The sequence below is a fragment of the Puntigrus tetrazona genome, chromosome 7 (assembly GCF_018831695.1).
Source record: "Puntigrus tetrazona isolate hp1 chromosome 7, ASM1883169v1, whole genome shotgun sequence".
Classification (NCBI taxonomy): domain Eukaryota; kingdom Metazoa; phylum Chordata; class Actinopteri; order Cypriniformes; family Cyprinidae; genus Puntigrus; species Puntigrus tetrazona.
In genome coordinates this window covers 30,083,390-30,144,131 of record NC_056705.1, presented here as the reverse complement: position 1 = coordinate 30,144,131, position 60,742 = coordinate 30,083,390, and the positions used below count along the sequence as shown (strand labels likewise).

At 38.0% G+C, this 60,742-nt stretch overlaps 5 protein-coding genes across 12 annotated transcripts in view; 3 read left to right on the top strand and 2 right to left on the bottom strand.

Annotated features, from left to right (window-relative positions):
• Positions 1-1,189: 1,189 nt before the first annotated feature.
• Positions 1,190-17,715, top strand: acox3 (acyl-CoA oxidase 3, pristanoyl). The gene is made up of 18 exons (XM_043243096.1): positions 1,190-1,331; positions 1,910-2,103; positions 3,479-3,712; positions 3,912-3,986; positions 4,967-5,056; positions 5,404-5,547; positions 5,637-5,725; positions 5,916-6,012; positions 6,977-7,159; positions 7,634-7,756; positions 7,906-8,026; positions 8,115-8,237; positions 8,915-9,028; positions 11,728-11,843; positions 13,384-13,558; positions 15,103-15,170; positions 15,247-15,333; positions 17,055-17,715. The coding sequence occupies exons 2-18, from the start codon at positions 1,936-1,938 to the stop codon at positions 17,172-17,174; spliced, it is 2,127 nt and encodes a 708-aa protein (XP_043099031.1). The 5' UTR covers positions 1,190-1,331; positions 1,910-1,935; the 3' UTR covers positions 17,175-17,715.
• A 2,948-nt stretch (positions 17,716-20,663) lies between these two features.
• On the bottom strand, positions 20,664-28,925 carry htra3b (HtrA serine peptidase 3b). 2 transcript variants are annotated; one of them, XM_043245783.1, is made up of 9 exons: positions 28,184-28,924; positions 25,564-25,663; positions 25,074-25,296; positions 24,779-24,973; positions 23,213-23,245; positions 22,840-22,954; positions 22,695-22,752; positions 22,477-22,572; positions 20,664-21,559 (listed from the first exon to the last, which is right to left on the bottom strand). In XM_043245783.1, the coding sequence occupies exons 1-9, from the start codon at positions 28,596-28,598 to the stop codon at positions 21,391-21,393; spliced, it is 1,404 nt and encodes a 467-aa protein (XP_043101718.1). In that variant the 5' UTR covers positions 28,599-28,924; the 3' UTR covers positions 20,664-21,390. The 2 variants fall into 2 exon arrangements, 1 of the variants encoding a protein (XP_043101718.1); XR_006251475.1 differs by lacking the exon at positions 22,695-22,752 and having other exon boundaries at positions 21,422-21,559; positions 28,184-28,925.
• A 370-nt stretch (positions 28,926-29,295) lies between these two features.
• Positions 29,296-46,217, bottom strand: LOC122348017 (SH3 domain and tetratricopeptide repeat-containing protein 1). Of its 2 annotated transcripts, none has more exons than XM_043243252.1 (18): positions 44,291-46,217; positions 43,430-43,495; positions 42,556-42,686; positions 42,369-42,474; positions 41,627-41,767; positions 41,316-41,514; positions 41,159-41,235; positions 40,419-40,614; positions 40,163-40,293; positions 37,011-37,043; positions 35,757-36,670; positions 33,497-34,256; positions 33,145-33,325; positions 32,673-32,823; positions 32,221-32,343; positions 31,934-32,084; positions 31,470-31,666; positions 29,296-30,486 (listed from the first exon to the last, which is right to left on the bottom strand). In XM_043243252.1, exons 1-18 carry the CDS (start codon positions 44,433-44,435, stop codon positions 30,220-30,222), a joined length of 3,969 nt encoding a protein of 1,322 aa, XP_043099187.1. In that variant the 5' UTR covers positions 44,436-46,217; the 3' UTR covers positions 29,296-30,219. The 2 variants fall into 2 exon arrangements, with proteins under 2 accessions (XP_043099187.1, XP_043099188.1); XM_043243253.1 differs by having other exon boundaries at positions 40,419-40,611.
• On the top strand, positions 37,131-40,027 carry LOC122348018 (gametocyte-specific factor 1). Its single transcript, XM_043243254.1, has 6 exons — positions 37,131-37,403; positions 37,506-37,603; positions 39,068-39,194; positions 39,284-39,367; positions 39,491-39,551; positions 39,675-40,027. The coding sequence occupies exons 1-6, from the start codon at positions 37,340-37,342 to the stop codon at positions 39,763-39,765; spliced, it is 525 nt and encodes a 174-aa protein (XP_043099189.1). The 5' UTR covers positions 37,131-37,339; the 3' UTR covers positions 39,766-40,027.
• A 2,593-nt stretch (positions 46,218-48,810) lies between the features above and the next one.
• Positions 48,811-60,742, top strand: part of tdrd7b (tudor domain containing 7 b) — a 16,885-nt gene continuing 4,953 nt past the window's right edge. Inside the window, exons 1-12 of one of the 6 annotated variants that reach the window (XM_043244169.1) lie at positions 48,811-48,950; positions 51,872-52,078; positions 52,164-52,308; positions 54,510-54,705; positions 56,476-56,558; positions 57,040-57,263; positions 57,919-58,487; positions 58,695-58,884; positions 59,312-59,423; positions 59,510-59,712; positions 59,965-60,099; positions 60,430-60,513. In XM_043244169.1, the coding sequence (XP_043100104.1) occupies positions 51,872-52,078; positions 52,164-52,308; positions 54,510-54,705; positions 56,476-56,558; positions 57,040-57,263; positions 57,919-58,487; positions 58,695-58,884; positions 59,312-59,423; positions 59,510-59,712; positions 59,965-60,099; positions 60,430-60,513 (2,148 nt within the window). In that variant the 5' untranslated portion in view covers positions 48,811-48,950. Of the gene's footprint in view, positions 48,951-51,871; positions 52,079-52,163; positions 52,309-52,353; positions 52,938-53,067; positions 53,261-53,292; positions 54,075-54,509; positions 54,706-56,475; positions 56,559-57,039; positions 57,264-57,918; positions 58,488-58,694; positions 58,885-59,311; positions 59,424-59,509; positions 59,713-59,964; positions 60,100-60,429; positions 60,514-60,742 lie in introns of those variants that run through there. The other 5 variants (XM_043244172.1, XM_043244173.1, XM_043244171.1 and 2 more) reach the window with 5 other exon arrangements.

The following is a 60,742-nucleotide window of genomic DNA, read 5'->3' as shown; positions in this document are numbered from 1 at the left end:
CAAAATTGTCCAGTGTGTCACTGCTCCCCGTGGAACAAACAGAGAGGAAGAGAGGGATGGAGTGAACTCAGAGGAAGTGAAGGGATGAGAGGCCGTGAGAAAGAGTGAGGTCATGATGTGTGTGAAGCCCCTATCTGTCTTGAAACATATGTAATACGATGATAACTAAAAATTGAAATATTGATTTAAGTTTTACTGTACACTGTAAGAGATCATTTTTGATGTATAAAAAACATAATTGGAGGATGTTTTACAAGAAATTCTATTTCAGTCTGTCTACGTAGAGTATACACATTTAATTCAATTCCATTTTGAATTCAATTTAATCAATTTCAGTCCATTTTTAATCCGTTTTTTTCAGCGCACAGTCTTTAATAGACTGCAGTTCTTTTATTTATCTGTTTGTTTGTTTGTTTATTGTTTGTTACAGAAGAGTAATAAAAGGAAATAAAATAAAAATAGAGGGAAACTCTTTTGGGTTGAATGATCTATGCTAAGCTACGCTAAAAGTGCTATCATCGGACACCGAAAGCTGCTGAATGGATTGAAAGGCGATGAAACTCAACTTATTAGCTCTGGGGGAGTTGGAGAACGAGACTGTTTCCAAAAAAAAGTGGAGTGTTCCTTTAAGGCGAGACACTGCAGGTGAATACTAACAGAATAACTAAGAGCTATAGCTTTACTTACCTAGCTGATTGATTACATACATAACTGTTAAAAAAAATAGTATAACATGTTTTCTAAAATGTTAGGTTTAAATATGCAAATGACCCAAAAGAAGTAAATAAAGGAAGTGCAGCGCACGGATGGATAGAGCTGCAGAACAGCGCGCCCTGGCGTACTAAACCGGCATAACAACTAAAACAACTTACTATTTTCTACAAAACGGTAATGTAATTTTAGTCTTTTATTAATTTATGTCTTTTTTAATAATCTATTTGTAATCAGTTTAAATGTATTATTTTAATAGCTATTTAATTATTCAGTTCGTATTTAACTCATGATTGTTTCATAATTAGTTTTTTATCTTTTGTTATGGTAAAGTAGCTACTTTGAATGATCACTGAGGATTAAATGAGCTGTATAAATAATAAATAAATCGCCCCGCATTACGATATTGCCACTGTCTAAGAATACGACCTGCTGGTTTAAACTAATAATCCCCAAACTATCACAATCCTACAGGTACACCTTTATGACGCGGGTGTTTATTCGGTGCACTGTGCCTTTAAGCAGCAGCGCTTCTCTGATTGGTTGCATTTGGTCACGTGGGCACTTCCTCCTCCGAAGGGGCAGTGCAGAGTACAGTAGGTCTCGAGGTTACGGGTAAGGTAAGACGAATGTTGTTTCAGCACTGTTAAAAAAAATGACATGAAAGCACATCCTTCTGCACATTTAAAAGCAATGCTCTTTTAATATAATTGTCCTCACTGGATAATGAGTGAAGAAATGGCGTTAGCTAGCTTGCTAGAATAGTAATAAATGGCTGGTGGTGCTCATGTTTATTTTGATATTATGACATGCAACTTATTATGCCATGTGCCGCATTACTTTTTAGTTGTAAAGAAGTTCGTTTCCCACTCAAGAAGTGTTTGATTTTTGTTTGAGCTGTTTTGTGATAAAGAGTTTTGTCACTGACATTGAACTTTGCATCGAGTTGGCCTGATAACTAGATCAGATTTCAATCCAGCAAAGTGATAGTTTTTTTAATTAATTATACTTTAATCTGATAAGAAATATTTCAAAATCTAAGCCAAAGTCTATAACATTTAAATAATTTACAGTTCCAGGTGTCCAGAAAGGGTAGCATAGGAATATGCTGATGTATATTAATTGTTAACCTGCATGCCATTTCAAAGGGGGAATGGTTAAATAATTGATTTCGTCATGTTTTTATTTCTTCCTTGAGGTTTTAAAGTGCCTTTGTATCAGAACATGAGTGCGCCAGCCATCACAGATGCTAAATATGTTTTGGGAGAGAAAATGGATGAGGGCATCCCGGACTTTCCTAGTAGTCCACTAGATATCTACAGGAAGAAAGCATCCTTCAGCTGGAAGGACATGTTGCGGTTTCTGGAGGGGGATGAAATCATTGCATTCAAGGTAAGATATTTATGTTTTGCTGATCTTCTAACTTTCTTCTTTTTTTGGAAATGCAATAGAAGCCGTACACACACACACACACACACACACATGCGCTCAAACTGACCTGAGATTTGCCCCTCAAACATTTTTAGCAATAAATTATATGCCCTCGCGTCTCGTACTTCTGATGACAGACATGCCATTAATTCTGAACTTATCAGTATTTTGCACAATTTGTGCGTATAAATATTATGCCAAATAAAAAAATCACATTATACGCACTTTCATGAGATCGGTTTAAACTACAATTAATTTGTAGCATATTACTAATGGGAATACAACAAATTCATCAATGTTTTACAATGAAAATAAAGTAATTTCTAAAGCTGTTTTTAAAACATTTGCTGTATGAATTAAAATAATAGTAAATATATAGTAAATAATAATAGAAATAATAAAAAATAGGCCACAAATAATTCACATATCATAAAATCTCAAAATATATGCCGCTATACAATCACTGGACAAAGTTTTACATATATGTCATTATAACTTGTCTTTTATTATATACAATTATAAAATAAAGCACACATAATAGTTGGGCCTGTTTCAGGATTTCTTTATTTTTATATATTATATGGTGATGGAAAAAACGACTCGCCGTCTTTATGAGAAACTCATCTTTACTGATTACATAATGAATCATTTATGCACAACATTTTGTTGATATTGTGAATGCACACAAATAAAAGCACTTTTTACAATTCCGAATGATGTATTACTCTTATCTTTATGAGCAAAAATTTCTAATGTAAGAAAAATGCAAGTGATCCCGCTGGCGCCTCCATAACCTGCAGCGCATGCTTCATCTGTAACGGTCTAAAACAGAATACAAGCTCCAACAGAATCTCTAAAAGTTGTTTTGCGGTCGTATTCAGACCCTCAGAAGAAATCCTGCTGACACCCCTGCCTAATGTTACTATTATGCAGACTAATAATTACCAAATAAAACCATATAATAAGTTAAAAAGTTTCATAATATTCCAAACATTTGACATATCATACAGCAATTATGCACAAAATAACTGTTACAGCTATAATTGGTCAGGTGTCACCGATACAAATAAAAAGTAAAAGTTTTGGTTTTAGGAGTTTTGTCAGTTTATTTAATTGCACTTTTATTTACTTGTACATTTAGTTCACTTTTAGCGCTTATGCATGTATGATAAACTGGCAGAGCTAAATAATTCTACATGCTTAGGCTTAGCTTTCATCGCATTTATGTAATTTGTTCTGCGACGCATTTGATTCAGATTTTCTAAAAGTTCTGGTCCACAGTAATGGTTACAACTTTCTCAGCTGTGTTTGCGTCTCTCTCTCTCTCTCGGAGCAGCAGCACGTGTTCAGAACGCTGGAGAGTGACCCGCTCTTTGCTCGGCGGCCCGGTGAAGACATCCCAGTGGAGCAGAAGCGAGAGCTCACCTTCCGCCGCTGTAAACAGTTATTTAAGTATGACTTTGTGACACGTGAAGACGTCATGCAGAACCCCTGGAAGATGACCATTCTCAATGACTGTCTGGGAATGTACGATTGGTCTTTGGGAGCCAAATACTTCCTTAACAAAGGGGTGAGCCCATTTCATATGCCCTGCAGAGACCACTAAATGTGGGAGATTAATACACTAACCTTCCCGAAAATTGCTCTGTAATCCTTACAAAATGGGATGGATAAAGCTTACACAGAAGTAATTGAAGTAACATTTTGTTATTATTCGTAAAATTACCCTGTTTGGGATGATTTTTGTTTAATAACTTTTCTTTTGTTAGATGTTTGGAGCCACGGTGGCAAACACAGGATCTCAGAGGCACTTGAAATTTGTGCAGGACATTGAGCAAATGACGGTAAACGATGATGTGCAACAAATACAAAACTGTACGTTAAATGAAAAGCTTGTCAAGGTTTGTGTGCAGAGTACACATGCACTTTATCTTAAATGCGTTCATAGAAGATATGGTTGCTTAGCATTTTTTTCTTTTTTTCACCATGTAATGCATTTTCAAAATCAAGATTTGTATCTCTTAAGATTATTTAACGAACCTAAGCTAACATGGATTGTCAGTAAAGAGATGTATTTCAATGAACTAATGCTGACAAAGGTTAATAAATACTGTAGCAAACGTTAATGCATTAAACAAGGTTAACTTAAGAAGATTTGTTTTGTAGATTATCATACTTTGCCTCTCAAAGTATAATAATTTGCATTCCCTAGTGAAAAATAAATACTGAAATGTATTAAAATACATTTATTTTAAGTTATAAGTTAACTGCAAGTACATTTACATATTTATACAATTTTTTGTACATTGTACTTAACTGGTATACATAAAGTCTGCTAAACTGGAACAACAATTTTTGTTCTTAATGCACTATAGTAGTGCAGAAGCATTGCTCAAGTCCAACTATAGATATACTGCAAATAGATTTGATTGTGAACTACCGCAAGTATCTTACAAGACAGATATTATTCAAAGATTGTACAATACATAAAAAGTAAAATCCTGCTTAATATTGACATTGAAACACAACTTTGCGCACACGCTATACTCCAAATAAAGATTAGTTTGTTATTGTAAGTCTCAAGCGATATGTTAGCAGATTTGAACTGTGCTTCGTATGAATAAATGATTTTTTAAACGCATCACTTTTTGAAGTCTTGCACGTCATTAATACAACTAGGACATATTGAGCTCAGTATTAGGTCATAAACAGGAAGTTCCAGTGTGCTGCAAATCTGCATGTGAGCATATACAAACCAGCTTATTAGTCATGGCAAACCACACGGGCCGCTGACACCTTATTAATGTTGTTTCTGTCTGTTTAGACATTTGGATGCTTTTCACTGACAGAGCTGAGCCACGGGAGCAACACGAGGGCTATGAGGACAACGGCCAGATATGACCCCAGCGCTCAGGTCCTCAGCATGTCCCTCGCTCCAAGATTATACAAACATGGCCTTTCAAATCATTCATTAGTCTAGGTTAATAAATAAACATAAAGTCAAAGTTAACATTCAGATACAGTAAAAAATACTACAGTCTTTTGATGATTCATGATAGCTCAAGTATTAGCAACCATGCTAATGCTAACCATGCTATTTTTATAGTGTTTATATGTTATCTGAATGACTCGGTCCTCGTCGTAGCGCACAAAGCCACCTGTCATTACAAAAGCTTTCTTATGACGGTTTTTACTGTCCCTTCCTGCTGCAGAATTAGTTTAGACGGCCCTAGCTAATTTGTGTTGTTTTGAAATCCTCAGGAGTTTGTGATAAACTCTCCAGACTTTGAAGCAGCCAAGTTCTGGGTGGGGAACCTGGGAAAGACGGCTACTCATTCAGTGGTGTTCGCACAGCTCTACACCCCTGATGGCCAATGCCACGGCCTTCACTCTTTTGTAGTCCAAGTACGTGTGAAAATACATTTTTCAGTTAATTGGCTTGTCTCTTTACAGCATGTGTGAATAATTTGGTTTTAATGTAATTAAATTTGTAGGTCAGAGATCCAAAGACCTTGCTAGCAATGCCAGGAGTGATGGTTGGGGACATGGGGAAGAAACTGGGTCAGAACGGACTGGATAATGGGTGAGTTTACTGCTAGGCTGTTGTGATTACAGGATTTGACCTTTAGATGGCGTTAAAAGAAAACCATAAAACAATATGTAATATATCTCTCTGTTTATATAAATGAAAATGCCGTTCTTCACGCTTTTCATTGAAATCACTTCACAAAAAAATATTTTTTGCAATGTTTAAAATGACTTTTTTTGGTCAGTTTTGCCGTATTCCACAATGTGAGGATACCTCGGGAAAACTTGCTGAACAAAACAGGGGATGTTACGCCTGACGGACGCTACGTTTCACCTTTTAAAGTAAGCGATGTTATGTCGCTGTCTAAGAAACATTGCATATTCCTCCTGGTTGTATTGCATTTAAACCGAAAATTATGTTTACAAAAAAGGTTATATACATACACATCAGTAATAGCAATAGAACAGCACATAATAAGCTTCGCTAATGTTCATTTTCTGTCTTAAATAGCGCAGGTATATTTGTAGCAGCAGTCAACAATGTGTTAAAATTATTATTTTTATATTTTCTACCGTTAATGCATCAAATACAACTAATTTTGATATACATTGCCAAGAACTTCATTTGGACATCTCCATATTTTGAATAAAAAGATTTTTGCACCCTCAGATTTTTCATGTTGTCCTGTCCCAACAATCATCAGTGGAAAGCTTATTTAGTAAAACATAAAACATTTTCGACATTCGACATGAATTTCACATAAACCTAAATTAATATTAAAAACAAGGATTGACCATTCGTGATACCTGACGCATTAGTTATGTCAATATTTAGAACTGAATTGTGACACCTTTTATATTTTTTTAAATATAGGATATGTGCAAAGCGACAGTATTTTCTTTGTTATTATGAACGTCGGAAAAACTAGAGTTATTTTATACCTGTGTGGACATCTTGCAACGCTTTACTCCGTCTGCAGTAAGAGAAAGCAGTGGGGCAGCAGCTGTGCTGTGCTATGCAACATGTACAAGAAGGAATCCTTATGCTTTCATTTCAAACAAACAGGGAGTTTTCAATCACAGGGAAAGCCAGAACATCAGCCAACATTACTGACTGAAAGACATAAAGGGGTTTTATAGAGGCGAGAGGATGAATATGAATCTATGAGATATAATTTGCCACATTTTTCCTCACATTCTTTGTCTCATTTTTTTTTTGGTTTGGTCTAGTCATCTCTGCTGTGTGTTTTCAATTACTTCATCATGTTTCTTTCCATCTTGTATTTCTAACTATAAACTTTTACAGGATCCCAATAAGCGGTTTGGGGCATCTTTAGGGGCTCTGTCGGGAGGCAGGGTGGGCATTACAAGGATGGCACTGGTCAATCTGAAGCTTGCGGTGACTGTGGCCGTGCGATTCTCCGCCACACGCAGACAGTTTGGGCCCAAAGAAGACCAGGAGGTTCCGGTGCTAGAATATCAGCTGCAGGTACGGAACACTGACACCCTCCACAGTCTCCAGCAGAAAACACTACAGCGGGAAGACTCCTTTTTCTTCCTTTATTTGACCTTTTCTTCCTTAAAATACGTTTTTTAGAACTTTTAATTTTAATATATATATTTTTTTATTGTGAACAAAAAATTAGATTTAAAAATCAAACGTGAGCATATTTATTTTTACATTATCCACCTGCAGAAATAACGATAGAACTGTAAGTCCTATTATACATGTATTTTTGTTCAGTACTTTCTTGTGTAAATACAAATAACAAATGAATAAAAATGTCAAAAGTAAAAACATTTAATGGATTTTTTTACATCCGCCAATGCATTTTTTTGAGAGTATGTTCTTCCACTTTGCAGATGTAGTTTTCAGGATGTCACTGAAGGTTGCTTATGCTTTATACTAATTTCATAGATCAAATGTGCAAGCGTATGTGTGCATATGTGTCCTCTGTTGCAGCAATGGCGTCTTATTCCATTCCTGGCAGCCGCGTACGCACTGGAGCACTTCACCAGATCCTTCTGCATGAACTTTGTGGAATTTCAGATTGGACTCTTAATGAAGGACAAAAGCGACAGACAGGTAAACAGCATACTAAAGATACGGTTTAGGTATGCTGAATGTACAAGCATCAGTTTGTGAAACACGCACCTTTTTTTACATTCCGATCTCTATATTCTGAAAGTCTAGGGATGTTCTTGATGACGTGTAGGTTGTGTGTCGCTTTTCAGGCCGAACTGGGAAGAGAGATCCACGCCGTGTCGTGCGCTAGCAAACCTCTGGGATCGTGGACAGCCCAGCGAGGCATTCAGGAATGTCGAGAGGCTTGTGGAGGACACGGTTATCTTGCCAGTGAGGAATTTCGAACTAAAGTTTGACGGCTAATATCTAAAGAACTTCCAGTCAGCTTCTGTTAATCTGTTTATTTATCGGTGTTAAGTGAACCGGCTGGGAGATCTGCGTGATGACAACGACCCAAACTGCACATATGAGGGTGACAACAACGTCCTCCTGCAGCAGACCAGCAACTATCTGCTCAGCTGGCTTCAACACAAGCAGCAAGGTCTCTACACGCTCGGTTTTCATACTGCTGGAGATAGAGGTTACACTGATTGGCTTTTACTTGCACATTTTTCATTTAGGGTCACGAAGGGTCATTTAGGGTTCAAAGATTTGACGCATGGATGTGTTTTAGAAAGGCTGTGCAAATTTTTTTGTGACCCCCATTGGTTTCCATGCAGTCGATCAATAAGCAAACGGAAAACCTTTATTGAAACTCACTCTGACGCTAAAATGTAAAGGACATAAGATATTGTAAAAATCGGAACGCAAAACTTTCCCAAAACTGAGGTCTCGTTGTGTTGAAGATTCAAAGAAAAGTCGTCAAGTTTCACAATCAGTCTATCAAACGTTGTTTTTTGGTTGTAAATGTGGACCTCAGTTACTAGACTGCTGCAGCTCTTAAAAGAAGTGTGAGAGATTGATTTTACCCTCACACGGTTTTGAGAACCAGACATAACAAAAAGGCAGGGAGTACAAATAACTATAAATACTCACACTAAGTGCAATTCATTTCTGGTAAAGTCTTGAAGCTATTTACACGTCGGTGTGCAAATAGTCTCCGCAAAAGTCACTTTTTTGTTTTGTGTCATTTGGTAACCATGACGTTTTTTGCAATTTGGTTTTGGAGGTATGTAGGATATGAAGAATGCTTTTTGTGTTTTTCTCCCTTAAATCAAGGTAAAGGAAGGATTGAATCCCCTCTTGAGACCGTGAACTTTTTAGAGGACATGGACAGCATTCTGCAGAGCAAGTTCACAGTTGGCTCAGTGGAAGAGTGCATGAACTCAGCCGGTACGCAACATTAACTCTACATTCTCCATAACAGGGACACATATCTGTACATTCTTCACAACCGCACACACCAGCCACATTATTCATCTAGCATTCACTTCACCTCAGTTACCTTTGTTCTCCTGGTGCTCTTCTTTTTCTTCTTTTAGACTCCAGACTCCAGATTCAAACTTTGTTTTGTGGATAGTTTTAGCCTTTTTTTTTTTTATAACTATAATTAAAAAAAAAAAAAAAAAAAAAAAAAAAAAAATATATATATATATATATATATATATATATATATATATATATATATATATATATATATATATAAAGGGGTATTAAAAGGTATAACGTATTCTTTATTACTCATAATGTGTGCTTATTATTATATAATTATATTAATAAGTAATAGTTAAGTCTTAAGTAAAGTGTTACTGAACTTCATTTGATGGGGATATTTTGTGTATTTAGGTATTTAACATAACAGCCTGAAATGCAATTTATCAGATGTTTTTATTTAGCATTTATTACACGTCTTTTCTCTTATTTATGTAACCATATAGAAACTGTACAGTATAGTGTTGCATTTATGCCGATTTTATCACTTTTTTTTTTTTTTTTTTTTTACGCTGTAATACAGAATTGATTTTTCTCAGACCCAAAACTTGAATCATTTAGATTCAAGCACTGGTATTTTCCCCAAGAAATCCAATTCTGGTTCAGTTCTGTTTTAGTTTGGTTTTAATAGAGTCGCTATTCGTTTACACCCAGAGGAAACCAAATAAACAAAACGAGCCATTTTCATATCCCACTTTCATGCTTCTGGTTTTGTGTAATCCCCGATGCTTGTGTGTGCGGCGTTTTCTTCTCCTGAGCGCATTATCTAACACGTAAACCGCCGCACCTCCGCCGCACACCGAGAGAATGTGAGAATCTGCGTCACGCTGTGTTTTTGTGTAGTTTACTGTTAAAAGCGCTGCTTGATGCGGCAGGCTGCTCCAGTGGGAGAGTTTTACATCCTGAACCGAGCTGCACATCTGCTAAACATCTGCTCTCTTTATTGACATCATTCCTCGGCTGGTGACTCAACTCATTGTTGCCTGGTTACAGGGGTCAGAGGACCCTTGTTTTAATTGGACGAGGATAGGGAGTGGACCACTTGGCTTTTAACTGACTTTTGTCACCTATCGCATCACGTGACAAGTGTCCAGGGGGTTTTCAAATGCTAGACCGGTCGTAATATTGCTTTTCATCCCAGCTGTTTTGCTCAACACTTTGAATGCTCTCATTCTTTACTTACTGTATAATAGTCCATGACTTGAATCAGTCTTTTTTAAGCCAACTAAATTGTGACACACTGAAGGAATATTTCATCCAAACATTGTGTCATCATTTACTCATCCCTCATGTTCTTTCAAACCTATAGGTTTTTAACATAAGCCTTTATATATTATTTTAAAGTATTATATTAATACATATAAAAATAATAGTGTCATAGAACAAACTGTCAGAAAAAAACACGCATGATACAAAGCTTCATTTTCAGCATCTTTACTCCAGTCATCAGGATCACATGATCCTTCAGAAATCTTATATTATGATTTATTATCAGTGTTGAAAACAGTTCTGCTTAATATTTTTTGGAACCTGTGATACTTTTATCAGGATTCTTTGATCAATAAAAGATTAAAAATCACAGCATTTCAAATAGTGATGTTTTACAACAATAAACACTACTGATCATTTTTATTCTTTTTTTTTTTAACTTTGCATTACAGGAATAAATTATATTTTAAAATATTTTAAAATATAAAAAATAAATTATATTGTAATAGCATATATTCAGATTTATTGACTGACTGGCAGTAGTATTGTTTTGATTAAACCCATACTTGTTGGGGCTTAGATATTTTGGCAATATCTTGATTGCATAAATTTTGAATATATCCCCAACTTTTAAATATTTTTGCCCAGGAAGCCTCAGTCACAGTCTAGATATTTTCAAAGCAACAAACCAGTGTCACTTTATACATCAGTACCAACGTAAATATTCCCCTTCAAATATTTATCATACTCACTCACTTCATCAGAACTTATTTGCTTGACTGAGTCTAGTGGAGATATTTGAATAAAGTTTCAGTCTGTGTGGTCTTGTTTCACAACCTTCTTTTCGTAACAAGCTTATTTTCTTATTGAGAGAGGGTTGAGGGTTGTTTTCTGATTTATTAGTTCCTTTATAAGATGGGGAAGCAGTTTTGTTGTTTATAAATCTTAAGGATGTTATGGATGTCTTGGATTGTACTGATTAGGTTAAATTTCACAGCTTTATATTCTTGGTCAGAAGGTTTGGATTTTGCTGTTGTTGCATGAATGCGCTCAAGTTCGTCTCTCTGTGGACTTGGAGTTCAGGTTACTTCTGCGTCATGAGATGAAGAAACACTTCCAAACCTCAACCATCCAAAACACGAGACCTCTTGTTCTTTAGTCACAGTCCCCACCCAGATACCTAATCCACGATTACATCTGAGTGTGATCATTCCAACAATAAATCCAACATCTCTTCAATATTTCTTTAGTCTTATTAAGTGGCCTTTTTTCGCTGCCCTTTCCACATAATTGTGAAAATTGTTTATTCGGTTTGTTTTAACAGTCACCAGTTTCTTGCATCATCTGTCCATCTTTTCAATGTTTTATATCATTGGATGTTGTGTCCTCAGTGCCTCTGGCAGCGTATAAGTGGCTGGTGTGTTTCTTGCTGGGCGAGAGCCAGAGGAAGCTGTTTCGTGAGAAATCCTCTGGACTGGGAGACTTTGAGGCACGAAACAACAGCCAAGTATGTTTTAATCCTGACTTTCATTGCATGAGACCTTAAAATGTTAGTATCTATGCTTGCTGGCGGCTCAGTTGGAGGTTAGGTATGCTATAGGTTTGTAAAACACTTTACCCAGCTACCTTTTACCTCACACTGAGTGTTTCACAATGGAAATGTATCTGTTTGCATGTGCTTTTAAGCAAAACGCACATACACGCGTATTTTTAAAGGGTTTTTTTGCCCGTGTTTTTCATTATGCATCGTTTTAAGTTAGTAGGTAATTTTTTATTTATTTTATTTTGCGATGGAATGTTTTATTAATTTGTGAATTTTAATGAATTCCCAGCGCTTTAGTGTTGCCTTGAAGTCCTTAACTGAGGCTTTCGACTGGAAGTTATAGCTATGATATATAGATATCCATTTAAGAGTCGTGTTTCACCTTGTAGCTGCTTTGCTATTCGTAAGTGTTGTTTTTGCTAATATTTCAGGTTGAATCGCGGGATAGGGCACACATTAATACCTTCTGTACAGTGTTGTTCCATTTATGACTTTCATCTAATATAAAACAGACCTCAGGTTCCTCAGACATGCCTTAAACGTTGACCAGACACTTGGCTCAGACGTATCACTTACTTAATATATATTCCACTGAGCTACAAATCTGCATCACACTGGGCATTTCAAAGGGCCGCTGTCTGACCTCCACATCTTGAAGGATTTAAAGCCTTTTTGCCATATCAGATTCGTTTAGACTCGTATATGCGCTCCGCAGGGTCAGAATCGCATGTAGGATGTGTGAAAGCTGTTTGCATCACGTTTCAAATGATACGAAAGCATCGCGTTTGGACCAGATCTGACCTCAGCGCGGTAACGAAACACAGCAGTCACACCACATGCGCATCCAGCGACCCACTAAATTGTTCGGACGCTTATACGTTAACCATTTCGAAACCGATATTTAGTTTTATCTAATGCCGTGACATACTTTTTAGAAACGTGGCTCAAAAGTCTGGGGTCACTTTGGGTGTGTTCTGCGCGTTTTACGAGGGTCTAGTCCAGCCAAAAACAAGCAGTCGGTTGAAGGTCGTATGATATAATGAGTAGAGCTTGGACGGTGTCCAGCGAGCTTCTCCGCCTTGAGCTTGAGCGCTTTGCTGACGTGAACTAGAACAGAGAATATGACCGAGCAGGTTACGGTATGTGACCGATTCAATTATCTTAAAGCGTTCGCTGAGGGCAAGAGAGAAATTAACAAAACAGACCTCCTTCGCACATAATACTGACCCAGCAACCACCAAACACAGCGAATCACTGTCTAGCAACCAGACACAAACACAAGAGTTTTTTTCGTTTAGTTTCCCCCCCCTCTATAAACATATTAGTGTCTCGTCTGTGTGTCATGACTGTCATTGTGCCGTCGCGACCTGGCTTGCGATTATGTGGGTCAAACTGTCTTCGTTTGCTCCTGGACTCCATAAACCATCTCAGTAGATATATATATATGTTTGAGTTTGTGTCCTTGGATTGGCTTTTCCTGTAACTCATCTTTCTCTCTCTGTAGGTGTATTATTGTCGCTCATTGGCTGTGGCCTACATTGAGTACACAGTGCTGCAGCGTTTCCATGATCTGATTCAGGACGGACAGACTCCAGCTGCTCTCAGATCAGTGCTGGGGCGTCTCTGTGCTGTCTATGGCCTGTGGACCCTCACCAACCACATGGCCATTCTGTATCAGGGTAAACCACTGCTCTCTGCAATCGTTTCTTTGTTTTTCCTTTCATGTCTGTTGGTGCTGGCTGTGTGAGGCATACGACGCGTCAGGGATATAACGGACTGCACAACTTTTGCTAGATTTTTGCCCTTTTTTAGTCTGTTCGGTTTGGCACAAGTTTCCAAAAGTCAGAGCGAGTCATTTGGGTTGACATATTTCATAAAAAAACACTTGCAGACTGTGAAAGCACAGGCTGCGATTAGATCCAGTAAGAGGACATCAAACATTTGATATTTAGAACACAGATCACGCGTCCAATAAATTGAAACTCTGATTGTGTTTGGTATATGATGTCGACTGTAACTGATCTGTAACTAAAGCTGCGTACTTGTGCACTGTTCTATAAATAGTATAATAGTATAAATAGTGAGTAGTGTGTTCACACTGAAAAGTTTTTCATCTGCTACATGTCGTGTGCCAGTTAGGAAATGTTTAGAATTTTCAGTTAGTAAAAAAAAAAAAATTGCTAAATACGATTGAGTGCACAGTGCGTAAGTGCACAGCGTTTAGTGCGTCATTTGGGACACAGTCTGCAAGTGCATGATGCCTGGTGTTTTAAAACTGTTCCGATTTTAAACATCACGTAGCCTTTACGTACAACTGTCTTGATAATTGATGAAGAAATGTTCATATCTGCGTATCATGATTTCAAAACGATCGTGTGACACTGAAGACTGCAGTAATGACTTCTGAAAATATATTCACAGAAATAATTGCATTTTAAAAATCACAGTCACAGCATCACTGCTTTAACCACTTTTAACAAATAAATGTAGCCTAAAATGAGCATAAAATGTTGGTTTTAATACTATTATTTAATATTAATGCAATAACTACAATTAGCAATGAAAAATGCATTGATACATTTTTTATTCTTTACTACATTAGGTAATAAAACAACAATTGTTAGGTCATTTTAGCTCGGTTCCATTAAATAACACTAGCAGACACAACTTTTAATTCTTGGTAACATGTTACAGTAAGGTTCATTAGTTAACACTGGTTAACAACATTAGTAAACGTTCTAAGAATGAACAAAACCTCTCTTAGTTAAAGTTAATTTCACCATTTACCATTGCATCATTAAAATAATAAGCTGTGTTTGTTAACATTAGTTAATGCACTGTGAGCTAACAATGAACAACTGTATTTTCATTAACTAACATTACCAAAGATTAATCTTTTTATTTTTTGTTCATGTTAGTTAATACGTTAACAAATGTTAACAAATGACACCTTCTTGTAAAGTGTTACCAGATTATCCAAGAATGCTTTAGTTTAACTAATGTTAGTGACTAGTGTTACCAAATGGAACCATTATTATAAAATGTTACTAAAAATCACATTTTATTTTAATAATCCACTTACTAAAAGTAACCTTGCAACTGCACGTCAACTAACCTTTATTAGAGTATTAGTAGACTGTCAAGGATTAAGGTCAGTAGAATCAGCTAATGAAAATATTGCTTCAACCTAAATTTTTTTTATTTGGTCTGCTTGTGTTTTCAGGAGGTTATTTTTCTGGCCGACAGCCGGTTGACTTCATCCACACAGCCATTCTCACCCTGTGTCTGCAGGTTAGTGTTGTTTTAGCTGTAGCTTGCATCAGGAAGTCTTCCTCACTGCAGGTGCCCTGTCGTTTTCTCTGCCTAGCTGAAGGACGACGCTGTAGCGCTGGTCGATGTGATTGCTCCTCCTGACTTCATCCTAAACTCGCCCATTGGCAAAGCTGACGGCGAGGTAAGAGAACTTGTGCACATACGCTGCGACTGTGGAATCACTTATTGTAGATAAATGTCTCTGCAAGCTGCAGAAGTGATCATCTAATTCACAGCGACTCCAAAGAAGTATTTTCTTACCTGTTTTTTCAGTGGCTTTTAATCAACTGGCTGAAAGGTGATTTTTAGTGCTTGATCCGTATGAGTTCAGTTGCTTTGAGTTCACAAAAGTGTTTTAGCAAAGTAGCTTCTTTTGTGCTTTCATGTGTATTTAATGTTTTATCAGTTCTTTTAAATGTACATTTTTTATAATTATGTTTTAACAAATAAATACAGCCACGGAGAGCATAAGAGACTTTTAAACATTAAAAATGTAAAAAAAATATATATAAATCCAAACTTTTGACCAGTGATGTGTGTGTATCCACTTTTTAAAACATTTTAAAGCCACTGTTGAAACTAGTACTTTTTATTTATTTTCAAAACTACTGTCCATTTTATTTAGGGAAGTTTCAGTGGAAAAGAAAAATGCATATTTATACAATCGTTTACACGTTTGGACAAAAAAGGTGTTTCCTAAACATAATTATTTTTTCTGTTAGTCTATTAAAACTGGCCTTTGAAACTGACAGCTAGTGATGACGCAATGTTTACTGGAAAATATTGCAGCTTAACGTGTCACATTAAAGTCAACATCAGCTAATGAAATCAACAATTATTACAACTCTGGGTGGTGGATCTATCTCCTCGTTTCACGAAACAGCAAGAAAAAAGGAGTTAATTAAAACAAACTCATTTCCAGCAATTGGAAAATCTGGAGGGTTTTTCCATTGTACTGCCCTTAAGGGTGTTTTAAATCCTTTTAGAAACATGATTTTGACTAGACATTATGGTTACTGACTCATTCCTCCAGTCATATTCTCTCAGCATTTCTTTGGCAGGACATACATTTCTGAGTTGAAGAAGAAAACAGAGCTTTATTGAAACACTAGGCAGAGCAGAGCAGTCACACACACACACACACACACACACACACACACACACACACACACACACACACACACACACACACACACACACACACACACGCTCACACACGCCCCACTGACACAGAGACCTTTATACTGATTCCCCTGCTGAGTGAGACACTTCATATTTACAGTTGGGGAGATGTTTACTGGAAATGAACTCTTCACTTTGGCCTTGAGTTCATTCTCTGACTCATGAACCAATGTTCTGATAAAAGGGAAGACTTATTTATTAAAGCCATTCACGTGCTTGTTTTTTACTACTACACGGTTTCTGTAATTCTCCCTGTCATAAATGAAAGCCTTAAAAAGTCTTAAATCAGAGCAGAAATCTATGAAGTCATGACATGAAATGTTTCACGGTTCCATGTATTTCTGTTTTTCAATACAAATATCTAAACCTCATTAAATCAAGATGCATTTGGTTGAGATGCAAAAAGGAAAACTGTAACATCATTTTAGTTTTATTTATGAACTTAGTTAATCAATTAAGGATGCTTAGATATTTGTATTATTAAACAAAACAAAAAACTGTAGAAGCACTTCAATGTGATCAGTAATGGGAGCAAAGGTATTCATAATTATTTTTGGTAAAATAAATATAAAAGGAATGGAGATCAGTTGTAAATTGTGTGTAAATGTTTTTTTTGTTTTTTGTTTTTTTTTAAATAAGGACTTTGTGATTCTGTATATCTTTGTTTCTTGTGTATTTCAGCTCTACAAAAACCTGTGGTCTACAGTCATGCAGGGTAAGAATGTCCTGGAGCGGCCATCTTGGTGGGCCGAGTTTTGTTCAGACAAACCCGCGGTTGGATCTCTCCGAGCCAAACTCTAACGCTTCATAGGAGACGGGATGGCTAACATTCATCTGTTCCTCCTTAAAGATTTCTAATGATATTATAATACAGTCATTTGGTCGTCATTGATAAATTGAGTTTATTGGAAAGATAGCGACAGTTTAAGGAATATGACAGGAAAGTTCAAAAAGTCCAAGAAGAATCTCAACTGTTGATCTTGGTGTAAACTGATTCACTATCACTTACTAATATTAACAGAAAGCAATATTTGTGATGTACTGTAAACAATCACAAGCTCTTATCATAGCACTTCCTGATTAATTTGACTGATAAATGTTGCTTTGTTGAAAGCTTGTGTCATAGATCATCAAACAACTAAATCATAGCAAAACCCTTAACAATAACAGTGTTTAGATGCTAACTAATTGTACAAATAAAGCACATGTTGATAACTGCTTTCATATAGATTTACGGTGGAGTGAACATGTATGACTGACTGTTTTAAATCACGTTAAATGATTTTGTGTAATTATAATAAATCTTGACTTTTTATCTAAATAAATATTTTTTAATACTTTGTACTGAAGTCTTTTCATTTATACATGAATGCAGCGCAGTTGTATTTTTTATGGTGAATTATCCCATGTTGAAACATGGCACAGTCCTAAAGTATGAAAACACGTTTAATAGAGATGATTTCCCCCATTTAAATATGGCTGTGCCGTGTATCAGGTGTAATCTTTTTACTTTTTATGCTTTTGGGGCATGTTAGACAATTATAAGAGCCCATTGTATTGTGCAATTCCTAAATTTAGATAATACAAAGTTCTGTCATGAAACTCTAGATGGTGCAGTTCAATACATCTAACTCAATCTGACATAATGACATCATTATTACTCGGCATAGCTGATTGGTTCACTCCTGTATTGGTAGCCAGTGAACTTGCTGCTACTACATGACTAGTGCCTGCTGTAGCAGTTTACAGCGTGCTTCAGAAACCCTCCACCTTCCCCAGCTCCACCTGTATAGATCTGATACGCCGTGAAATTGTACACTATAGTGGGGTTGTTTCATGTATACAGAAGTATTTCTTGCATGCTCACAGTAGCATGTTGTGGATGTATTGAGGGTAGCAAGCATCTATTCCGCCAAGACCAAACACATTAACATTGTTGTGCGTTGCTATGCAAATCAGTGAGAGTTGTCATTACACAAATACATTTATTCAGCAAGGATGCGCTGAATTGATTAAAAAAATCTGCTTGTTATATTGAACGCAGGAATAAATGTATTTCGGTTGACCCTCTCTTTTTCAGCATTTGTTGCTCCAGCTACGTGCCGTTCTTTGAGTCCCCATTCGTGTGATTGGCTGAGAGAACGCATGCCTTCATTCCACACAATGACGTGAGGTCTCCGCCGATGGCCCTGGACAACAGCGTGCCTGTGTTTGTGTTTCTGCAAGAGCGTCTCATTGAATTAACATTCTTACACACATGGATTGTGGATTGTTTGGAGCGCTCCACTAGTTTGCTTGTATTGATGTGGTCAGGTTTATTGTAGCGGACTTCGCAGCTGATGAACTTGAACGCGACCATCTGAAATGTGCATTGCTTTCAAACATCGATGAGTGTATTTGAACAAAATATGTTTTAGATTTTATATTCAGCTAGTGTTTTGTTCAATATTTACATGATATACCATAGTAATACCATAATACTTTTTTGAAGTACCTTATATTCATACAATGTGATATAAATATTATCAAAGTAATACAATTTCAACATTACTTTGATACCATGGTGCTAGCACAATACTTTGTACTAGTTAAAAGGCTATTCTCCCAAATACTGATCTTGTATTGGTCTCAAACTATCATGCTTAGAAGTGATTTCTGTGTGAAGCTCATGGCTACGTTAAAGGAACCGCAATTAGCGATTAGCTGCATAGATGATTATTATTATTACAGCACACACCCAATGTAACACATCTTTGTTGAATTAATTTATTTTCATGCCAAGTCTTTTATTTGCGCAGCTTGTAGACAGCAAGATCCATTCTGAGCTGAACCACTTGGGTGTGTTAGCATAGCTCTTCACCACAACAGCCTGCTAATACGCTAAATCTAAACAGAGCCAGTCATCTGTCGACCCAATGTTTCTATTCATCTCAACTCTTGAAAGGCTCGATTCTGATTTCCTTCATGGTCACATGTGGTTTGGCTCAAATTAGCACAATATGACATTACTTCAAATGTTATATACTGCGGTTTTTATAGTGAGATTTAAGGGCAAAATAAATTAGCATGTTTTAAAACTTTAGCTTAAGGGGTTATGACATTATTATTTTTATTACATTTATTATTTTTAATACCTATGTTCTCTGAGGTAAACATATACCTTTGCAAAAATGATTCTTTTTTTGCCCTCTGCTTGATCAGTTTACAGTCCATCCGAGGTTTATGCAGATGAAAATATGCTTCTTAAACTGTACTTGATGTGTTTACTCTCTGAATTGTCCTGTTGTTAGTAGCTCTAGTGCATGGAATACGTTATTGATCATAATGGGTTCTGTTTGCATTGGATGTGTGACACTTAAGTTGTAGACAACAATAACCGACTGCAGAGCTGCAGGTTTTTAGGCTATAAAACATGTTGGATATTTGGTACGAAGACCGCTCACGTATCAAAAGACCAAGGAAATTTTAATTTCTCATGTCATGACCCGTTTAAATCGAATGGGACCTCGACGAAAAAATGCAGGATGTGCTGCAAGCGGCTTTTCAGACAGCCTGCACATCTGCAGCATGACTCGCTTTCCATTTATAGAAACATTTTCCCAAGCCCCTCATCTCAGAAAACACAAATTGCAGGTTACTCTCGAAAAATTACAGCAGACGGGTGGCAGCCGTCTTGCATCTTAGCCAAGTCAATTTGTTTTTTTTCAAATTACATTTAATAGAAAGATGATTAGGTTTCTATCCGTACGATCAATTGTTGTACATTTTGAATCAGAAACCTAGCTTCTTCCGAATCTCTTTAGTATAATCAGTTTATTTAAGCAGGGTGCCAGCAGCACCAAGGTAATGGTTTTGATTTCCAGGGAAAGTAAGAACAGTTAAAATGATACTTTTGAATACAGCGTGTCCCTGATGACGTACGGTGTATTAGTATATGAATTTATTATTAAAGCTGCAGCAGTTGATAGTGTCCGATATTCCTAAGTGTTTTTTCATTGAAATAAGTGCATCATTTGTGTACTACTACAAAATTGCATACAGTTGTGCATACGTAATAAGGATATATTAGAGATTTAAGGATAATGGCATTGAGTTTTTTAGTTTTTTTTGAAAGCGTAGATCTGTGGAGCTGTGTGTCATGTCTGGATGTTGTCATCCACAGGTCCTGTCCAGACAGTGAGGACTGGACAAAAAGCTTTGTGTACTGGAAAGTTCTGACGGTATTCTGGATTTGACTTTCCAACCCAAACGACTGCTCCGTTAAAACTCAGCATTTATCATCCACCAAACTATGATCCTTTTCTGAGAAAGTTTTATTTCATAGGTCCAACGTTCATAGATCCAGCTGAAGAGAACCAGAAATTATAGGGGCGTATTTGAAGACACCGTAATTAAGACATGTACTATACTGTAGACATTTTAGACAAACAGGAACACGAGCATATACAGACTGATAAACAGATTACATGAACGTCGCACTCTGATATCTGTATATAAAGAGCACACAACATTTGATCGGACAAAATGACCATAAAAATGCAGTTCATCATGACAGTCATTCTGCACAAATTATATAAAATATATTAAAAAAAAAAACCTTGCACAGCAATTGATTCTTGCCACTGGTGCCACAATGAAGTTTCAGCAATGAATGTTGACACATTTCTTGTGAAATTTTAAATCTTAATGAAATTTGCTCAGCATATCATTGTGAATTCATTGTTGATTGGCTATAAAATATCACCAGTTTTGTCTTCTCCTACAAAATACAGTACTGCAAGTTTTCATATGAAGAAAATCATTCCCGGCTTCAAACCTGCTTCAAAGAGAGTGTGCTGCTATGAAATGCCTTTCATATAAAATCTCTCAGGCAGACCTGACCCAAGATTGCAAAAGCTCAAGGTTAGATTCCTCTCAGTAGAAGGATCCCTTTGGCCATGACAGCGCGTGACTGATATGATGAAACCAATGTCTTCAGGTAAAGTCCGATGGTTCACATTTCACACAGATGATGAGATCACTGCATGATGACGTCAGGCTCGATGTTGAAGAGCAGGTCGTCGTTGCCTCTGCGCACCTCCAGCAGCAGAGTCGTGTCCTGGTTGAGCGCTTCCTTCAGGTCACTGGTGTTCATCAGGGGCTCTCCGTTTAACTTGACGATGATGTCACCGTCTCTGATGCCCCCTCTGAAACACATTTGGACGACGCATAGAGCTAATTTTAAAATAAAACCTGACGTGGGATCAGGACACTGTGTATTTGTATAAATGTTATAACAGAATTATTCAATATACCATTTTTCTTTTGTCAAAATGTACAAATGGGCTTTCTCATTATATACAAAGTATCTATAACCTCAATCAATTTTCTTTTTGAGGCAACATATGGAAAAAAGTAGCGTAATACTGGGAGTAATAATTGACAAGATTATTGAAAAGAAGGTCTTACAGATTTGGATTGAGCGTAAGTAATTAATGACAATTTTCATTTTTGGGTGAACTATCCCTTTAAGTCTTCATTCCAGTATGTAGTAAGAAAACTCATTTGTCACATGTTATTACATCGGTAGGGCTGTTTATTTTTAATTGTATTTCATTTGAATGTAATGTCTCACAACAATTGCATTTATAAAGAATTGAGGAATCTAAATTTTGCATAAAACGGTAAAATTTGATACGAAAACAGCTAAGAGAAAAAACTAATCCGACTTGCAATACCAATACACTTGATTAACCTTGCTCTGTGAAGGAACAAAAATCATATCAATAGTGGCTTTTGTGCAATAATGTGTTATTGCATTGAAAAATATGAGACGAATGGTAAATGAATCGCGTTGTAGTTACATGTTTAGGTTGACTAGTTCCATGTTAATAAATCTAAACTGTTATCTTGAATCAGTCAGACATGTTGAAAAAAGACCAAGATTTTTTTGTCATATCTCCCAGATCTAAACGGATACAAATCTGTCATTTCATAGTTAATTGTGATCTTCAACATGTTGTTATCCACTCAGTTCAGACAAGAGATAAACTACTTGGCTTGGAGTTCTGAAACACAACCACAACAGAAAGACCATAGAGCATCTGGTTTGGCTCATGCTTACTTCTGAGCAGGGGAGTGAGGAACCACCTCGTGGACGTAGATCCCGCTGCTGACATCGGGAAAATCAGGATTCTGCTGCCTCAGCTCTTCCACCAGTCTGGAGGACACAGACAGAACGCATCACACACACACACACACACACACACACACACACACTGACTAAACAGCACCGCTGTGTTCATTTACACGTCTGAGCATCGATCAGTGAAGGACACTCACGTTTCTGTGATGGTGAGCATTCGGATTCCAATGAAACGCTTCTTCACTGATCTTGGCTCTGAAAACAATACATCTCAAAAAATAAATCATGTTTGATATGAGATGATTCATACTCTGACCTCCCTGCAAAAATTGCCTCAAGTACCTTTGTTCTGCTTTCCCAATGAATCATTCAAGAAGCGAGTAATTCTGTCTGAAGGAATGGCAAAGGAGATTCCAGCAGCTACTTTCAGGGTGTTGATTCCGATCACCTCCCCATCCTTATAGAAGACAATTCAGCATCAGTATGCTTTTCATTGTATTGTTCCAATGTGTCATTCTTTCCTTCTCTTATGAAACAAAAGGTGACTTTATGAAAAGCTGACTGAAATGTAATATTCAAATTACATGGAAAAGAGTGGACAGTTTTCAGAAATTCACCTTTCGTGTCACAGAGATTTGTGAAAACTACGATTTGTGTAAATTATGAGAGAAATTTCATTTTTGGTTTTATTTTGGTCTCATTATGAAATAATTACCAAATTAACGAGCGGTCCACCTGAGTTCCCGTACTGAGAAAAGAGAAAGAAAAATAATAATGTTAATTGTCGGTTCTCAAACTATTTTACACATGCGTTATCTAGGATTAAATTCATGCTGAAACTACTGAACGTAAACGTGGAAGCACTGAACAAAAACATAAACCCAACACTTTAAACAAGTACAAATCTAAGACTTCAAACAAACAGCTTCCACTCGAAAACCAATCATCAGAATTACAATGTTGTCAATTATGTTAATTATCTATGCACCATTAGCACTTTTACATACCTTACTTTGTACCAAAAGTACTGAAAATACATTTTCAAGCAATATAAATTCAAAAAGACTGGATTGGTAATTTTTTTTTTTTTTTTTTTTTACCAAGGACTAGCTAATCATGCAGGGACAACAACCCAAGGCTTTGTAAAAAGCTGATAAAATATCTTGCCCCTTCTTCTCTCTCTCTCAAAATGAAATGAACAATGTGCAAAGGTGTTGCTAAAAAGCTCCAGGATAAGAAGCTTAAACGTTTGGAGGCGGAGGCCACCAAGTGTGCAAAAAATGATTGATGTTTTTACTGTATGGGCTGCTGCAGTAGTCTCCACCTCATTCATTGAGGTAGAGCAGTGCCAACATTCATGCAGCAGCATAAACCGGTAAAAAATCAGGCAAGGAGCCAGTGTCAGTGATGAAGACCAAACACACAGGCGTGAGGATGAGGAGAACAGGCTTGTTACATCAGTAAGGAGTAGCTTCATGATAACAGGGACTCACAGGGAGTGAAGAAGGAGGAAACCTATCCTAATGTGAGTGCGCCATAAGGGCGATGACTGTTGATGAAATTTCATCAGTGTAATTGCTCAGCTCAACAGAAGCTATGTGGCATTGTTTGTTTAGGCCAGGGGTCACCAGACATGGTCCTGGAGGGCTGGTGTCCTGCAGAGTTTAGGTCCAGGTTAATCAAACAACCCAAAGCAGCTAATCAAGGTCTCACTAGGTATACTTGAAACTTTCAGGGAGATGTGTTGAGGCGAGTTAGAGCTAAACTCCGCAGGACTCCGGCCCTCCAGGATCAAGTTCAGCGACCCCTGGTTAGTTCAAACAGTCATAACTTTGATGGGTCTACTACAACACATTAATTAGCTAATATTTTTGTCAGCAGTGCTTTGTCAAAGCTCATGTCGCCCTCATATGACTCTGGTGATCATCAATTACAAGCCTTTGTCGGATAAATACAACAGTGGCCAAAATTTTTAGAACTCCTGACCTTTTTTGTCTCCAAAACCTGATTTAATTTCAGAGATTTTTAAAACCAGAATTGCAAATAAAAATTACAAATAACTGAATAAAATTCTAAAGTCTGAAAATTGAAATGAACAAAATAAGATAAGGCTTTGGCTTTTTCGTTTTAAAACAAAGTTGATATTTTTGTTCCCTAACTAAATAGTTATGCTCAGTTCATATGCGTTACTTCAGAGATAAATTTCGGAGGTTGCCTGGATTTCTTATGCAACAGCGGTTCGACTCATAACATGTGTTGTTCTGGTTGTTCAGAGTCTTACGTTGATGATGGCGTCAGTCTGGATGTAGTCCATGTCTGAGTCACGGAGACCCAGTTCTTTCCCATCTCTCTGAGCGGTGCTGACTATTCCTGTCGTCACTGTGTTCTGCAGGGCAAACGGGCTGCCGATAGCAACCACAAACTCACCCGGCCGCAGGTCCGCCGAGTGACCCAGCAGTAAAACAGGCAACTTTTTCTGACAAAGGGGTCAAAGGAAGCAGTCGAGTAAACACGTTTTAAGGTTTGTCTTATAAAGACGGGTCAATGGTGCAATGAGCAGTTTTTTTTTCTCTCACCTGCGTGTTGATTTTGATGGTGGCGATGTCAGACTTCTTGTCGATGTCTTTGATAGTGGCCTCGTACACGTCTCCACCGCGCATCTGGACTTTGAGCCGCTGATGACCGGAAACAGGTGTGGTGCTGGACACCACGTGAGCATTAGTCACGATCAGTCCGGTCTCTGACATTACAAAACCAGAACCACTTGACAGGGGAACCGTCCGGCCAAAGAGGGGGTGGCTGTAGGGGGCAAAAATATAAAGTTCTCGTTATTTATCCTATATAAAACATTTGTTTACCCAGTTTCACCATGCCACACTCACTGACATCATTCACAAACGACTAGCCTTGGCAAAAGCAGTTGTGCATGTGTTCAGCTAATTTACAGACAGCAGAGACCCTCACACAGCTGTGTTTGCCGAGCACCTTCCTCACTTCCCCACAGTTTTAAAGCGCCGAACAGACGGCTGCCACACCATGAAAGTGTTTGCAAGTGTTTGGGCTTACTTCAAGAACAGCTCGATGTGCACCACAGCAGGGGCGATCTTCTCCACCACGTCAGCAATGAAGTTGAATTTGTACCTTGGGCTGCTGGGGTGTGTAGGACCTATACTAGCAGAAAGAATTACTCATGTTAATAATTCCAACGTATGACATGATCAAAAACCAGCTACATACGCCGCTACTGTCTTTTCTAGCTCAAGGGGGCATGTTAAAGTTTTAGTACAGTGCTTTCCAGCAGATTCAGATGGTATGCAATGATGATAGCTGGAGAAAGGCTTTTCACGCACAGGAAATGTTCCTCTATAAATGGGTCTAAAATCACTAGGTGGCTTTTATCCTTGTGCATGCTTGACTCGCGCTGGGTATGCAGCATGTGCGTGGAAGAGAATGATGAAAGTGTGTTCAGTGTGTAAAGTACTAGTAATTAGGGCATGTCAGGGTGGTTTTTCCCTTGACTGCCGTTTCCTGTGACCCTGCTGGCACAGCCATCGTTCCTTTGTGTGCACACCCTGGTCGTCCTACTAACCTCGAACCCGAAGTCATTAAAGACTCACATCGTTATTACATTGTGCAGACTCTGCAATGATCTCTGGCTCTGTTAATGGTTTTGTTTTGACCGTGTCATAAGTAAGAGATAGGTTGCAGTCTGTTTAGAGGTTAGATGCAAAATGTCCTTAATAAAATTGTATTAAATAGTAAATAGCTTATATAAATAAATATGTAAGCCAAATAGCATCTATATATATTCTAAAGCTTTATTCCTGGCTTTCTGGATGAACATATTTAAGCTTTGTAATTTGGAAGCTGCGAGAAACCAAAATAAGCATGCAGCGAATTACACTCGACTGTTAATCATTAATCAAATGCAACACCCCATATAAAAGCACATTCCAGTCGAGCTGCATCACGGAGCCGTGACCTCTCAGATTTCACGGCTGCCAAGTAAGTCGACCTCCAATGACAATGTGCGCTAATTCATGCAATCACATATAATATTGAGAAATGCCACTCGACCCAATGTCGGCCGGGCATGAACCAAAGATGAATGTCCAATAGAAATATGTTCTAAATAGTTTCCTGGTTCATTTTTTCCAGTCTGGAGTGGTAAAGAGAGACGAGACATCAGAAGGGCAGCTGATCACACAATCTGGTGGAAAGATGATGGCCAGCATCTGTTTCTAAGGCACTGGGTTTGTTTCGTACAGTGATTGCAAAGGTTAGGGTTTTATTTTGAGGTTTTTGACTCTGTGGCTTAAATTGTATAGAATGATAGACTGTAATTCGTGTGACATTTAATGCTTTAATGATTTGCTGCTCTCCGAATAGCCGTGGGCTTTTCTGTGGGTTCTTTTGCTTACAGTTTTTCTGCTTGCCTCGCTACCGGGTTGTGCACCAAATATATACATCAGTGTGGCCAGTGGCACTGCAGGGGCCAACAGTAACCAACGGGTGGATGATTGCTACCAGACGGACGTCTTTATAACTGCTGACTCATTATCTATATTTCCATTTGCCTATATCACATATGAAAATAATTATAGTAAGTGCATTCTCCTATATTGATATTTATTGGCACAGGAAGTTACGTTTTTTGTTCTCTCTTACTCATTGGATGGAAACGTAGCTGTTTTTTAACAGACCTAAATATTTGACCTAATAGCCCATTCTCTTGATCATTTCCCCCCATCAATAGCCTTTTAGTTTAATTCTAGGTCGCCTCACACCGATAGCCCGTCTCCAGAGAGGTGGTACTGTTTCCAATAGGTGCCTCCTCCCTTTTCCTGTCACCACCGAAAGAACTGTTTTCTGCTGATCTGAAAGCAGTTTGATATTTCCTTCAAAAACGATGAAAGATAGGGTGTCGGTAATGAGGTCTTGTCCAAAATCAGAGCAAAAGGGCGAGCTCCACTGAGAACCCCACAGGAAATCATGCCCGGTCTGCAGAGCACAAAGCAGCCCTATTTTCCAAACGTCTCTTCAGCAGCGTTAGCACGTAAAGTTTGAGGTCACGACCCCATTTTTGCTCTTGGTTATCGGTGGAGTTATGCTATGCGATGGTCGCCAGAAGAGCTCAAGGATGTTATCTTCGAAACGCAGAATGACAGTGTGAGTGTGTGTGTGTGAGTGAGTGTGTGTGTGTGTGTGTGTGTGTGTGTGTGTGTGTGTGTGTGTGTGAGTGTGAGTTAGTGTGTGTGTGAGTGTGTGTGTGTGAACTGGACTTTACTTTAGGGCCAAAATTGTGCCCAGAAATGACGTAAACTATAGTATTAAATGAAATCTGAACTGAAATAAGCTGCATAATAAAACTATTGTCATTTGAATGAACACTGAAAAGGTCTGAGCAGAGTTAAGACACTATTTACTATTATACCTCAATTGAATATGATTTATAAATAACATTGACACCTTTATTGAATAACAGTGAATCAGCGATGAATCAGGATTGAATCTTTTGATGAACTTGACACCATTAACACTGTCACAGTAGATTATTACACCTTTGAAGGCAGATCTGTATTCATTTATTATTGTATAGCACAAACAATACTGTCATGATAGCCTGTTTCTGTGTTTGATTTTTGATATGCAAAGTCGTTGCTCTCGCTATACACGAATCACTTACCTTGATTGCTCTCGCAGGGTCCTTTGTGCTGGTTGGTGACCGCGGGCAGACCCTGCTGCAGCGCTTTCCTGCTCACGGCCTTCAGCTGGCAGATGTTACCGTACGTGTTCCCGTCGCTGCCGCACACTTTACTGCTGTACCTGCACTGACACACGCCCTTCGACAGCCTCTTTCCAGACGGGTGCTTGCACTCCAGGCCGTCCCCGCAGGGCAGATCGTCCTTGCGTCCGCACGCCTCTCCCTCTCCCTGCGCGCACACCAGGCAGCAGTTACAGCGGTCGGGCACGTAGCCGCTGGGGCAGCTCGGGCTCGGGCACTTACTCACGTCGCAGCGCTCCGGACACTTCAGTTTGGTGTCCGCGAGAGCAGCTTTGACGATAATAAAAACCACGGAGACCAACAGAGCGACCTGCATTTTTGTTGCTGTTTGTTTTAAAATGCAAAAGCGAATCGAAACGGTTCTCGGGTGGTCAGTGTCCTCTGGAGATCACCATTACGCATCCGATTCCCGATGCAAAAGCCTGTTTCGGATGCGTGCGCTCCCGCAGGATCGGTTGGAAGACTTTAAGACCAACCCGGGAAGAGGAATGTTATTAAAACATGTATGTGAAGAGTCTAGATGCTCGGTCTTCTTGCATCTGCTGACCATCTCAACATCCTCGAGTGAAGTCTGCTTTTCTCTTCTCTCTAGAGGAGGCGGGGAATTTCGTTTAGCCCAAAAAGCTGTAGTATTCAGTAGTGATGGGAAGTTCGACTCGTTTCCGCGAATCAGTTCGAACACTTCAGAGAACCGAATCAAAAATCCGATTCAGCTATTACTTAACGCCGCTTTAGTTTTAATAAGCAATGGCGTTGGTTGTAATTTAATGCGTTTGGTCAGTTTCTGCCATGATTCGGCTCATGAAAACAACTTTAAGCAACCTAATCATTAGAAATGTGCAAATGCAAATACATTTAAACGCATAAAATAAAAAAGAAATTACATTAAGATATATTTTAGTTTCCCAAACGCTTGTCAGTACGTTCTGAAGCATACTTTAAACCTGTTTCACTATGAAACAAGAAATAATTATGGAATTGCTCATGTTTAAGTGGGACAAAACAGTTTTGTTCATTTGCATTTAATATAAATTGAAATTATAATACATTTGAATTGAATTGAATTGCAATTACCATGCATTACCATTACCTGAAAGCATATGCTAGTGTACATCTTTCACATGAAACTGTAAGGATCTGGAGCAAAATAAACATTCACAAATATTCAGATATAATTATTTCAAATGTAATTATTCCTGTAGCCTAGGTCTGATATTATTATTATGAGTCATAATAAACTGCTTGGATGCCAACAGAATTATTGTTAGGGTGAAACCCAAAAGAGTAGAACTGATTGTAGAATTGTATGACCTTGACTTTACGTGCATAAAGGTTTGAATTTTTAAAAAATGACTTAGATTCATCCTGTAAGCAATTACATATTACATCCACTTTTTATTGGTGACCAAGGGATGTTTTTAGCCGAGGCACTGGACCCTGCTATGCCGGTGGATTTGTTTTCCCTGGGAGGGCTTGGACCAAGTCGTGTGTTTCACCAGGCACAATGTTTATTTAAAACTATAACTCCTGTCATTCTCTGCACTTAAACAGAACAGCCCTTGTTGAGGTAAGATGTGTTCACTGACATCACTCGCATGTGTCAAATCAAGGTAATGAGATTTTACAGAACGGAAAACCAAAAACAACAAATTCTACAATTTTACATGACTATTATTTTCCACAAGAAAGAAAGTTGTATCAGTGTTTTTGGTTACTTCCAACATTGGGTATTAAGCCAAATGGACAGTGCCTGAAAGTTGTATTGTTTACACTCCAGTAAACACCCGCCGGACCAATCGACATGCGTCATGAGTCAGACATCCCGTAAATCAACTAATACACAGAACATCCAGCGAATAAAAGTAAACATGGGAAATTCACACACGGGTCGGATCAGAAGCGCGCATGGAAGTTTCGTATCCCATTACGGCCCGGCTCTATCTTGTTGCCCCAGTTATTTTGTTTTTGTACTGGGCTGTGGTGCTGAAGCTGTAGTCTGGTGCCAGGTTGATACGGCGAATGTGGAGATCGTTAGCAAAAACTCTCGCTCGCTGGTAGAAAAACAGCGAGAGTTCGCGGTCCATGAGACAGTTGTGATAGATGGTGGCCAACTGAGTGCACAGCTCTAGCTGAGACCTCTTGTTGCCCAGATCCATAGCAGCAGCCAGAGCCAAGTGATAATAGCCAGCGGCATCGAATGGGTCCTTGATCAGAGAAGACTTACAATATTAGAAACCATTGTTTTCTTAAGAGAGTAAAATATTAGACCTATTCTTTTCCTTTGAGAGATTAAAATATTACTCTTACAATTATGTTAAGAGATTTAAGTATTAATTGCCATTGAGTTTAGTGCTGTGTGCTTTTCGTTTTGATTATCAACAATGCCAAGTTATTAAAACACCTCTAATTGGCATATATATATATATATATATATATATATATATATATATATATATATATATATATATAACAACCATCTGCATCTGTATCAAGAACCATTAATCTTTTGTCAACATAAGATCAACTTGTACACATTTTCCACCAAAATAAAAGCTATATAGTTTTGAAAGCAACATAACATTTGACAGCAAAAAGCTAAGACATTATTAAATATTTATATGAATTTTTGTATTGAAATGTAATTTAACCTTTCTGTAAATTATTACAGAAATTTTTAATAATTGTAATATTACCAAATATTAGGTATTTTTGTGTTGGAATACAACAGAATTATTAATAACTATTAATATATTTCTTCAGTAATTTATTAATGTATTATTTTTATTTTATATAATATACAAAACAATAATAAAATAATATTTTTAATAATACTAAGTATTATTAGTACTATTGTACAGTCATACTAAACAAGGAAAAACGAGTTTTTCTTCTTCTTTTTTGTTAGATTATTGCATGTTTTTCACGCTTTATTTTCATTCCAAAAATAACTAAGCTTCTTTTCTGAGGTGTGAAGAAATAAAATGACCTGAGTATGTATTTATACTGCCACCTGCTGGTCAATATACAATCTGTAGGGTTTTTTTCTTTTTGGTCAATTTTCATTTCACTTTGGATCCCAACAGCTATAAGTAAGCTATCCATACACTGATTTCCCATTCTACTGCAGTCTCACGATATTGATCTCTGCTTGTTTTATCATTGTTTCGTGATGTAACCAGTGGCTCACCTTCACATCATAGAAGACGATGTCTCCAAGCGTTTTGTAAACCCTGACGTAGTACAGGGCTTCCTCGTCGTACTGCAGGGGTGAGGGGCACAGGGACAGGGCTTTCAAAAAGTGGTGCTCTGCCATTTCAAACTGACCCAGACAATGATACAGTGTGGCGAGTCGATGGAAGGCCACCCGCTCATTTAACCCGTCAGCTGTTGAGAAAAGACGAAGGGGAAGCCCGTTATCGGTCTTTAAAGGTTTTTGGCTGTGTACCGTCATGACTTTACCATGTGTGCTTTATACTAAAAATCTGGCAGAAAGCCACAATCTGTGAAGGATCATAAATCGGTATAATACGATGAACAACTTGGATTTAGAAAAGTCGGTTTTGAGGGGAAAACGTTGCCAGGCTGGTACGAACGTGCAAAATCGAACTTATGAAACTGCGGGGTACTTGAGTGTGTTCGAGTGAAACCTACCCAGACTCAAGCTAATGTCTAGTGCAGTTTGAGCGTACTCGATGGCCTCTGAACACTGTCCCAGCTGCAGCAGGAGCTCTGAAAGTTTATTACACAGTCTGAGCTGAGAGCGCACGCTGCTCGTCTTCACCGCGATGGGAAGGGCTCGGTCCTGACGAACACACAGACAAACTGCAGGATGACGATCGCAATCGCTGCTTTCTGATACAAATATTGTAATGAAGGAAATAACAGGGGCCTGACGGTTCGTCGACAACGTGTGCGTGACCTACGTGTGCGTGACCTACCCTGTAAAAGCAGATGGCTTTCTCCCTGTCCTGTGAACTGTTGAAGAACACATCTCCAGCTGCCTCCAACATCTCCAGGGTGAAGAGCGTGTCTCCTGTGCTCAAAGCCATGTCCTGGGCTACCTGTTGCATGGAAAACAGGAATCTAATTCATGCTTACTTAAACACATGCGCTCACACACACTCACACACCCTTATTACTGCTAATTTTAACATTTAAGTCATCAAATTTATGAAAAAAATAGAAGTGTGGGAATTAAGTAGTGGCTAAAAATGTACGAATTAACGTAATTCCTATTATAAAATTTACTGAGGGAGTTGGTAGTGTGTTCTGCACTTAGACAAATTAGGTATAATAATTTTTACAATTTAGTCATGCTTAATAGCGGGACCCCCTGCCTATGGTTCCAGGAACAGAAACTGCTAAACGCAAAGACGAAGGCAGTTTTCACCTGCACGTAGAGGTCCACTAGCTCTGTCTGTTGCAGGATATGGTAAATCTTTCCAGCCTTTAACCAGGCATGAGCCTCCTTGCGTTTTCTGCCCAAGTCGATGAAGATGGCCAGGCTTCGTTTGGTGTAATCTAAAGCAGCTCTATTGGCTCTGTGAGACGAAACGATCGACTTTAGTAAGGCTGTCTGGAGTCTTTTTGCAACAGCTTTGGGCTAAACCGCTATGTCCTTCTGGTTACGTGGATTCACCCATAATATAAAATGTCATCATTTTATGAAAATGTCATCATCCCAAACCTATATTGTAACATTTTTCAAAATGTTTAATTTATGTTCAAAAGAAGAAATAAAGCCAATAAAATGACAACAATGGAGTGAGGTAGGGTGAGTACATGAACTATATGAAGGTTAGTAATAAATAACAGAATTTCTGGGTAAACCATCACTAAATCTTAAAATAACAAGTTCTCACTTCTCGGTAGCCAGGTTCAGGTACAGCTGGCTGATCTTCTCCAGTATCTCTCCCTCTGAGCTCTTGTCTCCTATCCGCTGAAGAAGGTTCAGCTGGTGCTCGTTGTAGATGATACACTGGGCTTCATCCGGACACACCTCCTCATAAAGCTCACACAGGTGACGTGTGGCCTGCAGCTGGCCTGTTGTCATACAAAAAATATGACAGGTGAGTCTGGTGATCATCAAACCTGATAACAGACCATCCCAGGGTCTGAATTTATCCACAGAGAACTGGACTGGATGTGGACTTTTCTTTCATCAAACTGTTCTATATACTGATACTTGCACTAAAACAATTATGATAAACTTACTATCAATGTGATTGATAAATATGGCACTCAGTAAGGCCCATTCGTAGTATATCTTGCCACTCTCATGGTTTCCTCGGGAAACGAAGTGTTTCCCCAACTCCAGAAGCACTAAAATAAAACTGAGTTCATGCTCTTCGTCCTCGAGCTCGGAGAACAGCTCCACTGACTGAGTGAGGTATTCCTCTGCCAGTCGTTTCGCCTTGATTTGCAAACACATGAATCCAAAGTTGGCCAGTGCTATGGCCCAGTTGCGTCTATCCTCAAACTCCTCGCATATCTCAATTGCAGCCCGGTAGCTCTCAGCGGCCTGTCGGATGTCCGCTGAATGTCTGTATGAAATGGCCCGCATGTTGTAAACCACTCCTTCCAGCTGAGTAGTACAGTGCTCGGGAAGCGATGACAGCACGACGTCTAGCACTTCCAGGGCTGTGCCGGGTTGCTGGTCGCAGATGTACAGCCACGCCAACCACAGGAGAGCAGCTGTAGTGTCTGACTGGCCAACACTGGACATGCCGCCGTGGTCGAGGACAGTGGACATGTAGCGAACAGCTCTGTCAGGCATGCTGTGGATGTGGAAAAGCCAGGACAAACACAGAGCGTGGATATGACCCAGCACAGGCTCCTTACTGGAGGGCCCTAAAGCAGTGGCACGGGTCAGGTATGGAGCCACTTGTGTTGGGATGGCCACTCCATACAGCTCTGATGCATTTTCCAACAATAGAGAGATACTACAAAGACAGTGTGACGCAGTGGCTCCTACCTGTGAAAGAGAACGGATAAATACATGTCAATTTATATAATTAATTTGAACATTTTTAGGTAATTTTTAAATTCAGTTAATTAACTAATATATTAGTAAGTGTATTAACTATTACATTTATTGTTTAATTATTTTTTATAATGATAATTTTTTAATGTATAAATGCATTCATCTTAATTTATATTATTTGCTTCATCAATTAAATGTGTTTTAATAATTAATAATTATATGACATGTAATTATATCTATCTATATATATATATATATATATATATATATATATATATATATATATATATATATATATATATATATATCATGTGTCAAATGATTGTGATTAATCGCATTAAAAATGTTTTTGTTTAATATATGTGTGTGTACTTTGTACATTATGTGAATATATATACAAACACACAAATGTATACATTTAAGAAAACAATTATGTTTATATAGTAAATATATTTATATAAAATATAAAAGATTATAAATGTACATATTTTCAGTACATATACTGTGTTTTAGCATAAATAATAATAATTTTAATTTAATTACAATTTATTTTATCTTTTATATATTTAAGTATGTACAAGTCCGAATAAGTTGTTTGAATTTTTACATAGATATTGTGTTACACTGAATGTCGATTGCCAAAATGCCAAATTTCGACATTTTATTCTTCAAAAACCTATCTAAGACCTTAAAAGTAGACACTTTACTTACATTTAATATGGACATAAAACTTACATTTTCTTTGGACATAAAATCAGTTTTGTAAAATTCTTTTGATGCAGACATCTTGACTAAATATACACTGTACAATATTTAGGATGCGATTAATCATTTAACAGTGCTAATATATATACAGTGGTAGCCAAATTATTTTAACTGACCAATTATTTAAAAAATGGTGAGTCATTTCTATCTTTTGCTGTAGTGTGTCAATAGGAAATATCAGTTTACATTTCCAAACATTTATTTAGTCATTAATTGTAAAAATGTTTGTTTGCAAAAGGAGTCTAACAACAGTCACTTGTCAACAGACAATAACTGACTTAACCCTCTCCTTATTTGGAAGCCATACTTGTGATCTTCACAATCAAAAGTGACTGGACACCTACAGTGTTATTAAATATTATTATTACAGTCAAAACTGAACACAGAGAAAGCATTTTGTTAGACAAAATTTCTATAAAAAGTAACAAAAATGAACAGGAATCTTTTATCAGAGCTTCATCCTTCAGGGTCTGATCTAATTTTAACCTCTTATTTCAGTATTGAGTTGTTATGGCTATATGCTTATAACCGCACCAGTTCATTTGAAAGTGTATATTTCTATATGTGTGTGTGTGTGGATGTGTTGGTTTTGCACCCTTGATGTTTTAGTTTTACCCCATCATTAAAGTGTGCTTTTTTCTGCATTGCGGCAGATCTGTAGTTTGCACGAATTCAGCTGATTTTTGTGTTTTTGTCAACTTCCCATTAATTTCTGAAACGATTCACCTGAAGCGATGCTCGCTTTGCACAGCTTTCAGCCAAGCGTGGCTGTCTCTGGTCACTGTAGAGTCTTGCTAACACCAGGAAAACTTGGCTCAATGTCTCGTCACATGCCTCGGGAACTTCATCAACAAGGATCCAAAGCCTTTCAATGAATGGGATTGCACTGGCGCCGTCTTTAAGCTTCAGGTGGAGCTTCGCCAGGAGGAAGCAGGCCCGTGCCTCAGCAGGCTGATTCTTAGCCAGCACAGCTTTTTTTAGTACATATTTTAATACCTCAGGATCCTCACAGCCAAACAAACAATCCGGGACAGCCATCAACAAAGCGGACCAGCGCTCCGAAAAACTGAAACATTTTTCATGGTTCTTCTGTGTCAGGTAGATGATTGCCAGGTTGGAGTAAATGGCAGAGAGCAGAAACATGTCTGTGAAACAGTCCCTGGGTACATTCAAGGCTTCCTCGAAATAAACCCGAGCTTGAGAGAACTTTGACCTTCCTGCACAAAGCTGTCCAAGAAGAAAACAAATTCGGCTCTGAGCCCACGAGGCACGCTTCTTTCGCGCCAGTTCTCGGACAGCGCCTAAATACGCCACTATCTCCTCTTCATCAGAGTGACCCTCGAAATGTGACATGAGGAATTCTGGGTAAGCCCTGTACAGAAGCAGGAACTCCGGCTGGAGGTCACGGCTGCTCAAGAATGAAAGAAGCTCGTGATGTTCATCTGCACCGGTGCTGTCCTGCTCAAAGCGCACAGAGAAACGAGGGGTTTCCCGAGACGACTCTGTATCTTCAGCTTCTTTCTTCATCTGCTGCGTGATGCTGACTGAAGAAACATCATTTCTTTGAGACTCATCTGTCTCGCTCAAAATGTGCTGGGCTTTCGCTTTCAGGTTGTTTAATTCTGTCTGATGAGTCTTGTCTGGAGACAAAGAGTAAAAATATAAATAAATGTGTTTAAAGAAGAACATTATTTTAATTAGCCGGCGAAACACATCGATCTAGACATTAGTTGATTAAATGCAAAAAAGGGTCTTTGCACATAAATTTCACGAGACAGAAAGACAGATAGATAGATAGATAGATACAGATAGATACAGACAGAAAGACAGATGGATAGATAGATAGATAGATAGATAGATAGATAGATAGATAGATAGATAGATAGATAGATAGATAGATGGATAGATAGGCCGATAGATAGATAGATAGATAGATAGATAGATAGATAGATAGATAGATAGATAGATATATTTACTCACTTTGAACTGAACCTGGAATTTCTTTCACCAAATCTGTGGTATGTAAAACAAATAAAACAACAGTTTTTTAAATGAAACAATAAAGATTTTTAAAAAACGTAAATACAAATATGTTATCAAGTCATGTTTCACGTGATGTCGGGTAACGTCCGTGCGCTTTAGCGCCTCAAGTGGCCGAATCATGTAAATCACGTCAGGTGCTAGAACTATTGATTGCGCGGCAGAACACGAGCAGTAACGTCTTATCTTTGTAAGTCCAGAACTGTTGTTTCCCTGTGCTGCCTGCTTCGTAATAAGCGTTTAAATCCGCTGGACAGTGACTAAGAAAGATGCCGAAGAAAGGCAGCGACTCGACGCCGGGTTTAACAGCTCCACGATGGGAAGAAGTTCAAGGTAAAAAGCGGACAGCGCTGACGATGGCGCGCCAGTAACATTAGCACTATGACATCTGTTTATATTATTCCACACTTGTTTTCGTTATTACGGTTTTCGCAGATTTCTGCAACCCTGACAAACTGTTGTTGTGCCCATATGACCCTCATCATCTGATCCGGGCCTGTCGGTTCCCATACCATCTCATCAAATGCAGGAAGGTGCGTGTACAGAAGCATCCACAACAAAAACTGTACTTTTTCTTCATTTTTTCATCCCTGCGCTGTTCTGTTATGAGCTATTATCCGTTCTCAATCGGTAAACATTCAATGTGGCCACACCATTACTTAGAATTATTTAACATTTTTATAGTAACTTAATAAACACGAAAAAACAAAAGAGTCAAGATGTAACTTTAGGCTTACAAAATATACTGTGAACGGTCCACTTGAGTGAAAAATAGGCAAATCTGTAATTTGACTTACTAGCATTTCAGTGATACAACAGCAGTTTAATATTTACATTTAATAAAAGTAATAGTGAATTCAGTCTAATGGGATTGGTTTTCACACACCAGTATGCAACAACAAAGCAGCTATGATGAAATAGAATTGAAGTCCTGAGATTAAACATTTATTAAATACAGTGGTTGGTTAAAATTATTAAAGCACTAGTATTTTCACCAGCTAATATAGTTATTTATATCTTTTGCTGTAGGAAATATCAGTTTACATTTCCAAACATTAATTTTGCAATTAATGATTCAGAAGAAAAAAAAGTCAACAGCCAGTGCTCCACACAGAGATCTTATGTCATCATCATCCAGTCTGTCTAGAATTACATGAAGAAACCGAACAAACTGAGACAGACTAGATCCAGAAGAACTGGTAATGTCTCCAAGATGCTCCAAGAGACCTGCCTGAAAAGCTACGCCTAGGGCCGGTCACACCAATGTTTGTTTATTTAGTTAATAGAAGTTATTTTTGATGGCGTCCTCATTTTAAAGCATTTTTACACAAGTGCCTAAAACATTTAACAGTACTGCAGCTTTGCAGGTAGGTTTCTTGAAGCATCTTGGATTCAGTGCAAGCTGATGTTCTATCAGTCGGCTGTTGATTGGATGGAGGCAGAATGTTAGTTTGCATTTGATTATGAGAAATGGGTATAGTTTAAATAATTAGTCCAGCATACAGTATGTATCCAAAAAAAAAGGAACATGTAAGAATGTAAAAGAAAGAAGGCTGCCATTTCAAATAACATTAGGTCAAAAAAAAAAAAAAAACTAAATTAAACTAAACATTTGCGTAGATGAATTCTATAACATGAATTTACGAAACAGACTGTCTGAATTGTCATGGCATTACCAAGTTAATGATTTAATATCAATGTTCCGTTTCGGCAAAGTTTTTCGTTGGGTCTTAGTACATGATATAACAATAGAATAGTCAAGTTTTAAATAGGGAAAAATATGGTCATTTTTGAGAGTGATGCTAACGGTCTAATGAGATCCAATGATCTATGCTAAGCTACAGCTAAAAGTGCTACCGCCAGACCTGGAAATCAGCTGAATGTCTTCCAAAACGGTAAAACTCAACTGTTTAAGGGCAGTTGGAAAATGAGCCTATTTACAAAAAACGTGGGGTATTTGACCACTGATAAATATCTGGTCTAAATGCCATTTGTAGAATCATCCTGAATTGATTGGCGAGTTATGGACTTGTCCGTTCAATGCACGCCACTTGATGAAGAAACACGAGCTGTCCCATCACATCTCGACCTGTGTGGACAAGTGCTCTGTTAATGTTACCTGCGGTAAGCTCCGTTTAACCCCTGAACCTTCATCATGTCCGATTACTGCAGACACACTCCGTTCATAAAGCATACTTAATGTTCAATGGCAGTGGCCAGTGACAAGACTGATGGCAAGTTTCAAATCCCGGTGAGCACCTGGACTGCGCCTGTTTGTGATGAAGATTGGGATGAAGGTAACACTTAGATCTGTATCCTAAGTTAACGGCGAGCTATTATACCCCAACCATGTGATTTTTGAACTCGTACATGAGCACAATATGGGCTTTTTAACATTGGATTGTGTCTGTGCCTTACAGAGGTGGACAAGCATGTAACGTCAGTGCCATCTTTTGTCGTGGATGCGTCCAAACCTCTCAGGTCGGTATAGAGCTATGTTCGCAACGACATTACGGAATGTGCATTTTCATTTTGTAATGGATACTTTGATCAGATCAGGTTAATCTTCACTTAATCATGACGGCACGTCTCTCTTTGTATTAGGGAAAACCCCAGCACTTCCAGCAATGTGATTGCCGGTCTCCGAGCACCACGGGTTCTTCCCTGGATGAGCAGCTGTACAGGTTTTTTTTAGGGTTTTTTTGTGTGTCAACCTTGTCAAGAGTATTCCTGTACAGTGTTGGTTCTTGTATACGTCACTAGTTCTTGCAGTGACAAATTAGTTTCCTCATCTTCAGTTTAGTTTCCCAAAGGTGGAGCAGCAAAGAGGGTTTAGGTTCTTAGCTGTGTTTACACCGCACAAAAGAAAAGCTTATGACCAGGATATACAGAATACAAGACTTTAATTCATGTGTTTTTGCTTTGTGCCTGTAATTCTACCTCTGTGGTCTGTTAGGGACGCCTCTTTTCGGTAAAAAAAAAGTTTTTTCTTAAGACAGATGCTGTTCGTAGCACAGATACTGTTGTGAAGGCAAATAAAACATCATTTATAAATGCTAAAATGTTACGGTTCAACTCTCTGTGAGCCTTACCGAGTTTGTAGTTCGTGGCAACATCAGACTGGCATGTTTTCTTCAATAAAGCAATAGTTTCTTCTTTAATTTTGTCCTGATCTAAGGTAGCAATTTGTCTGTCCTCGTCTTTCAAGAATATGTCAGATGATCTAATGGAAGCACAGGATAAAGGTATAAAGTACTGTGCATGAAATTGTGAAAATTGTGTCATTCATGACAAACCACACAACAGAAATATTACTTGAAGTATTCATAAAATGACAAGAGCACTTACTCACAAAATGAACTCGTCGTTTTGACCAGGTTGGTTTTGACAAGTCCGATATCCCCAGTTCTCTCCAATTTTCCCATAAACCAATCAAAACCAGCCACCAGTAGGCCTAGGATGATGATTCGTTCACCAGCCTGGAAACTCAGTTCATCTGGTCCACCGGCATCATGCTCTTCTGTGGCCTCACAGACCCCGACTGCTGTGAGAGATATTGGTGCAATGTGCTAGAATTAAAACTGTGATTATGACAATGCCACATTGTTCCATTGTTTTATTTTGGTTTTTATTTTTAGTTCCTAAAAATATATACATCTCAAGAGTTAATTCATACTTTATGCGCAGGTTGTACCTATCTCCTCTCTTCACTTACCCTCGATCATTTTCAAATGACTTTTTTTTAAACTTTTTATTTATCAAAGAATCTGATTTCAAAAACAAAATGCAGCACAATCATTTCAACTACATTAAAGATACCAACAATACTTCAGCACCAAATCAGTGATTACAGTGGTTACTGGAGTAAATTCAGCTTTGTCTTCACAGGAATGAATTACATTTTAAAACATATTAAAACATTTTAAATATTTCACATTATTACCGTTTTTACTATATTTTTGATCAAATAAATGCATCCCTGGTGAGCCTAAGAGACCTTTTTCAAAAGCATTTACTAAATCTTACCAACTGTAGAACACAAAACAGGATACATAAAATAAAATACAATAATTTAAATATTTTCTCACCAATCTGGAAGGGAAGGTCGCTTGTGTCCTTACCACCACCCACTAATATACTCTCTGGGCAGGACTTTAGAAACCACCTTGGAAAGTTAAAACAGTGCCATTGTTCTGTTGATTTTACGTCAATAAGTTAATATGAAATTCAGAAGGTGACACGTACTCATGAAAGGGGATGACCGGCTCCAGAGCCGGTTTTGGTTTGGTTCCTCTAGCTCCATCTGCAAGTGACAGCACTGTCCAACCCGATCCTAGGAATGGAGGCTCAAACAAAGCGATATCCCCCTTCTCCAGATAAAGGTCGCTACCTGACGTAGAGCTATCAAACATCTGATTTGCTGTGCAGCATCCAAAGAAAGACCCTAAAATGTGAACAGTACCGTTTTATTACAAGTAGCGGGGATGTTCACGCATATGTGTGCCAGTATATGCCAAATATAAAGTATATAGTGTGCATAAACACTGTTTATTTACCTTCTTGCATTAGAAAGCCTCTATACATCAGATTTAGTGTCTCCTCTTTGATTGAGATCTCAATTCCCGAATGCTGATCAAGGGAGATTAACCAGAACTCCTGGTTCATCAGAAGGTTTTCCATACACTGACCCAAGAAGCCTGGTGGAAATGACACATTTGGTAATTAAGTCTTATAAGATATCATCTTTTAATATAGGCCTACACTACTGATTACTGTTCTAATATGCTGATTTGATGCTCAATTGCTTTTGGTGCACTAAGCCAATATTGGTTCTTATCATCAATGTTGGATTCTTTGATGAACACTTCAAAATAGAACAGTATTTTTATGAAATAGAAATCCTCTTCAACATATTAATTTAAGGCATCTTTAAAGCTGAAAAGTAAACATTTTCCCCTTTTTCTCTTACTCAAATCTATCTTACCCTAAACATTTTAATGCATCATGTAATGTATTTATTTCACAAAATAATGAAGCATATAAAAAAATCTACTTTTTATAATAGATGATGTTTCATGAGAACCAAATCATCATTTTGGATTTCTTATGATCATGGGATTCATTTAATCATAATCATTTCACAATATAACCGTTTTTACTGTATTTTGAATCAAATGCAGTTTTGTTGAGCACTAAAGAAACTTTCTGACTTTTGGTAGCACACCCGTACTTACAGTACTTGGCATTATTAATAAATTCATATAACATTATATCTGTGGCACTAAAATAAGAACAGACCCATTTTGTGGTATGTGCTGAACTTCCATATTTCTTCGAGTGTTTTAAAGGTGATAAATATAGTCTTTTCCTCACTGTTGATGGACACAAAATGAGCAGACAGCTCCTGCAAGACGGAGAAGTGAGTATGTTAAATGTTTAAATTGGTTTTGAATATTTTATGACGTCTGAACAGAAGTGACCATACAGAGATTAAGGTCACGACCCCTGAGAGGTCGGCTTCCAGCACACAAAGCTTCCTGCAAAGCACTTCCTGTGTGCCCTCATCGGCAGGAAGTCGATCCGGACCCTCCACCATAGCCAGCTGCATAGCCAATACTGCAACAGGAAACGGCGTATACAGTTAACATTATATCCACCACTGCATCAATCGCTAACAGATGAGCCTACGCATGGAAAATATTCCAGTCGGCTCGAGTAAATGTGTAAGGAAAGTGAATTAGTGATCGGTTACTATAAGGTGACATAATAAACCAAACCTTTATACTGCTGTAAATTCCAGGTCTAGTTCTACTACTCAAATATATTCTAAAACATTCATCTCAGGAGCAATATCCATGGTTCAGATGTTGTGTTTTACCATACTCATGTGATGTTTCATTGCTGTGTTTAACAGAAAGGGTTAATAAATGACAGTCAATGGGCTTCGTAAAGTCCAATGTATGATCGCTAAAAGTTACTTTTATAAAAAAATGTGTCACCAAAGCGGGTCAGAGTTCAATTTAAGGCATAGTTCTGTCAAATACTCATCCTTTCCTTCTACGGTGGAACATAAAAAGAGATATTTTGAGAAATCTCTCAGGAGCACTTCGGTGGAGGTCTACGGTTACCAAAACAGTTTGGTTACAAACATTTACAATATCTTTATTTGTGTTTCATTAAGGTTTGAAAAATATCAAAAGGGTGAATAAATTAACTTGTCTCAGAGTACGCTAGCCAAGAACCGCCAGTTTTCTACAGTAATTTTTATTACGTGATTAAGAAAATGTAGGACATTAAGCAGGATTTCTTCACATCAGTCATTAAGTGGAATTAAGTATTTTATGGAGAGCTGGACTCACCTGTTGGTATATTATCATCAGGAGGTCCTGAAGTACATTTGATGCTTCCTCTTGAGGTCTTAAAGTCTGAAAAGAAAAAGACACGCTCCCTGAAACTTAATTTCTGTAATGCCGTTTTTTTCACTTTACTATAATTGTGTTGTAAGTTGAGGAATTTTACATTAGTCTTGTAAAAATACTGTAGTCAACTACACAAAAAAATGATGAGGTAAATGTTTGCAATCAATTTATTTAAAAAAAAAATTGAAAGATTGTAAACAACCACTTACCAAATTCAATCGATCTATTTCTTTCAGTGTAACAGGATGGAAATGAAACCCTGTTAATCATTATGTAGTGTATACCGGTAGCTTAACTTACAGTATACCGACATTTTAAATGTTTTAGAGACATGCCAGTTAATACCACGAAACATAACTGAATCCATCACTAATATTGACGTTTGTGCTTTTGTAATACCACCAAAATGGTGATGTCACTTCCAGGAGGATGATGTCATTGTTAGTTTAAGGGATTTTACTAAAGCATAACAGGATGGAAACTGAAGGACACTGAAAAGGTAAATAAAATGATTTCCAACGCATTAATGTCAGTGAGATCCAAAACAACAGCTAGGATTTTAGAAGTCAACGGTCAGCACTTGTAGAGCAACATCTCCTCAAACCAAAGCGCTACAGTTATTCAGAATTATCCGATATATTCGCTTTATTGAGAAACTGGGCTAAAAGTAAATATTATTTTCATAGGCCTGTTTATAAATCGTGCAGTGCAATATGTATGACCAAATGGTTCAAACCGTGAGATTAACATGAACGCATAACACATATGTTAGGAAACACTTTATTCCTCTCGATTGCCTACCTCTAGATGAAGACTCCATCATCTTATCGAATTCATTGCGCGTGGACTCAGCGGACGGTTCTCGGCGCATCTCCCGAATTCCGTCCGGACCGGACTCCAAGCCGTTCCCGGTTTTGGACGAGTTTCTACGAACCGCGGCGGACATCCCGACAGAGCTCCGCGAGGAGAGGCGAGTGGTGAGGTCGATCACGCGCTCATCGCGCGACACCTCGGAAAAGCGCGCAGGTGACGGAACTGATCTTAAGACTTTAATAGTGAAGGGGAAGAGAAAACGAAGGTCCAGCTACTTCGTCCAATCCTGCAGGAGGCGCGTGGTGTATGATTTTGGCATCAGTAAGCAGTTTTGTTTTTTTAAAGTTAATAATCAGACGGTGTGAGTGAAGAAGTGTTGCTGGTGGTCTGTATTATGAGTGTAAACTTAGTAGGTGTGTCTCTGTGTATTTGGGTGATCTCAGAAAAACTTCAGAGGAAGAGTGTCAGCATTTCCCTTTCCTCTCTGGTTGCCTAAAGAAAAGCGTTTTAAGAGTTTATGGGTACAATTTTTATTGCGGGGGTAAACGTACCCTAGTTGGCTTCAATACAGTTATACATTAAAAGGAAAAAAATTAAAATTAACACCCCTTTCTTAAATTAAGTTTTTTGTAAAGGTTCATTCTTTTTATAACACACAATATCGGTGCTTTCAGAGATTTTCTAGCATAATGCATATATTAAACAATAACATGTGATGCTTATTATTAACTTAGCCGTGCGAACGTTATAAAAAGTACTGTAACTATATTTTAACATTTGTTTGTAAACATATTTACATTTCAACCTGAATAAATGTGGAGAAGCACTTTCCTGATGCTCAAACTTAGAGCATGGCTACACTACTTCAAACTGATAAAGTTTCTTCAGATAAAAGGGTTTGCTAAATGTAAAATGTTGAGAAAATGACATTAAATATGTTCACAGCAAAACAGCAAAGTAATTTACAGCCATGTTCATGATCATAAATGAGGATATGTCACAATATCATATAGATTAACCAATATTTCCATTAAAAAGATTATCATAGGTTAAATTGATAAAAGCAATTAATGTCAAATGCTGTAAAAAAGACATCTCCAAAAACAAGCCTCTGGTTCTCCTGGCAACCAACTGATAACACTGGTCCTCAACAAAGGACCTCTTGTCTAATTAATTTACAGGAAAACCTTGAATGGGCACACACATCCTTCAGGTCACATATATTTTGTTATTGTTCTTGTGTAAGTCTCTTTGTATTATGTTTAATGCATGTTTATTACAAATCACTAGTTAATTTCACGTGATCTAACTGAGAGTGTATATTACATGTTAATGTATTTGCTAAATATTAGGGTTCGAAGAATCTTTACTAGTTGTCTATTAATCTCCAATCCAATGCATAAGCAAATTAGCATGCTTAGAGACAAAGAGTCATAAAACTCTCCCCCCAAAAGTTCAAGATATCATTGGCTCTTTGACCCACAAGAGGTGTGTCGCGCCCCAGTCTTCTTTTCTTTTTGGTCTCTTCCACGTCTCACGACTTCTTGTCCTCTGAAAGCGGGACCCCCGCCCAAGCTGCTGTTCTGTGGGACGCTGAGAAGATGTGAATTTGAGTACCTCTGCAACCCTTAAGTTTGTGCCAGGCCTTGCCGCCTTGACTTTCTTTTAACCAGCAGATCACTTAGCTCTTTTCATATTTTACCTGGGAAGAAACCCTCAATCATCACGAGTCAGGACATCTTTGGAGTTCATCACTCTTCACACCAGAGGAACGTGAGTGCAAGTCTAAAACCCTGGAACCATCAAGACATTCATCCAAGACCGCATCTGAACCCTCACCAAGGAGGCAACGCAAGTATCATACGTTTAGCTAAGCTAAACAGGTTTAGTGTTTAGTGTAAATGGCACTGATGGTTTACAGGTGGTTAACTTTTCATAGTTTTGTTCTCTGGTTTGCTATCAAGCCTTTGCACTTTCCCCCTGTATGAATGCATTTATGCTTGTGTGTTCAGTCAAGTTAATGCTAATAAAACTTTTGTGCTCAAACTACATGAGTTTCTGGTTCTGCCTTGCAAATGAATGTCTCTTTACGATTTAGATCCTTGCTACGTGCTCCGATGCATTGACACTGTAAGAAGGTCTTTTCTGCGACTATGAAAATATCCTTTCCTTGGATTAAAGGTCCCTTAGATTACAGTAATTTAAAAAAACATGTTGTAAATAAGTAACTGATAAGAAATTAATTAAATAAAGCTTGTTGTGATCAGAGTTTCACTAATACCATATTGGGGCTAGTTGTCACAAGCGCTACACTATGAGTAATACAATTTCCTTGCTATGATTTTGTATTTTGATTTTGAACAATTAATTTATTTAGCAGTAAATGTTGAGTATAAACAAACACAATAAAACCCCATTTCAAAAACTAACTATAGTTTGATTGAGATTAATTGAATCAATGAAAAAAAACATGATTTTGGAAAAGTTATCTGTTTTTGGAAACAAAGCTATATATAAGGACAGAGTTTTTTTCTGTTTTTATACTTCATTTACATTCATGTAATGTCTTGGGCATCATAGTTGTTTCACTTTTACTGAAAAGCTAACAATAGTATCTGTTTAATAGCAGATGCCATGGACAACATAACCCACTATTAGGGCATGTTTGTCACTGAAGGTCGGCGTATGTTCAGTAAATAGATTTATAAGTCTGCTCACACCATTTCTGCTCATTTTATGTATTGTTCTCTGTCTATGCAACATGGGAATTTAAACAGCTCTGGGACTTACACTACTGGCACCAGGATAAATGTGTTGCTATTGATAAAGTTTCACTGTGTTTTATCATTTAAAGACCTGCGTTATGAAACGTAATGTAGAACATGCCTGCAGAGCACCAGACTCCACTAACTGCCCTTTATCATTCAAGACGTTTTTAGGGGTTGAATTCACGGGAAACTTGCACTGACTTTCCTCTCTGAGAGCAGATGACAGATAGGGCGTGATAATTGTCCCCTTTAAGCTGCTGTTTAGCGGCTGCAATAATAATATGGTAATGGTAGCATGTATGTTTTATTTAAGATGTAAATTATAATTTATTGTCACACATAAATCCTAATAAATGTCACCTTCGGGATGTTGTAGCACCGGAAGTGAGCGTGGTGAAACATGCTAAGAGGGAGTAATGTCAGTAACCCTCTGAACATGTAATGTTGATAAAAAGACTAAGGGTGTCACAGATGAGGAGATCAGCATATACCAGCAGATTCATCCAGATGTGAGCAGATGTATTTGACCTGCTCGAAAATCCTCTGCTTCTCTTTCCAAGATTTCAAAATTCAAATTTCAAAACTTTTCTCCATAATCTGCCATGAGCATCCCTAAAAAACCCGAAGAAATTATTTAGGAAGCATTTATGCAAAACAGATACGCGATTATACACTGTTCTAGGGGTAAACCTTTTTTGATCACCTTTATATTTAAAGCTTTGATCGAACTTTATTGTACACTTTGTTACTCGTGTTTTATTTATATAGAATGAAATAATTAAAAAGTGCACCAAAACTAATTAAATAACAAAAAATGCTTAGCAAAATTAGATGTAGATTAGAGAAAATGTGACCTTTTACTTCTTTTATTCGTTTTATTTGTTTGTTCTAAATATGCTTCAAAGCTTCAAATAACGTCTTTACAGATATTATATAGCCTTCAATAATATCTGAATTTTATACAAAAAACGAACAGTAACTTTTCTATTATTTTCGGCCTGTTCCTTTTCTTTCTATTTATTATAAATGGCAAAAACAAAAATGCCTCGAACAAGTGTAAGATTAATGATTTATCTGCGGGCGCCATCTTTTGGCAAAACGCAGGAAGTCACACTGCATTCTGGGGATTCTCTAGAGGTGCCACCTTCAACCAGGCAAAACGAGGAACACCAACATAATTTTTTTTATTTGCTAAAATTAGAAATGTGTATAATTATTTGTCCCATTTTGATCTGAATAAATAATTAAACATGCTTTTTAAATGCATGTGGCATGATTATTTGCTAAGTGTATATTTATGAATAATATAAGTTATAAATTAATAAATCAATAAAAAAATGTATTACATTAATTATAATGCATTAATTCATCTGTCTAATCATGTCTACCAAGTTCTTATAATGTAAGGAATGTTATCTATCCAAATAAAACAATAGGCTACTATACATTTTGTCACTGGGTCAGTGTATATCATTGTGTCTTGATCATTTTTGTCTGTTGAAAGTGTTACATCTTAATGCATGGATTAATATACTTAATATATTTCAGCAATCCTTAAGCAAAAAAAAAATAAATGCTGTTTTCCTTTTCAAAGAAATCGCTTTTCTACTGATATAAGTTTAAACTTAAACAAAGGGATTTAAAATGTACTGTGAAAGGGCAGCGTGATACAACACATCACCAGTCTTTTGTACCTGCTTATGTGGCGCTCGGTGCGCATGCGCGCTGTGTGGTCACAGACGGGATGGTGCGAGCGGCTTTCGGCGGGGCTCACACACACACCGCCTGCGGGACGAACCGCGAGGAGGACGCCGCGACCAGTGTCACAGAGCCAGTTACTGTCATCTCAACCGGCCTGACGGACCCACATCCACTGAGCGGTAAGACCCGAGACGCCGTGAGAGTAGCTCAACTCGCCGCTTTACGTTTAAGCAGCTTAGGTGGAAGAGAGACGCGTTTGAGTGTCACTTACTACTGTAACTTTGACTGACAGCCAGCTATACACACCAAACGAGCGCAGCTCAACTTCTGAGCACGCATTCAAAACATGTTTACGGTCAGATATTTGGGAGTTTCTGGCCGGAGGGAGGGGATAACTCGGGACAATACTCTGCCGGTTCAAATTCTTTAACACGTATACTGTAAATATGATGCATGGTTATTGTGTCAACTATCCTGCTGTAAATTAGCGAACTTACAGCAAACATCAGCCAAAAAAGTCGTCTGGCTATAAAAGAGCTGTACGAAATATGGCTATAAAGTGTTTCGATAGCGACCGACGGTCGGTGTGTTGTCCAGAATAAAGGGTGTGTCTCTATCTGTCGTGAAAACAGCACGTCAACTTTCTACACGACTGCTGCCATGCCTGCTCTCCACTTTCTCTTTCATTTCATTGATAGATGATCACTGTAGATGCTCTAAAGGTGTGCTGACAACTAGCGCAGACATTTTCATATGGAGAGCACCACGATTTTAGAATAAAATGTAAATATAAATATATATAAAGTGTGATTATCAATAAAGTCACGTAAAATATTGCAACCATAAAATGTGATCACGTTAAGGGTTTGCATTTACTGCAAAAGTTGGGTAGCTGTTTGTTACACAATTAAATGTGCTTTTGTAGTGTACTTAAACCGTACTTGATATTTATTTAAAATAAAATGTCACCCTTGTGGCTTTGTTTATTAAGTGCGATTTTAAAAAGGGCATTTTGCAATGTCAAAATAATATATTTATGCATTTGTTAATATTGTTTTCTTTTGGTGTACTTTAAAGACTTACTTTTCTTTTTCACATGTTCGCTAACATGCAGTACTAAAGAACATGTAAAATGCTTGATAATAGTTCTTTTAACTGTGTTGTTTAAATACAAAGATAACGCGGTGTAATTGTACTAATTTGATATTTAATTTTTACAAACATGTAATTACAAATACATCTAAAATACATAAATACACGAGTTTCGATAAAATGACTGATGTATATTTCCCACACATACTTGACATTAGAGACCGTTTCAGCAGAAGACTTTTACCGCATTTCAAAGACAATAGAAGTCATTTTGAAATTCCATATAAAGATGTACTTACTGTAATCCTACTCAGTTGGGCTAAAAATCACTCTAAACTTCAGATAATTGTATTTAATATAAATATAAACTATAATTATGCAGTTTATATATGCATTTAAGTGTCTGAAAATGTCACATTCAGTTCAAACTTAAATATATTATTTTAAAGTGTATTAATCCTATAATAAGTACTCGTTTTTAAAGGTATGCTATCTATTTCTCATTCGCAAATGGTTTGAAAATGGTTTCTGTGGATACTCGCTGATTTGAACTACTGGTGCCGGCTCTTGCTTTCTTAAACCTAAGCCATTCTGACTGGTCATAAAACGCTTAAACGGTGTGCTCTGAGATTTAACTGTCTGGTTGCCACCGCCTTATCTAGAAGGGAATGTGCTTTATTCAGTTCATCGGTCACATCAGCAATTCCACTATGTCCATACCAAAAATAAAATGACATGTAGTACCATAGTTGCATATTCTTACCTGCCATTGTTAAGATGGAATAAACAAGACTTGATGAGATTTATTCTGAACTATTGTAGGCTATCAGATAAGGTCATTGATGTCCAGTAGCTTTATCTTTGTTGTAATCAATAACACTCTTCAGCATAAAGGAGATCAATGCAGGACACATATACCCATTAACAGTCGTGTGACCTCTGACCACCTAGCACTGTTTGTTCTGCCAATGTGGATTTACAGAGATCTGTTGGTGCAAAATTAATATATTAGTGTCAAGTGTTCTACCATTCAAAAATTTGGGGGCAGTGACATACATTTTTTTGGAATAAACGATTCTAATGCTTTAATGCATTAAAGGGCATCAAAAGTTCTGAAATATGTTAAATGGTTTCACAAAAATGACTTTCAGCACTACTGTTTTCACTATATAAGAAGAAATAAGCACCAAATCAGCATATAAGAAGGATTCCTGAAGGATCATGTGATGCTGAAAACTACAGTAATGGCTGATGAAAACACAGCTTTGTCATCACAAGCATAAATTACATTTTAAACTACAATAAAAAGGTTTTTTTTTATATATAACATTTCACAGTATTACTGTTTTTACTATAAATTTGATCAAATAAATGCAGCCTTAAAAGAACACTTCACTTTCTTTGGAGACAGGCTCATTCTCCAACTCCCACAGAGCTGATGAGTTGAGTTTTACCGTTTTTTAATCCATTCAGGAGAACTCTGGCGATAGCACTTTTAGCTTAGCTTAGCATAGATCATTCAATCCAATTAGACCAGTAGCATTACGTTGAAAAATGACCAAAGAGTTTCAATATTTTTCCTATTTAAAACTTGACTATACATGTATAACTTGTAGTTATATTGTGTACTAGGGCGGAAAATGAAAAGTTGAGATTTTCTAAGCTGATATGATTAGGAAATATACTCTCATTCCTGCCATACCATGTGTCTGAAAACAGCCAGACTCTCTTGCTTGCTTGGTAATTTTTGTATGTGATGTCACTGGTCTAATTGAATTCAATTATCTCTGCTAAGCTATGTGAAAAGTGCTATCGCCAGACCCCGAGATCTGCTGAATAGATTTCAAAACGGTAAAACTCTATTTATTAACTCTGGGTGAGTTGGAGAATGAGCCTATTTTCCAAAAAAGTGGGGTGTTCCTTTAATAAACAGAGAGTTCTTTCAAAAAACAAAACATCTTTCCAAATTCAAACATTTGAACAGTGGCGTCTCCTTGTTACTTTTAAGATGGCGGATGAGGAACTGGTGAAGAAGATGGTTCGGGCGGTGCTCCAGTCCAGTAAGAGTGGCGTGTCACTGTCTAACCTGCAGGTAGAGTATAAAGACCTGACGGGTGAGCTCATACCTTATAAACAATTGGGCTATGCCACTCTGGACGCCCTCCTGCACAGCATGCCTTCGGTCGTGAAACTGGATAAAGGGCAGTCTGGGGAGGTAAGTCTCTCCCTTGCCTTTTGAAATTCAGTTATTCAGCAGGGAAACACAAATACTAAAACTTTAAATGGTTCAAAACCCATAGGTGGTGTGCCATGCTACCACAGGAAACGAGATGACCCACATTACTAAGCTTGCGGCCCGTCAGCGTACAGCTAAGAGGACCGGCCGACCTCAAGTGGTGAACTGTCAGATGAGAGTCAAGCCAGCAGCTCCTCTTGCACTGAACGGTGAGACTCTGATCAGTCTCGTTAAATGGGACTGTGTATGCGAATCTTACTTTAAAGTGTTATTCAGAATGCCATCATACAGAGAAATGTGTTTATTTTGATTTGTTGTCGAAATCACTTTTTTAACTGTTACAATTACAGTTAATATACTTTAAATGTACTAAATTTCAGCGTAATCGTTACAATCATGTACAATTACAAATGCGTGAAATGCAAGTTTCGTTAATCAGTAGAAGTTACATTAAACTGTATTTTAGTTGACAGTTTTGTTAGATGATATCCATGTTCCATACAAGAGGCATTTAAACGAGAAGGAATGCTAGTGTCCTGTGCATCCCGTGTCTTTTTTGGTTTGTGCATTTGGCCTATTTAGACTCCTCTGAGGATGCGAGCACGGTTCTGGGTGTACTAAGAATAAAGCTCTGCATTAGATCATTCAGATTACAGGTTGCGGCTGTTCTGGGAACTGCAGACACACAGTCAGCTTCGGCGTTTTCTGCGCTCACGCTGTCCCTTGATCAGTGACTCAGTGCTTATTTGGCTTGCCGTGATACAGCAGAAAGCGGGCATCTGTATTGACCTAGAGGGAGAGAGAGAGGGAGGTCTGGAGACTGCAGTGTTGTGGAGAGGTATAGCAGAGCCTGCGTGGCTGTTCAGGGGAGGATTGTCTGAAAACGTTTTTTTTTCCCCCCTCATCTGTTATTTAATGACTCAACTGCCGCTGCTGTGGTGATGCTCTGTCTGTTTTTGTCTTCTTAGCTCACCATTCGCTGTCTTGCAGAAACTATCAGCCTGTGGAGCGCTTTTCTCAGGAGGGCTGTAGACAGTGATAAGGTGTTAAATTGCTGCCACTTTTCCACGCTAGGCTGGTTGGACGGCTTTCGCTGTTAGCGAGCAGCCGGCTGAGTTTACTGCCGGGTTGGAAGGTATGATGTCATTCGGTTACAGACAGGTTAGTGGAATGATGTCATGTTGAACGTGTATGAGAGAAAATGGGCTTGAAGTCCTGTTGATCATGTAATTGTTATGTAGCTGAGACAAGTTTGCAGCTGCTGTTGCATTCTGTATGCTTTGTTATCTGAATGTGTTTATTTTTGTTGCATGTTCTAATTTCTGGTGATTATGCTGACTTCCAGAAACTTCATAGTTATCTTTTTGGAGAATGCGCAGAGTAATATGCTATAGATTGACTGTTAAGTTAACTGGTTTGCACAAAATGGTGTATGTTTGATCTAGAGGATTAGAGGATTAAGCGCAGCGAACTGAAAACTATAATTTTTGATATTCTCAGTTAGTATTTGTTCTGTTGGTTCTATAGGATTTGTTAAAGAGATAGTTCATCCCCCCAAAAATACAATTCTGTTGTTGTTTACTTTCCAACCTGTGTGTTTGTCTTCATTTCAATTGAGAAATGGAGCGCAAAGGAGCTAAAGTAGTAAATATTCATAAAGTGGTCCATATTATAATTGATATTTCAAATCTACTGAAGCTACATGACTGTTTCTGTGAAGAACAGACAGATGAATAAGTAACATTCGAAGGGGAATCACAAATTTATTACCACATGTTTTTATGAGAGAAGCAGTAATATCTGATTTGTGAATTGGATCTTTTCAGTTAATCCATTGGTTGAAAATAACAGCACGATATTGTCTCAGGTTCCACTCATTGATTCATTGATCAGTGATCCATTCCCAGCATTTAACAACCAAGTGGAGAATAAACGACAACATAGTTTTTATTTTGTCGTTTATGATACTTTTATGGTGAGTTTGCATCCTTTATTGTCTTCTGACAATCACAGATATACTGATTTTTTCATATTTTTGATATTATTGTTGAAGAACGTTCACCATTTTACTGTCGGTGACTCGTCATGGCATGTACGCAATGTAGGCAGAATCATTGATTATAGAGGTTTCTGTTTGCTTTTCTATTAGTAGCCGGTAAAGGCACACTGCAATTCTGCAATAATAGTGTCCATGTGATTAATTGCGCTTTAATTGCAGCATGTTGATTGAAACGCAAGGAAATTCTTGTCCTTACAAAACTCTGTAAATGGGTCACAGCGCACTCAAACGCTTCAAATTCTGTCTCTGTAGATGGAATATAGGCCTAAAATGATTTGTGTGTTATTTTGAGTCGTATGCATTAAAATACATGTTTTATTTGATTTGGATATTGTCACATCTCCTTCATAGCAAGGCCAAGGACATCTTTGAGACAGCCTGACCATCGTGGACGTCTGGGGCGAGGTGGAGGTCGTGGAGGGGGACATGGAGACCCCCTACCTCGCACAGGAAGCTTGAGGGACTCCCAGCCTGATGGGAAAGGCGGCAGACCCCACAGCACACCCCCAAACACACCCACAAGAAGACCCTCCCTTCCCTCAGAAAGGTGAAGGACTCATTAGCACAAAGCCTGCAATAAAAATAGGCATTCCAACCACATTAAGAGCTACAAATAAATAAATCTTTGAAATTCATATATTGAAAGATAAAAAAGGACAGCTGACCATTTTTTGGATTGAAAAGTGAGCGCACCTATTATTTGAGCAGCATTTTGCCGAGCAAGTAGCTGAGAATGCAAATCAAGTCCTAATGAGTCAACAGAAACAAGCTCTTCATTTTTTCACCGGCTCTTAAATTTCCAGTTTTGCAACTGCGTGTCTCTAGCTGTTGATACTGTCTGACTTGATTGGCAATAACAGAGAGCAGTTCAGCTGAATGTTGTCTGAACCCAGTGCTTATTCAGCAATCGAATGAAGGGTGCTGTGTGTGTGTGTGTGTGAAATCACTCCAGCCAAAAACCACTGAGAGCAAACAACTGACCTCACTCTTTAGAATTGTGTTCTGTATCGCTTACTGTGGCACACACACACAATGGCTGTGAGGGTGCAGAGGGTGGCAGAGTTAAGCGGGTGTACTGGGGTTTGTTAATCCCTCCTCCATTCTCTCACAGATTAGCCATTCTAAACCAGTCCACAATGAATCAGCACTTTCCCTTTGGTACAGGTTGAGGGGGAGTTTGGGTCATCTGACACCTAAAATCATACGCAAAAAGACCTCCACGCCCCTGCTTTATCACTTTGCCAAAATGTCTGCTTTTGTCCTTACTATCACCATTTTATTATTTGCTCTACATCCCTCCTGTCTGCTTAGTTCTACTAGGCTGTTTTGCAGCAGAATTAAGCTGACCAATTAGTTACACAGATTTAGGAGGATAACCCGATAATAATGGACTATTAAGCATATTTGTATTTATTTTTATGCATTAGTTGTTTCTGTAACACAACCCTTATTTTGCATCATGTAGGGTGCTTTTTCCTGTGCATTGGTTGATGTTTGGGTTTTAGATGGTTGAGATATGGGCGTGAAAATGCAGTTGGTTGTCAAAAGGATGGAGTTTAAGATTGGAAATGTCTGGGATCACCAGTCAGTCTTTTCGAAGGAAGATTTTAACTAATACAACCCAACGGTTTTTGGTGTTTGGGCTAGACAACATCACAAAAAAACATCTCCATTGGCAAGTGGTAAAACGCATAATGCAGACTTTTTGACCTTTTGCCAAACAAATAATTTTCCATTTTCACATCTCATATCAGAAAGGCACTGATTTTCAATAAAAATTAAGGAAAATAATTGTATTGGGTAGAGTTAGGGTTCAGCCGTTCATCTATTTTTGTTCATCTAAGTTCAATCAATCAATCAACCATTTTTATTTATATAGCGCTTTTAACAACACAGGTTGCATCAAAGCACTGTACAGTGTAATGTAGAAGAGTACAATGACAGGGATGTATAATGACGAGAGTGACCAATTTCTTATTAAATACAGAGACGGTCTCTAATCAATTTGACGTTAAATCACTAGAAGTTAAGTGTCCCCAAGTGTTAACTTAGTGTAATTAGAATCCATTGTTATGAATTCTATTTACACTGTATTCTTAGTGCAAATGGCATCTGTCATTAAGTAAATACACTTTTGCTTATTGTAAATAGCATCTTTTTTAAAGTTCCTTCTTTTGGACCAAAATGAGAACTAGTTGCTTTTGGTCCAGCGGATACAAACCGGATACACCTTATCAACAAATAAAATTTTGTTAAAATTGTTGAGTATATTGACCAAAAAGTTGATTTTAAGTTCTCTCATGTTTGTCTCCCCTAGATCAGATAAAAGAATGACAATTCCCTCCAGGTTCCAAAAAGAAGTCCATGCCCATCTCTCCCAAAACCAACAGCAAAGCAATGGTGAGCAAATTTTGGGTGGGAAAAGTGTTCAGTATGCAGATTCTCTAAACATTTCTCTCCACAAGAAACTACTTTAAAGGTTATATAGTTATCCTGGAGCCTTAACTTCCTGTTCCAGAAAACATTCCAGGCATGGGATGTTCATTAAGGATGAAAAGAGAACAGTCAACTTCTGTCTCCAGCAGGCAAAAAGCTCCCGCTGTTACACAGAGGGATCTCTCAGGACTACATGCCTTCATTTCTAATGTTGCTATGGGCTGTACAGTATCTTAAAGTGATAGTTCACCCAGAAATGGAAAAGAAAATGTCATAAATGGAAAGTCACATTCTCTTGGGTGAATAAATAATGACAAAATTGTCGTAAGACTCAATAAATACAATCTGTGATCCACTGCAAATTTATTTAGCATCTGTTTATGATTTTATGGTTTTAGTTTGTAGTCTTTGTAAGCTGCAGCATTCATGTTGTTTACATTTTTAGCCCCTTCTATCTTGAATGAAAACACAACTCCATCAAAACCCAGGCTGCCTCATTCAGCGCCTTACAGTCCCAAGCTGGTGCAGTCCCGTCTGAAAGAGGTTCTTAACAAGCACAGCAATGGCCTCTGGGTATCCAAGCTGCCTCAGCTGTATCGAGAGCATTATAAACAAGATCTACCCAGTGAAGCCCTGAAAGACCTGGAACACTGGACGCACATTTGTACTGTAAGTTTACAGATGCCTGATTATCCTGTTAAATGACAGAGTTCTTAGCATTATGTTTAATTGTGTTCTTAAAGTCATCAAGATATGAGAATCAGTTTATGAAAATAAATTAAGCTTTCACAACTTAAAAGGAAAACTTTATCAGTGTCATGGGTTTGTAACAACAAATTTTCATTTTGTAGTGGAGTAACCCTTTAAAATGTAAAACAATTTTGAAGTCAGAAATCCAAACTCAATGTAATGCACATTGTTCTCACCAAAACTGGCCAATGCGATGCCAAGACACAATATATCTCGAACAGTGTAGTTATTGTGAGGAATTAAATTATTCACAAAAAAGAAAACGGTAATTGGTAATATTTTTCAGGAACTGATTAAATGGATGTTCCCGTTGTAGTTCACAAGTCACAGTGCCACAGGCAGAAATCTACCCTAAAGGGCTTTGCCCAATCAATTAAGGACATTCCACCCGTTGTGGGTGCTTTGACTGCTTTTACTTGATTTGCTAACCCTATATGCCTAAGTTTAGGGTCCAGTACAGTAAAGAATGTTGGGAAGTGTCCCTTTTGTTCTGTTGATACCATACACTAATTTGTGCGTGAATAATTATAATAAATTAGCTCCTTGTATTTGTCTTGTTGTTATCGGTTTGCAGGTGGAAAAACCATGCAGTACCAAACCTCAAGAGTTGCTGCTGTACCCTGCTAAAGAAACTAGCCAGATTACCCCACATAGTGCTGCTACACCCCCCACCCATGACAAATCCCCATTTCATCACAAAAAACCTCAGACTCAGAGATCATCTGCCACTTCCAAATCAAGCACTCCGGCGTCCCCTAGAGATCTACCCCCCGACGTCAAGCAGAAGCTTGGAGAGCTGCTCTTGAAATACAGCAGTGGCCTCTGGGCCCACGCTCTGCCTAAACTGTACCAGGACACATATAAATGTAAACTACCGGAGTTTGTGCTGGACCACCTCACCCTGCTTTCAGATATATGCACGATTGACTACCCCATGCCGGACAACCCCAAAAGAGCAATTCTGTATACCAAAGTAGTAGAAGATGAGAACCGTAACCAGTCGGGATTGGCTGGCTCAGAGACGAAAGAAGCAGTAGAGCGCAGTCTGAGCAGCCAGACTGTTCCTTCTCTTGTCATCCCTAGAGAGGAATACCCTTCTGTCCTGGTGGTGGAAGCAGGTGACACAAACAGCGTCATTCTGAGGTGCGATTTATAACCAATATCCTGTAGATCATGAGGGGTGTGACCCTTATCATGACTTTTCTTAGTTTCACCTCAGAGTCGGTTTGGCTTGGATCTGACAATAGAATTCTTTGTTTGAAGAATTTTTGGAAATGCCTGCGGAGGGAAAATCTGTTAGGCGGCCACTGTTGTACTCTTGAAGAAGTGTGTGTGTCTGTTTATATGCAGGTATATAGGTGAAGGTTACTCTAAGGCGCAGGAGAAGTTAGAAGATGAAATGAGAGAGTTCTATGGGCAAGACAGCAACAAGGTGGCTTTGACTTCACCACTGACAGGTCAGCTGACTGCTGTATGCGCTGAGGAAGAGGAGGAGATTCTCCGAGCACAAGTCTGTGAGGTCATGGCCGACAAGGTCAAGGTGAGTCATGTGGTCATTGAAGAACGCAACTGAACATAACAGTGTAGTGGTTCTCAATATTTTTTTAAATTAAGGCCTCACATTATTCAAGATAGTATTCAAAGCCCCTTCATGTAGAGTAAGATAGTAAGATAATGACAAAGCTGTTTGTTTACTTTTTTCAAAAGCTAGTAGCAATATATTAAAATAATTTAATAAAATAATGATATTAAATTTGATTAAAATGAAAATAAATTAATAATAGTTCTATAAATTATTTTTTTCATTTCCATGACTTCTCCAGGTGATTTATGATGGATTTCTTGGTTTCAATTAAAAATATATTTGCGTGTGATAAACGTAGGTCTTGAATGACGTGAGGGTAATTAATGACAGAATTTTCACTTTTGGGTGAGCTACGCCTTTAAATCATTTCATGTTTATACAGGTGTACTACGTGGATCATGGCTTTTCTGAAATCATCAGCAAGAGCAAACTATTTGAGTTACATGAGAAGTTTTATAGATTGCCTTTCCAAGCCACCAAATGTAAACTAGCAGGTGAGATCTGCATTCACTTATGAATTCACTTATAAAATGGTTTTACATTGACTATCGTATATTGTCTTCATATCAATTTGTTTTAGGCCTGGAGTCATTCAGTCAGGAGCAGGCAGTACTGAAGAGGTTTGAGTCCATGGCCACTGGCAAGATTTTATTGGCTGAGATCTTAGAGCGTCAGGAAGTGCCTCTGGTGGTCCTGTATGACACATCACAAGATGATGATATCAACATCAATGCTGCCTGTATGAAAGCTCTACAAGATAAATCCCTAGAGAGTCCCTTAAAGGTAACCGAAAAGCTGTTGAAATAATGAAACCCTGCTATCTCCAAAAATACTGCCACAAAAATACTTATGTTACTGACATAAGGTAGCATGTCCACAGTAATACTGTCACACTACTATAGTAACAATTGTGTCAGAGCTTTTGGAAATCTGATTAGTCAATCAAATTTGTGGACTAGAACTGTTGCATCTTTAATGCGATGTGTGTTAACCAATGATTAAGCGAATGGCATATATAGTTGTATTCTGTCATAGGTGAACAGTGCCTACATGAATGTGAATGTGACCAGTGTTTGCTCAGACGGGACGATCTACTGTCAGGTGCCCTCCAGAGGCTTGACTAAACTCAACGAATTTCTGGAGAAGACTGAAAACTATTTACATTCCCAGGTGCCGCATTTTCAACGGGCATAATTTCTGTATGTGCTGCTTCAAATATGTTGCTAGAGACTTCTTTAGAGGAGGTGAAGAGGCCAAAATAGACAGATTGGGATTATGGGTTTAATAGGATTGGTAGGCGTCAAGTACATAATCCCTAATAAATAGTTACCTCCTGGCACAGATTGTGTGCTAAAGTGCCTAACATATACATCAGTGTATACATCAAAGTGTTTTAAATAATTATTGTGGTGCATATCAGCACCCTGTAGAGAACATTTATGTGTTTCCTCTTGTTGTCTGGCAGACAGGATATGCTCATATATCTTTCCCTTGTAAAAGGTCACATCAGAGTTGCTGGTTTCAAGGCCTTTCTGTGGCAAAATCTGTTTGGCTCGATATAAAGGCAAATGGTCTCGGGTAGAGGTGAGTCTGCTCTGTCAGTAGAAGCATTTAAGGGATAGCTTACACAAAAATGAAAATTCTGTCATTAATTACTCACCCTCATGTCGTTTCAAACCCATAAGAGCTTAGTTCATCTTTAAAACACATATTAAGATACTTTTAAAGAAATACGAAAGCTTTGCCACCTTCTATAGACAGCAAGGGAATACAGCGATCTGCGTTAAAATAGTCTATGCGCCATCAAAGGTTC

Bases quoted from the DNA above. Each gene is read 5' to 3' on its own strand.
- acox3 (XM_043243096.1), top strand. From the start codon at position 1,936: ATGAGTGCGCCAGCCATCACAGATGCTAAATATGTTTTGGGAGAGAAA. The intron at 3,713-3,911 runs GTGAGCCCATTT...TTCTTTTGTTAG, and splicing joins AATACTTCCTTAACAAAGGG to ATGTTTGGAGCCACGGTGGC. The intron at 15,334-17,054 runs GTAAGAGAACTT...TGTGTATTTCAG, and splicing joins TTGGCAAAGCTGACGGCGAG to CTCTACAAAAACCTGTGGTC.
- htra3b (XM_043245783.1), bottom strand. From the start codon at position 28,598: ATGCAGGTCGCTCTGTTGGTCTCCGTGGTTTTTATTATCGTCAAAGCT. The intron at 25,297-25,563 runs GTAAGCCCAAAC...TGCCCCCTACAG, and splicing joins CACATCGAGCTGTTCTTGAA to CCACCCCCTCTTTGGCCGGA. The intron at 22,573-22,694 runs GTGAGTGTCCTT...TGTGTCCTCCAG, and splicing joins ATGCTCACCATCACAGAAAC to ACTGGTGGAAGAGCTGAGGC.
- LOC122348018 (XM_043243254.1), top strand. From the start codon at position 37,340: ATGCCGAAGAAAGGCAGCGACTCGACGCCGGGTTTAACAGCTCCACGA. The intron at 39,368-39,490 runs GTAACACTTAGA...TGTGCCTTACAG, and splicing joins TGATGAAGATTGGGATGAAG to AGGTGGACAAGCATGTAACG. The intron at 39,552-39,674 runs GTCGGTATAGAG...TCTTTGTATTAG, and splicing joins GATGCGTCCAAACCTCTCAG to GGAAAACCCCAGCACTTCCA.
- LOC122348017 (XM_043243252.1), bottom strand. From the start codon at position 44,435: ATGTCCGCCGCGGTTCGTAGAAACTCGTCCAAAACCGGGAACGGCTTG. The intron at 34,257-35,756 runs GTGAATCGTTTC...TCTCTTTCACAG, and splicing joins CAAAGCGAGCATCGCTTCAG to GTAGGAGCCACTGCGTCACA. The intron at 30,487-31,469 runs GTGAGCCACTGG...TCTCTGATCAAG, and splicing joins TCGTCTTCTATGATGTGAAG to GACCCATTCGATGCCGCTGG.